Source organism: Furipterus horrens, unplaced genomic scaffold (genome assembly GCF_987537825.1).
Source record: "Furipterus horrens unplaced genomic scaffold, mFurHor1.1.pri manual_scaffold_9, whole genome shotgun sequence".
Lineage (NCBI taxonomy): Eukaryota > Metazoa > Chordata > Mammalia > Chiroptera > Furipteridae > Furipterus > Furipterus horrens.
Genome location: NW_028327179.1, coordinates 8,371,120 through 8,442,139, shown reverse-complemented (window position 1 = coordinate 8,442,139; position 71,020 = coordinate 8,371,120). Strand labels below are relative to the sequence as shown.

General features: G+C 45.5%; 3 protein-coding genes across 4 annotated transcripts in view; 1 reads left to right on the top strand and 2 right to left on the bottom strand.

Moving 5' to 3' along the window:
- Positions 1-7,860: 7,860 nt before the first annotated feature.
- On the bottom strand, positions 7,861-11,168 carry LSM5 (LSM5 homolog, U6 small nuclear RNA and mRNA degradation associated). Its single transcript, XM_090287787.1, has 5 exons — positions 11,083-11,168; positions 9,842-9,937; positions 9,531-9,558; positions 8,515-8,587; positions 7,861-8,144 (listed from the first exon to the last, which is right to left on the bottom strand). The coding sequence occupies exons 1-5, from the start codon at positions 11,126-11,128 to the stop codon at positions 8,112-8,114; spliced, it is 276 nt and encodes a 91-aa protein (XP_090143913.1). The 5' UTR covers positions 11,129-11,168; the 3' UTR covers positions 7,861-8,111.
- Positions 11,169-14,981: 3,813 nt separating this feature from the next.
- On the top strand, positions 14,982-45,767 carry AVL9 (AVL9 cell migration associated). Its single transcript, XM_090287040.1, has 16 exons — positions 14,982-15,315; positions 20,695-20,815; positions 22,133-22,218; positions 24,028-24,099; positions 26,349-26,438; positions 27,163-27,229; positions 28,422-28,462; positions 29,218-29,256; positions 31,460-31,529; positions 31,838-32,358; positions 37,866-38,004; positions 39,099-39,314; positions 39,622-39,739; positions 42,368-42,421; positions 42,904-42,992; positions 45,156-45,767. The coding sequence occupies exons 1-16, from the start codon at positions 15,223-15,225 to the stop codon at positions 45,269-45,271; spliced, it is 1,932 nt and encodes a 643-aa protein (XP_090143166.1). The 5' UTR covers positions 14,982-15,222; the 3' UTR covers positions 45,272-45,767.
- A 25,036-nt stretch (positions 45,768-70,803) lies between these two features.
- KBTBD2 (kelch repeat and BTB domain containing 2) overlaps positions 70,804-71,020 on the bottom strand; it is a 19,559-nt gene continuing 19,342 nt past the window's right edge. For both annotated transcript variants that reach the window (XM_090287039.1, XM_090287038.1), the window contains exon 4: positions 70,804-71,020. This exon is cut by the window's right edge and continues 2,491 nt beyond it. The gene's annotated coding sequence lies outside the window, so the exon portion shown is untranslated.

Genomic DNA, 71,020 nt, shown 5'->3' with positions numbered 1-71,020 from the left:
CAGACCCACCACTCCCACCCCCGGAGGGAGATTTAACTCCTTGGCACAGATGAGGTTCAGGTTCCCTTTCTTGTCCTAAAGAGGGGAAAACAACTTCACTTTCTCTCCTCTAGACTGCGTCCTAATTGGTCTCCCCGCAGCCACATAGCTCCGGACAGGAGCCTTGGCAATGAACCAACGGCGCTTTTCTAAGAGTGACTGCCTCTGCTCCAATGCCACGCCATTGCTCGCTGCCCATGGGGCTCAGCATTCAGACTGCCTGAAGGAATCAGCAGACTGTCCGAAATGCACCACTCTCAAGCCTCTGGGTTGCCTAATACATGGTGATGAGCCACCCCAGGCCCGGGAGTCCCCTCGCAACCCTTGTGACATATGAATATGCTGCTTAAGAGGCGAATCAGAACATGGGGCTGGGAAAGGCAGGGGCTCAGATATTTTTAAAACTTCCCAGCTATTTTTTTTTTAATGAAGTGAAATTCACATAACATACACTTGGCCATTTTAAAGTGTACGGTTCAGTGGTATTCAGTGTATTCACAGTGTCGGGCAACCACCAGCTCTCTAGTTCCCAGACAACTCCATCACCCCCATGCAAACACCCTGTACCCACTAGGCCAGCGGTTCTCAACCTGTGAGTCGTGACCTCTTTGGGGTTCGACTGACCCTTTCACAAGGGTCATCTAAGACCATCGGAAAACACATATATAATTACATATTGTTTTTGTGATTAATCACTATGCTTTAATTATGTTCAATTTGTAACCATGAAAATAAATCCTGCATATCACATATTTACATTACGATTCATAACAGTAGCAAAATCGCAGTTATGAAGTAGCAACGAAAATAATTCTATGGTTGGGGGCCACCACAACATGAGGAACTGTATTAAAGGGTCGCAGCATCAGGAAGGTTGAGAACCACTGCACTAGGCAGTCCCTGCTCACTCTCCCTCCCTACATTCACTGGTAACCACTGGTCTGCTTTCTGGCTCTGTGATTTAGCCTGTTCTGGGTATATCGTATCAAAGACGTCATGCAGTATGGGATTTTTGTGTCTGGCTTCATGTCGTCAAGGTTCATCCATGTCACAGGATGAACCTTTTTATGACTGTTTAATATTCCATTGCGTGACCACACCACAATTCTAGCCATGCTGGTAACTGGAATGTTAAATTATGCGAGACAATAAATACCACCCCACCCCCTCTTTATTTCTTAGGAACAACAGAACACTAACTGCTTTACTTTTGTCGTTATAACACGCAACCTGCACGCCTGGAGGAGACCTGAGGCGGGGGGCTCCGGCCCCGCAGCAGTATCCAGGATGGAGCGGGTGAGGAAGCTGTGAGCTGCGGCGCCCGCTGCTCAGCCAGCGCCGGGGCTGTGCTCGCATTTCATACAGCCCAGATATGTTACCTCGCGCGGTGCATGTACCACCGCCTACACTGACCACGTGCATTCTCTCATTTACCTCTCATCCCACCCACAAGTGCACATCACCACCGCCTGTTACAGAGAAGGGCACCAGGGTTCGGAGTCAAGTAACTTCTCCAATGTCAAACCACCAAGGAGAGATGGAGCAGGTATCAGAAGCCAGACCCACCCACTGCCATGCTTCCTTTAAATTCCTCCCTGGGCTGCCCTGGCCAGGTGCCTCAGTTAGTTAGAGCGTCGTCCAGATATGCCAAGGTTGCGGGTTTGATCCCTGGTCATGGCACATACAAGAAGCAACTGATGAATTAATAAATAAGTGGAACAACAAATCAATGTTCCTCTCTCTCTTTTTCCCCCATCCTTTCCTCCATCTCTTCTCTCTCAAATCAACTTTAGAAGATCTAAATAAATAAATAGTTGCTCTCTGGGCCCTCTTCCTTCCCAGCTCTTGTCCCATCTCAGCCCCTCCCCCTGGTCTGTACCCTTTGGCTCCTGCTGCTGATTGTCAGCCTTTCTCAAGGTGTGAGGGACCCAGAGGCAGAGGAGGCACCCTTCCAACAGTATAGCACCACGGAACAATGGCATCCGTGGAACAATGGCTCTTTGAAAATAAACACATCTCTAGAACAAGGGGAAGAGCAGGTGATTTCAATGAGCTCCTGGGGCAAGTGGGGGTCACTGCACCCGGTAACCCACCTGGAACCACTGGGTCATGAACACAAAGCAGCAGAGCCCAGAGCTCTGAGCCAGGTGCCAGTGACCCAAGCACTGGTTCCCACTCAGCTCCTGAGTCCCTCACAGGCCCCTCTCTGTCCTTGTCTATAAAGGGCAGGACTGGGCCTACAGGTGCTGTTATTACCAGCTCAGCACACCCTGGGTCCTGTGGCGTGAGAGGCCACAGATCTCAGTGCAAGCCTGTGTCATCCTCAAGCACCTGTCACAAGGCCAGCAGAGGGCCAGACGTCACTGGATGAGGTCTTCATTTCTTGGGAGCTCATCATTTCTTTTCAAGTCACTGTCAGGTGGAATAGAAGAAACTAGGTGTCCATGCAGACTTGGTGATGGTTCCCACTCCTCAAGCTTCTGCAAAGCCCACGCGTGGTGACGGGCACACCCAATAAGGGTCTAGAAACCCTGAGTCCAACTGCCCCACTAGGCCAGTCACTCCTTTCCCAGCTTTTTCTCACCCTCTCGCTGACACAGGCTGCCTCTAACCTGACTCAATTTTCTCCACTAATTAAATGTCACAATAACCTTGAAGGTGGCTAAAACCGGTGACAAATAACAGGGTTGCTAGGAGGCAGTGTGAATGGGTCCATCTCCCAAGGGCAGCAATTATGGGACAAAAGATAACTTCCTACTCTATTGTCACTGCTTAATCCAACAAATCCCATTTGAGCCCCTCTGCCCTAGCATGGGTTTTGTGATAAAAGAATCAAAGATGACTAGGTGCTCAATTCTTGAGGGAAATGTTATGGACTGTCAAGTGACAGGCAGCTTGAGTTGTTTAAATGGAGTTGCTGTCACAGAAAAACCATAAAAATAAGCTGATCGGGAGGCTCTTTAAATAAGAGTGATAATTACCACCAATTATTTATTGAGCACTTACTATGGCTGAAACCACACTAGATACTTTCTATACATTGTTAGTTTTTACAGTCCTGGAGGTGGCTACCTTTCCCAATTTATAAATGAGAGAATTAAGACCAGAACCATTAAGTAGCCACCTCCACTCACAATAAATGATTAATCGGGATTAGAGTCCACGTAAATCTGATTCTAGAGCCCATGTTTTCATCCACATTAAACCATTCTCGGCGGTGCAGATAGACTCTTAAGAAGCTACACCATCGTCTCTCGAGACGGACGGCTGCCGACGATACTTAAGGCAATTTTTTTACAACAGAAAAGGCACCTCTTATAGAAACTATGAAAAAGATTCCTTTTTCAAAAAGCAGCGTAAAATAATAGAGTCAACCCTTTACTCCCCCTTCTGGTGTGATTTAATAGTTAGTACAACCTGAGTTCAAATGCAGGTTTGTTGGCTCAAAATAAAAGCTCAGAGTTTGCCCGGTGAAATCTGAAACTGGCCCCATACAGGAGGGCGAGGAGAGGCTGCAGGAAGAGGCAGCGTACTCAGGGTAGTAGGTGCCAGACTGAATGAACAAGAGGACTAACTCATGAGGCTTGTCTTGGGAACCTCAAAACAGGCAGATCTGCACCCATTGGCCTGGATCTTCAACATTTGTATGTAGAGGCCTTACCTGGATTCAGAAACATCTTCCCTCCAGAGGGTCTCAAGGCTGCGTCCTTGAACCGCTCCCTGGCTGGGTTCCCATGGTGGGCGGCACGCACATTTCCAGGGCAAGGGAGGGGTGAGGAGCCTTGGGTTGCTCGGGTCCAGCTCTCTGGTCCACCAGCGGTCACTCTCTGCAAAGTTCAGAAGGAAAACTACAAAGCCTTGGCTTTAGCGACGAACTGCCTGTCCCACAGTGCCCTCTGGCGGTCAGCTGTTGTCATCCATGACGTTTGTTACAAATTCAAGAATAAAATGCCTAATAACCGAAGATTCAGCCAGGGTCAACCTTGAATAAAGTAGATGAAGTCTGTTTCCCGGCCATTCTCTGCTCCTGCCTCGTGCCTGCTGCCCTCACCCTCTCCAGGAGAAGGGTAGACAGAGCATGACCTGGGAACCAGGCCGGGCTGAGGGCGCGAGCGGGCCCCGCCCCGTACAGGTGTCAGTGAGCGGCGCTCAGAGCCCCAGCCCCTGCTGGAGCTCCGGAGGGTCTGCTTCTGAGCCCAGTTTGGTCCCTGCACTGAGGGCCAGTCAGCCATGCCAGCCAGACTCCCAAGATACTCAGATAATCACCTACTCATTTCACTGATTCAGTATTTCAGGGCTTTTTTCTTAGCTTTTATCTTAACAAAGAACAAACTCAATCTTGAGGCTGACCCAGAACAATAAACTCCCTTAGCAGAACCTTCACGGCCTTAGTCAGAGGTGACCCCTGAATCCATTTACTCCTTCATGGGCATCAGGGCATCAGTGTTACCGCACACTGTCAGAGTAGGAAAAGGCTGCACTGTTCTTTATACATGTAATTACATCAAGCGGTTCTATCATTACTCCACTAATAACCAACCTGCATCTATAAAATCAATATAAGAATATGATCTTTGTTTACTCCTAACAGCTCTCTGTAGAAAGTTCCAACAGAGAGAAGAGACTAATGAAGTTCCACGTCAGACGTCAGGGTGCCCAGCACGGAGGTTCATCGTCCATAACTCATTTGCCACTGGTCTTCATCACTAGATGATATTTGGGTCTCCTTTCTTGTTCATTTCTACATTTGTATTGATTAAATCATTAATTCATTGATAATAATTTAAAAATACGTGGTTCACAAAAACTAAAAAAGATTCTTGCATATCCCATTTTTTTAAAAAGATGTTCAGATGATGGTAATACTGGTGGTGTTAGCAGCGGCCCAGACTCTAGTTCCTGGTCCAACGGTGTAATGGAACTCATTTCCTTTGTAACCAGGGCTTTGCATGGTACAAACTGCTTGAGGGTGCTGTTCAAGACTGTATAATGCAGAATCACTTTGAGATCTCCGTGACCTGTCCCGTATAAGCACTGAGAAGTGGTAGATGGGTGGGGGATCTTGGAGGACTTCCTGGAGGAAGTGACACTTGAGAAGTAATCCAAATAAAGACATTTATAAAGGCAAGGGTACTCCCAGAGAGGCCCAACGTAAGCCAAAGGTCCAAAGAGGAAACAGCTGGCATTACAAGCGCTGTGTTCCTAAGGCAAGACCTAGATGTGGCTGACAAGGTCCACAGGTATCCCTCATGGTCTTGTGCCTGCAAACGTGGGCTTCTGTTGTACAGCAGGTAAGTTCCTGGAAGCTTTGAAAGCCAAGGTGCCACATGACCATTTTCTGCACTTTATAATCGCTCACATGCTCTCGGGGCTGTGTGGGAAGACGTGCAGGAGTGAGAGGCGGTCACACAGAGAAAGGAGGTGGTTGTATCAGAGACCTGATGGCTATCGGAGTCTTTGAGGGGACCAAGAATCAGCACCCTACTTCCACAACTGAATTCTGAACCAACTAAGAAAAAAAGACAAAATGGTAAACAGACAGGGGTCAAAATACCAGTTTTATTACTGACAGATGCTAGATGCAGCAGCTTATATCTGCGGGCTATAGTTACTTCATAGCACAGAATTCCCAAATGATTCAGGTGAACCCACAAAACCACAGACATGCTGGACCACCCCAGACTTCTTCGTCTTCATGCAGACCACAGTATGCGCTCCTTGAAGGCAACTCAACCCCAAGAGGAAGACTGGGCTGAGGCAAACATGCCCAGTTCCCTTCCTCCCACATTTAATCAGGTAAGTCACTCCATGTCTCCCGGGCAGAGCGAACAGAGGGACAGAGGAGAAGCCCAATGCATTATTACTCTGCTCAGCTTACTTTGTGAGGAAAAAAAGCACCGGAAGGGGGAAGGAAGCGTGCCTCCCTCCCACTCCCATTTTGTTCCCTTCACCCGCTGGCCTGCACTGTCCCAGCCGCGGAGAACCGGAGCACGGTCCCTCCCTAAGTCACTCTCAAGTACCAACCAATGAGGGGCAGGGAGGAGAGGAAGGGAGGCTACTGGCACCCAGCGGGCAGAAGCCAGGGACGCTGCCAGACGTCCTGCGACGCACAGGACAGCTCACACAACTAAGAACAGTCCAGACCGAAGTGTCAATAGTCCCAGAGGCTAAGAACCCTCATTTAGAACAGAACCAACTTTAAACAAATTTGGATGTAAGACAAAAGCATAAACAGATGGGAGAATCATACCCTCGTCTTTATGACTGTCAAAGGCTAGATGAAGAGACATAGTTTATCTGTACGTAGGCAGGGGAACCTCCTGTTACTGCGGCTGAGCTCAGCTCAGCCGCCTGGGCTCCCTCCGTGAGGTCAGGCTTCTCCGGCTCTCAGAGCAGGTGCGCCCTGCGGGCAACGGACCCCTAGAACAGTGAGAGCTGAGCAGGACCTCTGTGCAGGACAGCGAGTAAAGAGTGGTATGGCCTCCCTTCACCTGCCTCCAGAAGGAAAGAAATGACAGGAGGGAAAGGATCCTCCAACAGCGGTCAGAAGTGGTAGCTCCGGAGAACCAAGCGCTGCACTTCCGGGCAGTTTGCAAGCCGGCTGGTAAACCGGGGCAGCCTGAGATCAGTCATGGTAGGAGTGGTTACACCATGAATATTTAAAAAGACCACAAATCCGTGCTTTGTTTTTAGAAAATAAAGTTCGGTCCTTTTTTCACGTGGAAACACCAAAACTGAAGATGGATTCAAGACGCAAATGAAACAAAAAGACAAAGTACCAAAGAAACGTAATATCAGCACAAAGAAGTTCCTTCTAATCCATGTGTACCACAGACAAAAAACATAAAGGACAAGACCGGCACAAGACTACAGAAAAATATTGTTTTATTTATGTTAAAAAATGTACCACCGACAGGCAAACTATTACAAACTGCGGAATTTAACCTGCAAAATACAAGACGAAGAGTAACCTAGTAAGAATTCTTACAAATTAGCAAGAAACAAGACAGGCTTCTCAATGGCAAACGCTTCATGGAATTAATTTACGAAATACAAAATAAAGAAACGTTTAAACATACCAGGTGCTGCCCACCACAACGTCCGAGAGAGAAAAGAGAACACTGCCCACAGCAGTGAGCAAGTAAAGGGCACCGTGGAAAACTGCTCACCAACTTTTTGTCAGCAACATGACACATGCCCTTTGACCTTACACATTTCTGGATTTCTTTGAAGACAAAGAAAACTGTATAAAGGTTTACTTAGACTACTGTGGCCAATAATAATAGGCTAAATAAATTACGGTAAATCCATTTGATGAAATACTGTGTGCACATTAACGTGGCTAAAGTATCCGACATGGAAAGCTGTTCCCCACTGAAATCTTCAGTCTTAAATGGAGACTACAGAACAATGTAATCAGGTGAGCATGTTTTTGTAAATATAAAATGTGTGCTGAGGTCCAAGAGGACAGACAACAAAGCATGACGAACGTTCTCCTTTTCATCTACCTGCACCTCTACAGTGTGCATATATTACCTGGGTACTTTTGCCTGTCTGCTTTTAATAGTTCATGGAACTTGAGCTCAATAGAAAAATCCTAATTTCAAAGCATCGGTTTGAATTTAATTGAATCATTTCAGGTTTTTTTCAAATGCATCTGTTCAAAAATCAAAGCTCGTCATTTTGTTTGGAACAATTTCTGAGAATCAAGTGGTCGTGTAAATGAGGACGCAAACAGGCACAGGTGAGGAGAGAGCCCCTGACAAAGGGACGGCAAGCTCCGTCCCAAGGGCTACCGCGGTACAAGGAATAAAATGACAGTTAACCAAAAACGCCTTTATTTCAGGCTTCAAAGAACAAACTGTTCTTTTTCTCCAAGATAAACATGATTCGCTTACAAAAACGGCATTCACAACGCCTCTTCCAAGCGTCCCCCTTGAACGGGAAACGGGGAACGGCAAACGGGAAACGGGGCTTCCCAGCATCCAGACAGTGAGAGGTTTACAAAAAAGGTGATCTTGTGCGGTCATTCTGAGATGATGCAGAAGCGAGCACAGGTCAAGGGGGTCCATTCACACTTCAGGGCCTTCTCCTCCAGGAACGAGCTGCGGAGGAGGAAAAGGTTTACCACCACCAGCAGGACACGAGAGCCCCTCCCCGCCGCCTCTGCCCCCGCCCCCCTGCCCCTTTCTCCGGTCCCCTTTGGTCCCCTTTCCTCCCCGGCACCATCACGGTGCTGCCACCCTTGATTAACGCCCAGTGTCTCAACAATGACCCTTACTAAAATAAAGACAAACAAGCACAAGCAACCCCATCTTCCGGCCTCACAGTCAACAGCTCAGCTTCGGAGCTCGGGCCCCCAGAGCGACCCTTTCCTGCCCAGAGCCCCAGGGGCGTGAGCAAGTTCGCTCCGTAACCCCTCCCCCACCAGAACGGCTCGGTCTAACATGGACATACAACAGCTCACTGTCTTACCATTGTTATATTATTCCCATTTAGCAAAATCTGGTCTAATTTAGTGATCCTTCTCCCTTCTGGAGTGATTTCACTAAAAGATTAAAAAAAAAAAAAAAAAAAATCAGGACACACAGAGATCACCAAAGCCAACATTTTCATCCCTAAAAAGGTTACTATTGTATATAAATAAATGAGCATGAGGTCAAGTAATTATAGCAACAGTTTTCAGAGACCAAGGTTATCCACTGTGTGATGTACATTCTTCCCCAAAGGCAAGAGTGGACTGACAGGCCTCAGACCCCCATCCACGTGGGCTGACCATCCTATAAGAAGCTGAAACGTGCCAAGGAGATCAAATATGAAATAAAATGTTCGCTCTCCTCACTCTTTTTACTACTACTCACTACTGATTCCTACCCATTAAACCAATCCGCAAGCAATTCAATTCTAAAAGCAGAGATGCTGGTGGCGATCTTTAGAATTAGTATAATTGAGCCATCGCTTACATTTTATCTTATACATATATTACAGAGCAATTACTTTACTTACAAGCACTCAATGCTCTTACTCTCAATTCTTTGATTTGACCTCAGCCCTGCTTTTACTATCTTTTACCTTAAAGCTTTGTCTCTACTAATTTCCTAACAATTCAGTGATACTGCATTAAGGTAATAAGGCTCAGATCCAATTTTACTAGCATAGCCTTTTTTTTTTTTTTTTTTTTTTTTTAGAGAGAGGGGAAAGGAGAGAGGGAGAGAAGCATCACTGTGTGGTTGCCTCTCACTCGTGCCCCCAAATGGGGACCTGACGTGCAACCTAGTCATGTGCCCTGACTGGGAATCGAACCAGCAACACTTGGCTCACAGGCCAATGCTCAATCCACTGAGCCACAGCAGCCAGGGAAGATTTCTATCTTTAAGGTAATTTCAACAGGCAATGTTTTCTCATACCTGATTTTACTGACTCAACAATATAAAACTACCTTAGAGAACTTTCCCTCCCCCTCCAATTCTTTAACTTTCAACACTACTCACAACTCAGTGACATCTTCCAGTACCATATCTGAAATGTGGCGTTAAGAAAATAAATATATCAGGTTGCATATACCCTGGCTTTCTGCCTTTGTTCAGTTTCAATTGTACCATTTAACACAACGACTCAAATTCGGAAAGCTTGTGATTAGTAGGAATTTTCTATCTTCTTTCAGTTACATACCCACTTAAAATACTCTCACAACTTCCCCGATAATACTTTATTATAATCATCAGTAAGTAGACTGTCTCCAGTTCTTGCTTCTGTTCTGAAACACTTAAGCCCCTCCCACGACCACCTGTTAAAAGGATACTGACAAAGTCATCAAATCCTAGAAGCGTGCCAACAATTTCCTTGTCACTCTTCATCACGATGTGAATTCTGGATCCTATACACTTGTCCACAAGCTCTATGTATTTTTTTAAAGGAAAAAGGAAAAGATTATTTTACCAGTTCATCGCTTCCACAAATATTTGCGTGCCTATTGGCACTTCTTACTTGCACAGAGTGAAAGATAAACCAGAAAGCGTTCATTCAAAACTGGGTTTTACACTGCGCATCTCTGTCCACTCACTGTCCTAACAGAAAAGTTTTCCCTGGTCTCCACTCGCCTCTCCTTTGTTGCCATTGATCTCGGCTGTGGGTTTATATTAATTGCTTAATTAACACGTGAATGCCACTACCCTGCCCCGCCCCCAGGCTCTCAGAAACTAGCTGTTTTTTTCTTATCACTATATATATATATATATATATATATATATATATCCCCATCGGCCAGTGCCTGGCATACGCTGAGTATTCACAATGAGTTTGTCGCTGAAAAAAAACATTTATTTTTGTTTGTCAAACGAAGGGAAGAAATCTTCAGTCACAGCCGAACAGACTAACTCGGTCCCTCTTCAGCTACAAAGTATCAGGGAGTCCGTCCTTCTCGTCACCCTCAGAGGCCTCTCTCCTCTGCGCTCAGGGGCGCACCGGGCTCGCTGGCCCGCCCCGCGCTGCCGGCTGCGATGTTTCTCTGTCCGGTCTCCCATCTCCGCCATTGGATCGTGGGCTCTCCGAAGGCACACGCCGCGGCTTAAATGTGTGGGACCGCGCCCAAACACGGGCGCTGCGCAGATGCTCGGTGACCAACGGCTTGCCGAGTCCCCGAACGACAGGCAGAGCTAGTTTCCAGAACCCTCTCTCAAGGCTCCCTCCAGGCCCGGTGCTTCCCGCCATCGCCGGCCGGCTGCGGGCCACGGTCTCCGCTAGGCACTTCAGACGCCGGGCTGCGGAGCAGGGCTGCTCGCAACACACGGAAGGCGGGCGCCGCGTTCGCGAAGTGCGGCCCTTCTCCGGTGACGGTCTGGTTCGGGGCGTCCCCCAGCCCCGACCGACAGGACCCCTACCCCGCTGAGGACACGTGGGCGGCCCGGGGCCGCGGAGACGCGGAGCCTCGAGACGAGCGGCCGAGCCGGAGAGCAGCTGGCCCCGCGCATCTTCCTGACGCTCGGCCGGGGCGGCCTCCGTGCCCGCGGCCCCCAGCCCCGCTGCCCACAGGGAAACCATTACCTAGAGGCAGCAGCTGAGACGGGTTCGTGGTAGCGTTAGCCGCCATGGCGACACCGGAAGTGGCCTGCGTCCACGACGTCGGCACGGCGAGTTTGAAAGAGCGCGCTTCCGCCTTTCTCCCCGCAGCCGGGCAGGCTCGGCTAATCGCAGGCCGAGCGTGCGATCGCGCCGCTCCTGGGCGCGCCCGCCCGGTCCCTTCTTTCGCGGGGGTGAGGCCCGGGAAGTATTTCTGTCCACTGGCCGTTCCGCGGTCTCCACAGTTATTCACGCTCCCCTCGGAGTTTCCGAGAGACATTGAAAATATCGTACCTTCTGAATAAATTCATGGAAGGCTCATTAAGGAGATACACAACCAGCAATTTTGGTGAACTTTTCGAGAGTGGGGATTTAAATGTTTTTATTTATTTTTACTGAATTTCACCCATTTTGTTCTCCACCTTGTTATATCGAGGAGTCTGGGGTTTGGTTTAGGGCGGGTTTTACATTCATCTTATTTTTATAGCGAGACATAAGCCACTTTGAGACAGCGATTTCTTCTTCTTTTTTTTTTTTTTAATGCACTGTACTTACTACACACAGTTCCAGGTGTACTTTACACTCGAATGAATGCTCTTTAAATTGATTCTATTTCAGTCCTACCCATCAATAGTCTCCTAGATCTTCATAAAATTCTAAAGACAAAGTAATGTCAAATTTGTTTGTGAAGCCATTTTCTTTTCCTGGTTCTTTTTTATCTCTATTCTTGATTTATTTTAACCATACCATAATGAGAGCAGAGACCAAATTCTAGTCATTGTCATTACTCAATAGATTTTAAAATTCAGAAAAATATGCTTTAAGAAAGTCAATACTTTGCTTTCCATTTCAGTAATAAAATGAATGTTAGCCATTTTTAATACTCTTAATGAAAAATAAAGAAAATCTCTTTATACAGTAGTACATGCTTATCTGTGCTTTTGCTTTCAGTGGTTTCAGTTACGCTCGCCAACCATGGTCTGAAAATATTAAATGGAAAATTCCAGAAATAAACAACTCACAACTTTTAAATGGCATGCGGTCCTGAGTAAGGAAATCTCCCATCATTCCTCTCAGCTGCTCCAGAAGTGACTCGTCTCTTTGCCCAGCATCTCCAGGCCGTACACGCTCCCCACTCCTTAGTCACTTAGTAGACCTCTTGGAGAGCAGCTTGATGGTCCTGGCATCTCAGTGCTCACGTAACCCTTATTTTTACTTAATAATAGCCCCAAAGAGCAAGAGTAGCGATGCTGGCAATTGGAATATGCCAAAGAGAAGCCACAAAAATCCTTTAAGTGAAAAGTGAAACTTCTCAACTTAATAAGAAAAGAAAAAAATATAGTATACATAAAGATCAATACTGTCCAAGGTTTCGGGCATTCACTGAGGGTCTTGGCACTATTTCCTGCAGGTAAGGAGGGACTACTGTCATCTGAAAAAGAGAGAGTTCCTTTACACAGCAGAATTAATGGAGTTTGCAGGAAGGGAGTGGTTTTGTTTTATCCTGTTGCTTCCTGAGGCAAGATACAAAAGAAATAACAGGCCAATTCCAGATGGAGAGTTCATTTTTTTAAGACTTTATTTATTTTTAGAAAGAGAGAAAGGAATGGAGAGGGGGGGAAGGGGGAGGGAGAGGGGAGAGAGAGGAGGAGAGAGGGATAGAGAGAGAGACAGACGGACAGACATCAATGTGAGAGAAAAACATTGCTTGGTTGCCTCTTGTACACACCTCAGCTGGAGTCAAACCCGTGGAAAGATGCCCAACTAACTGAGTCGGGTGAGAGTTCATTCGATGTCTTCAGGGTTTTTCTCACTTTATCTTTTACAGAGCAGTCATAAAGTAGAATTTATATCTATCATAAAACATCTGTAACCAGAAGAGGCTCTTCAATGTATCATGTGTTCAAAAAAGCATTTCTTACTTTTTCCCTGGAGATAAATATCATAAAAATACAAGCAAAAGTTTCCTTTCAAAATAATGTTCAGAAAGTATTCCATTATCTCAAATTGTTATTTCCAACCTTGAAAATCTCTTCCAATACATTTTATAATAGAGGATAAATTTCTGTTTATTTTCTCAATACATATTTGTCCTTATAGCCATCTTGCCAATTAATTTATTGTATTAATACAACTCATAAATAATTAATGTAAAAGTTGCTATTCTAAACTGTTAAATGGGCCAGGCTGTATATTTAGAGACAAAAAATTCTGGAAATTCTTTTGCTTACTTTCTCTTTCAGTTTTCTCTGTAATGTAGCTTCTTTACTTATAGCATATATTCTTTTTAGTGTATAGCATATTTTAAAAGATATACTTTTTAAACACTTAAGCAATTCAATACTTATGAACAAATTATTTAATCTTAGTTTGAAGCCCTAGGATGCAAAGTGACACAGAATTTTATAAAGCTATTACTGAATTAAAAAATTGTCATTCACTGTAGAGACAGAGTTGTAAAATGCTCTACCCTTACATCTTTTTAAAAAGATGTACAATTAGACTTTAATTTTAGCTATTCCAATTGTGGAAAATATCAAGTCAGATGGAAGAAAACAGTAACATATTCTGCAAACAGGGAATAATATAGTTTCGCACAGTTCTGAACCAACACAAAGAATTTTGCAATATAGAAAAGAAATGCTAGCAACATTTTGAAAAAAAATAGTATTTTTATTAGCATTAAACCTGTTCTACTGAATCACAGAACCTAAATCTGATCATAGGAAGCCTACTGTTTTCAGCTGCTATCCTTAGATTAGAATGCAGGTCCTTAAATGTCAAAGCCGAGAGTGGAAAATATCAACTGCTGAGGCTGTTTAAACTAAGGGGTGTGTAACTATGATGGCAAACTTCACAGCCAGTGATTGCCGTGATCTCAATTTCTATTTGAAGCAAGTACCTATCCTTTAGTTTACCCCCAAACTGCCCTGGATAAGACTATAAAAATCTGTTAGTATTTCCATTATTCACTTTGAATTGACATAGGATGAGAATCAATGATTAAAAAAAATTTAAGTACAACAGCAAGGAAATTTAAAAACCCTGGTGACAACAATCCCATATATTTTGTGCCAATCAGAGTACTAAACCAGGAAAAAAGATAGAAAAACATATGGTTTTTTAATAGTAGGACTAGAATAATCATTTTTGTATGTCTCCCTGTAAACTTCCTTTATTGTCAAGGATATTCTGCTTCAGTCCTTAAGTCGCTTCCAAATTCCTATAGACAATATTTAAGTAGAAAGAAAAATAAAAACATAGAACGAAGCAAAAGAGAAACGCCGGCACGCATTTATTTTCTTTTTTAAGATTTTATATATTTACTTCTGGTGAGAGGGGAAGGGAGGGAAAGAAACACCAGGGTGCAAGAGATATATTCATCCCCAACTGGGGACTTGGCCCACAACCCAGGTATGTGCACTGACTGGGAATTAAACCGACGACTTCTCGGTTTGCAGGCCGGCGCTCAATCCACTGAGCCGCACCAGCCAGTGCACTAGGCAAGCATTGAAATACGGAATACACCGACACAGAGCCGCACCGATATGCTCCTTTTCACCCACTATTTAAGAATAAAGAGCACAGAGACCCCAGGCCAGAGAGTCGAAGGAAAGGAAGTGAAGGAATTGGATACTCAGAGTGAACAGAAAAGGTGTTTCAAAAGAAGTCCAGCTGAGGAAAGAAGAGGGGAGGGTCGTTGACTATAAGGAGGAAGAAGAGAGGAAGCAGAAGAAAGCAGGTGGACAGGAGAGAGGAGAACAGGTGTGCGGACAGCCACCGCCCCGCCCCGCCCGTGACCCCGCCCCCACCCCCCGCCCCGGCTCCTAGGCCCCGCCCCCTGGGTCCCTCCAGCTCCGGCCCCGCCCCGCCTCCCCGGCGGCGGTCGCGTCAGGTGACAGCCCGGAAGCGGCGGACGCGGCTCAGCGAAGCGCGGCCGCGGCCGGGGGGCGGGGCGGAGCTGCTGGAGCCTCGGCTTCCTCCAGGCCCCGCGCGTCCCCCATGCGGCGCCCTGGTTGACACCTGAAATCCGCCGATCGCCGTCCTCCTGGGGACCGCCGGGTCGCCTGGCCCGCCGGCCTTGGCGGTTGACGTCGTGGTGGTGCGGGCCCGCGGCGGCTGCCCATGGAGAAGGCCAGGCAGGGCTGCCAGGGCGCCCCGCGGGGGCCCGTACTGCACATCGTGGTGGTCGGCTTTCATCACAAGAAGGGCTGCCAGGTGAGGAAGGGGCGCGACCCCGGCCCCGGCCCCGGCCGTCGGGGCATCCCGGCGCCGGCAGCGCGCGCTCCCCTTTGCTGCGTCCCCGCAGCGCCTTCGGCCCTTCACCTCTGAATTGGGCTCCTCTCCCCGCGCCTCCAGGTGGCCCCACCTGCAGCCTCTCCCACGCTCCCTTCTTTCTCCCGCCCCTGAAAATCTCACTTGCAGCGGAGGAGCCTGTGTCGGTGCGCTGGGGTCGGCAGGTGTTTGGGTTCTTTGGGGCAGGGGGAGGGAGGAACCGCATCTCCCCCCGGGCACCTCTGTCTCCGCTGACTCGGGGGTGCCCACCAGGGATGGGAGCCTGGAGAGAAACCCAGCACCTGGACTGCGTGCGTCAGTGCCGAGCTCGGTGGGCTTCCGCGCGGAGGCCTCGGGTGGGGTGCAGCACGTGCGGCGCGGTGGGAAGGTCCACGGCCTTTGTTTATCTTCGGAAGCCCTAGGATCGGTCGCCCCGGGGTGGTGTGTTGACTCCGCCCCCCTTCCCGTTGCTATTCGATCTCGTCCGGATCTTGCCTTCGGTGAGAGATTGGCCTCTCCTGCTCAGTTGCAGGAAGAGAAAGTGTATTTACCTAGCGAAGAAGTGTGCAAATACAACGTCATGGTTAAGCCTCTTCGCTGAAACCGGGAAGGGAGCAGCGGTGCGTTCGCAGCCTCTGCACCGAAGGCAAGGGAACAAAACAGACGCAGAATGATTGAGTGAGCACCCACTCTGGAAGGCAGTGATGTCACAATGTGCTGGTGCACAGGAAGTGAAGTGTTTACAGTATTTAAAATACTGATTGCTACCACTAGGCAAGGTAGCATTTCGTTTCTTGTGTTTCACAGGAATGTGGCATTTTAGAAGACTTTTACTGGCAAAATGTCAGTTCGTTAGAGGATGATAACAGAACAGGTATGAAGGAAGTGAGAAGGGGGTGGTGCGTGCTATTCCTTGCCCCTCAGGTAGACATGGCATTGAAAGATACCCGGGAGGAAGAAAAAAAAAGAAGAAGGAAAACAAAGAAAACCAAGGAGGCGGTATTCAGTGTGGTATTTAAAAAATTCCAAGCAATCTGTAGACTATAAGGTTTTTAAATGGGGCCCTATATTTAGAGGTAAGAGAATAGACATCTGAGCGTGTATCATGGCGTGCAAACAAAGTGCTCATCGTCATTAAATTCATACTATAAAACTTCACATCTTTGATCTTAATTGTCACTTTATCGCTGCCTTTGAATATGGGGTAACCGAAGCTTGGAGGAAGTAAAATGGTCTTGCCGAGGTCACACTGCAGGACAGCCCAGGAGTCAGACCCAGCATCGCTGTGGCACGGCGTGCGTTCATTCTGAGGAGCCGTGTGGCATTTAGGAGTCTTTTAGGGTAGAGTCAGAAGTGGGGGCCCACTTCTGAACCCACGTGTTTCCAAGACAGAAAAGAAGAAACTATGGGTAGGAGATGAAATAAAATCTTCAAATTTTTGCTGTCACGTAAAATCAAGATTAATTATTATGTTTTATATCTGCTTTATTGGCAAAAGTAATGTAACTTATTCCCAGAGAGGAAACGTTCATTTATTTTAGAAACAAGATGTAATGTTGCTTAGAGGTGAAAGAAAACCGAACAACAGATTGTAGGGTACAAGAGGCACTTGGAGCTGAGGAGCACCGTGGCATTTCTCTGGATTGGTCTGGTTTTTGGTTTCAGCACTAAGGTTTATAAACGTCACTGGTTTTTGTGAAATAAACATTATTCTGCAAGTCAGAGACCTGGATGGCATCCCGGCCTCATGGCTCCCAGACCTCTAGCAAGTCCACATTGCTTAATTTTTGTGTTGCTTCTTTTTCCTGAGGATTTTAGATCTGGCAGTGGTCCTTAGAGATTATCTACTCTGTCTCTCTCAAGTGTACAGATGAGTAAACTGAAACTCAGAAAGGTTAAATGACTGAAGCATAGTTACAGCTAATGTGGCGCTATCAGAAAAACCAGAGCTGGACAATAGTTAAAGTGGTAAGACCAGATTTTACTCCGAAAAGCTGTTGCCTTAGGGAAGAGAAGACCTCAGTATGGAACTGGGCCCAATTCTGAACACAACAAGGAAAAGGGGGAATTTGAATTATAGGTATGGGGAACAGTACAGGGGACGGGGGAGATCAGCGGGGAGGGGCACGGGGGAAAGGGAGGGAGATGGTGCAGGAATTAGGAAGCATAGTAGGAGGGAGTGGAGTAGGTAGGGAGATGTTGAGAGGAACTACATGCACAACCAATGGGCATGGACTGGGGGTGGCGGACAACTGGAGGGAGGGGGGTCACTGGGTGGAGGGGAACAAAGGGAAAAGAAATTGGGACAACTGTAACAGCATAATCGATAAAGCATATTTTTTTAAAAAAGAATAGACTAATGAAAGAGAAAAAAAAAGAAAAGGGAGAATTTATAGTCAAGGAGCGGAGCGGGGGTCAGTGAATGGGTATTTACTACATCAGAATTAAAGGGGGTTTCTAGCTAAACCTAACAGGATTCTTGCTAAAATTAAGACAATGCAGAGACAAAAATCAGAGTATCAGGTGTTTCAGAAGGTCTAATTATGTAAGATATCCCTTGGGGTGTATTCTTTAACTATCTTATTCTCCATTAAAAAAAAAAAAAGATTTTATTTATTTATAGAGAGAGGGGAAGGGAGGGAGTACATCAAATGTGTCACCCTTGTTGGCACCCAGACCGAGGGCCAAACCTAAATGAAGGCGTGTGCCCTGACCAGAATCAAACAAGTGACCTTTTGTGTTTTGGGCCAACACCCAACCGACTGAGCCACACCGGTGCGGGCACACCCCATTCTCCATTCTCAGACTTTCCTTCCAGGTGCAGTGGACTGAGCGTGCCTGGCACACTGACCTGAGTCTGACTTCAGATTGTTCTAGATTGCAGCAGCATGCTCTCTGAGACTGGCCTTCCAAGGATCCCAAGTGCTGTGGACGGTGTTGATCACCAGTTCTTCCCATGCACTGAGATCATTCATAGCGAAGATTCGCACACTTGGTTCTAATTTGTCATTTTTAGATTCAGGGGGGCCGAAGTCAAACCTCTATTTAAAGAAATGCCTAAACAGCAGTCTGCAGGGTTAGGCATGATAACTTTGCACACAGGAATGTGCTAAATCTTCATAGGCTCTTCTGTTGTAAAGCTGCTGGATAGTGACTGCCCTGATGAAGGAGTCAGGTCAGGGCCACCCACGTGGGCCACAAGGCTAAAGGCATCTTCTAATGCAGCCGTGTGGAAGATCCCCAAACTAGGCATGCTGATGTCCATCATCTTGTTCCCTACATTTGTTTTCACCTTGGAGGCCTTCAGATGTGTTTTAATTTAAATTAAAGTGAACATGTAGTAACTTTATCACTTGGTCAGTTTTTTCACGTTTATTGGGGTAATTTGTAGGAGCGGATTCTTGTGTAGATAATATTTTAATTTCTAGTGGTGGTAATTCTAGTTGATGGATATACTTAACGTTTAGAACATTTTAAGTGACTGAAAGTACCATCATGACATCTAAAGTAGTTTTGAGATATCCATTTCAACTCTTCCTGAATTTTTTTTTTAATTTAGTATTTAGCAAAGGACCATTCTTTCTTAAAAAAAAACTCTCCTGCAGTTAGATTCTTTGACATGAGATAATAGTTTTGTTTGTTCCTCATTTGCTTCGTGGCAATAAGTATATAAATTATTTATCAGATTAATGTAATTTTTGGCAAAATAATATAACTAAATGTATATCAATTAAACTTTTTGGTTCTTTCATAAATTAGAACTTTTTTAAAAAACACTCAAATTAATAGGGAATACTTATTTTCCAAAGTAATATAAAAAATTGGAATTATTACCTGACTTTTTAAATTGATTTTTAGAGAGAGGAAGGGAGGCAGACAGACAAACAGACAGACATGGATTTGTTGTTCCACTTATCTATGCCTTCATTGGTTGATTCTTGTATGTGCCCTGCCTGGAGAGCGAACCTACAGCTTTGGCATATCGGGACGGCGTGCTAATCAACTGAGCTACCTGACCAGGGCTGTTACTTGATTTTTGACCACTGTTCTGATTTTGTTCTGTTTGTAGTTCTGTACACGTAGCTAGAAGTTTTAATTGTTGAATAAACTGGTTTTGCCAGACTGCACGTCCTAAAAAAGTGAAAGAACTGGAACTCATGCTTACACTAGTTCCAACAGCGCGATCTGCCCTTAACACCTTGATGAATACCCTTCCAATTTTGTTTTGTTTTGGTTTTTTATTTTGAGAGTACGCTTATTAAAGCTGGGGACACTGAAACAAGGATGGGCTTAGGGCAGAAGAAGCAAGAGAAGGGCGGGGGGGGTGTGCTTTGACTCACTGGGGAGTCAGAGAAAAGGGGGCCTTGTGGGCAGACTGGGGGTGGTTAGTCTCGGAGGAGCTGCCGCTGCCCATTGCTTCCCTGGTTGCAAGTTTCCTGGGTCCCTTCGAGTTTAGGAGACATGTGCCTGTGGGGGAAGAAAAGGGGGGATGGAAAGGTGTGGGTGTGCTCCCAGGAGGGGGTGAGTGCTCCAGGCATTTTTTATGAATATACGTATCTTTTTCCAAAAAACAATTCTATTGTAATCAAGTTTTATGACCTGTTTTTCTATGTAACAACACACCATTAATATCTTCCCATATGAATAAATACTGAATTGTAACATTTTAAATAGCTAAATAGTATTTTGTTCTGCCTCCATCTCCAAAGATTTCATTGAAATAACAAAAAGATTAGAAGCTGAGAGAACATGCTAATAAACCTGGGGACGCCAGAGACTGGGGGCATATCCTAAAAACTGTGTTCTTTCTACAAGACAAAGTGCTGGAGAGACTTCATTGAACTTTCATTGATCAGTCCTCAGTTTTGGAAAATAATAGCCTGAAATGTTGCTTCACGCCCCACCAACCACCCCCCAAAACCATAAACTCAAAGCTCCAAGTACTAGGAACAAGGGAGCCAGTGGATAAGAAGCTACTGTAGGTCTTGGCTCCCCTTCTCAGGCTCCTTTGCTGGGTTTCCTGGGGCTCCATGGCTCCAGGGACCATCTATTAGATGACAAGTCCTCCCAGGTGTAAATCTCCCATCCGACTACTGCCTTATGCTCATTAGCATTTAGCAGCCTGTTAAATCAGAAAGGGGAACAGGTGTACAAATCTTTCTTCTACTCCTTTTTTCTTCTTCCCCTGCTGTCAACTGACATCCACACGTGTGGCTTACCCTTACGACTGTCCTTCCGGGTGTAAAAGCATTTTTGCCTTTTGAGATAAGATTCTCCCTTCGGTCAACAGCCTTTTGGCTAACAACGTTCTTACTGTTTTAGGTTGAATTCTCGTACCCGCCCCTGATTCCAGGAGACGGACATGACAGTCACGCTGTACCTGAAGAATGGAAGTACTTGCCCTTCCTGGCCTTACCCGACGGCGCCCACAACTACCAGGAAGGTACGGAGACAGGCTCTGAGGCACTTAGTACCTTGTGAGTGAGAGGCTTTTGGTTTGCTGCGACTGTTCAGCAGATATTTAAGAGCTTGTTTGGAGAAGCCTAGTCCTGCACCGGAGGGTCCCCAGCGGAGTGCCAGACTCGCATTGGTAGTGGTTGATGAATCTTAGCCACTCTTACAGGAAGCTGGCCAAAGGGAGTCATGAGCCAGAGTAGGATGTTTGCTGCTGGTAGCACTTCCTGCATTTACACTTCAGACCCCTCCCAGAGGCAAGCTGAAGGGTCTCCCTGCCCCAGCTGCAGACTCATCACGGCTCTGCCTGCAGACTTCCAAGGGTGGTACTCCGGTGCCCACCTGGAAACAGCTGGTATTGCTCTCCACCCCTGAGGCCGTGGTCATCACAGTGCTCGGCCTGAAAGCTCACTTGCGTGCTTGCAGACCACGCTAACGCCCTCAAAGAAAGCAAAGCTGTGAGGTTAGTGCTGAGTCTCCTGCCACCCTGCAAATGCGCGCTTTGGCTGGCCTAATGAAGGCCTAAATTGTATCATGGTATTAGAGGCCTTACCAAAACACTGGGTTGAACTCGGTAGGATCACCTGTTTTCCTAATATTTAATAATTTTCGATGAAATGAAGCAAATGTTACTATGCAGGTTAATAAATTTCAATATAGTATTTAAACCTCACAGATGTTTTTTCCTAATTTTTTTTATTATGAACACTTTTAAGCACACAGAAAAGTTGAAAGAATAGTAGAGCAAATATCCCACCATATCCTTTGTCTTTGTGTTTGTGTAGTTTTGCCTGTACTGTTTGAAAGTCAGTTGTCAATAACATGACACTGTAGCTCTTACTATTTCAGCATGCATGTCCTAAGAATAAGGTCGTTCCCAGGACAACGTCCAATATCATCACCACGGCTAACAGATCTGCCAGTCATTCCGTAATACTGCCTGATCCCCAGTCCGAGAATTTCTGGGATCTGTTCAAGATTCGTGTATTGCTTTTGGTTTTTTGATTCTCTATTTTTTTTTTTTTTTTAATCTGGAATAATCCTACAGATAAAGTATGTTCTGAGATAAGTGATTGTAGTCTCAGTTTGACCACTGTTACAGTTCAGCCTTTTGTGCTTTTGTGGCGAGAGCGGACTGGAAGGCGGGGGAGGGGTGCTAGGGACCCGGTGGTTGTGACGTGAGTGAGGCCGGGGCTCCTTGTTGCAGTCTTGTGCTGAGTGACTGCGTTATAATAACTACAAATGTCATTCTTCACTAATAAGCATAATTCACTGCAGTATTTACCTTTGTCTGCGTGCCTCTTAGATACCGTGTTTTTTCACTTGCCACCGAGAAACGGAAGTGGAGCCACAGTGTACGGCATCTCCTGCTATCGGCAAATCGAGGCCAAGGTAGGGTGGTGACAGTGGGCCACACGATTAAGGTGAATCACGCACACGCGCACACACACACACACACACACGGCAAAAATTCTTTCTGAAGTGTTGACCACTTAAAATGTAACATTTGGAGCAATAAATAGTCTTTTTCTTTTTTTAATGTTGTGCCTGGGATATTGTTTGAAATTTTTATAAACTGTTGGTAGCTGTTTGCCCAGTAGTAACAATTCATTCACATGAATGTTTTTGTAAGTTGATACTGGTGATTATAACTATGTAGTATTTCGTACATTGTTTTCAAATAGTGATACGGAACTTATTCGTTTGTCTTCAAAATACTGCATTTAAATTTCACGGTGTCCTTGAATTTCCTAGTTCTGGTGTTTTGTGTATAACAGAAAAACAGAGCAGGGATTTTTTTTGTTTGTTTTAAACAGCATTTGAGAAGTAGTGGGAAGTACTCATAGTAGCTTCCACTACTTGCAAATTATCTGAATGATCTATTAACTTAAGATTTTGATCATTCTTAAACTACCTGCCAGCTTAATGCCTGACTTACAATAATAGCTCTAAATAAGAAATGCATAAAAGCAAGGTGGGTAGCTTCCCCCTTTTATGGTTTACTTCTGAGCAGCACTGTTTTTGCGTGTTTGTTTCTTTGTTTGTTTTGGTGGAGGGGATACTCTGGATGGTGATTTTGAGCGTTTGATTTCCTCATATACTGTCACCCTTCCGTGCTTTTGTGTGAGATGAATTGAGCTGCCGTCCTTTCTGGAACTCTGTTCCTTTTACGCCCTCTTACCCGCTGCGGGCCACGTGGGCACTCGTAGAATGAATCCCGCAGAGCTGTGGGCACTCCCAGTGTTCTCGCGCTCTGCATAGCCTTTAAGTGGCTGTTCATTCAGCCTGGCTCCCTCGCCTGGAGTCTGACCCCTCCTGAGTGTATTGGGGTTGCCCATTTCTCCAGGTTTTTCTAGCCTCATCTGATAACCAGACAGATAGGCCGGATAGCAGAGGGACTCAAAGCCTACGAGAAAGACTGATCCCCTTTGAACGAGGTGGCACCTGAGAACGAACCTCATCAGGGTAGACAGTGAGGACAGATAAGACCCTAGTCATCAGTCAGCCAGAGACACTGAGACCCCTGGTCCTCAGGTCACGTCCAAGGAGACGCCAGGCAGTCCTGGAGAGGGAAGAGTCGTCCTTGCTTCCCTCCCATCCTTATCTGAGGCTGACGTCCCCAAGGCTTATTTCCCGCTAGCGGAGAACAGTAGGCATCTCAGCCGGCCATCCTCAGCATCAGGGAGGCAGCCCCACAGCCGGGCCGCCACACCAGTGGCCAGAAGAGACTCCAGGTGGCACAGAGCAGCCCCCTTCACAAAACTGGGGGCACTGCTCCATCTCTGGAGAAACAAGCCGATTTTGTCATCTCGGCAACCATCACCTTCTCACGGGAAACAAGGGTCCCTGAAAGGGCGGCCCATCTTACAGCCAGAACCAGCAATGGTTGATGTGCGTGATGAGTGTGGCAACTTGAACGTCAGGTATTCTGTCACGGTGTCAATCCTCTGATAACAGAGGCCGTCTCTCCCCACCCCATCGTCCTTGCCGCCCAGGTACCGGCACGTCGTGCCCTGGCCCACTGACCCTTGCTCATTCAGTAAATCTTTTCTGAGATTCTCAAGAAATACTTCTTGAATTTAATGAACCAAATGCAAGAAATCTTTTCTATCTGATTGCTCTGTTATCTAACTTTGTGTTAAAAATAGCGATTTTTGAGTATTTCGATGAAACGTTTTTAATAATGACCATCTGTGCTAGGCATTGAAAGTACGGCAAGCAGATGTCACCAGAGAGACCGTCCAGAAAAGCGTCTGTGTGCTCAGCAAGCTGGTAAGGGACCGACCGGATCGCTCACTGTTAATGTGTTTGCTAAACTTTCATGGTGGGTTTCTATGTGAGGATCAGGCATTCACATCGATCAGATGCAAGTGTATAATCATTTTAACTTTACTTTTTGAAAGGAATTTATAACAGTTCTTGTTTTTTATAGCTCTCTTTGTTAAGCCATTTGTGATGCTCCCCTTTTATTACTAACAGGATAATAACACTGCGTACCTAATCCTGCAGGTAATATATAGAACCCCAAATCCCCTTTGTGGAAAACAACCCAGGTCTCTATCATGCTAATTACTTTAGGTCTATATGATTACTGAATACAGATGTTCCTGCAGTTAACCTAAACCACAATTGAGAATACTTTAATAGCCTAGTCACCAAATGTATGTAGATTTTGTTTAATTATTTCTTCTTCAATAGCCCAATTTCTTATATCTACAGACAACTTAAATGTAATTTGATTAATGTAAGTTTTGCAAGAGACCGTTTATTTTGGCTTTATTGCTAAGTTTAAAAACAAAACAAAGAAAATCTCTAATAACAATTTAATACTATGGGCCTATCATAGATTTTGAGGATCGGGATATTTCTTCCAAGACAGTAATTTTAAGAACAGGGCAAGAGTACTCTCCTAGAAAAAGAATGATTACAAAAGACCCCAATATAAGAAAATTGGTAGATTGCTAATCTGATCTGTGTGCAGTTTTTGGAAGGGTAGCCTGAAAGAATATACATCAGTGAGTTACTTTTTTTATATTGGGCCAGATGACCAAAGAAAGCATAGGAGTACTAGGTATTACAGCAAATGCAGCATGTTGAAAAGCTAACTGAGTAATCATTCTTTAAAGAACAATCACAATAACAGTAAATGCCATTTATCCAGTGCCTATATGGCAGGTATTAATTCCATACCGGACACTTTTTAGAGACAATTGTCACTTTAGTCCTCATGACGACTATGAGGTATGAGTATTTACTGTTCTCATTTTACAAATAAAGATATATTTTAGAGAGAAAAAGGTGTCTCGTAGACATATAACTACTAAATGGTAAAGTTGGGGTGGAAATCCAGCTGCATCTGTCTCTAAATGCACACAGGGCTTGGGCAGAGCTGGCTCACACGAAGGGGTGGTGGTTCGTGGTGCATTGTGGTCTGTGTATTAAGATATACTGATTTTATCCTTAGGTGCTAATAACGATATAGTAACAGGAATACTAAGGGAAATGTATTCCAGTGTTGTGTGTCTTAACTAATTAGAATACATATACAGCATTGGTCTCTGCGTACTAGGAAGGACATAGAAATCAGAAAACATCTGGAAAAGAACATTAAGAATAAAAGGATGGAAATGGTAAAAGAAGGTCTTTTTTTTTTTAAGTCACAGTAATTTTATTTTTATTTATTTGTTTGTTTATTTATTTAGTTTTAGAGAGAGGGGAAAGGAGAAAGAGAGGGAAAGAAACATCACTGTGTGGTTGCCTCTCACTTGTGCCCCCAACTGGGGACCTGACGTGCAACCTACATGTACCCTGACTGGGAATCGAACCAGCGACACTTGGTTCTCAGGCCGACATTCAATCCACTGAGCCACAGCAGCCAGGGCAAAGAAGGTCTTAAATAGGAAAATTAAGAACTAAGGAATAACTTTGTTCAAGTATATAAAAAAATATTATGATAGAGGGCACAGACTCATTGTAAGCCTCCACAGAGGCCAGAAAAGGGAAATGAACTTCTGTTCACCTAGATAATATCTAAGAACTGACTGCTGTAAGGATGATTAAATGTCTCCACAAGCCAGCAGAACAGTGTGTGGAGTTAGATTATGTTTCGAATTATAGGTAATAGGTAACACGTAAGTGCTTTCCATGTGCCAGATCCTCTACAGAGTGCTTTTCCCTGGCCATTTAATTCTGAAGACAACTCTGTCAGGTGTTCTGTCTTCATCTGCCCCTGTTCACGTCAGCACATGGGTGGGAGCGGTGAAGTGCCTGGGGGGCGTAGGAGCAAGGGTGGAGGCCCCCGAGGTCGGTGCCCACGCTGGACCGCTGCGCAGAGTGGCTCGGGCCTTTGCCCCACAGCCAGGGAGCAAACCCCCAGCTCTCAGTTGTGAATAAGGGGGCACTGACCCTGAAGGGGAGAGTCATTAACTCTTCCTTCCTGTTCTCTTCAAGTTAAAAGTCTGGGGGGGGGTTGTTTTTCCACTGTTATCAAACTAACAGCAATTTTCTCTTTTTTCTTCAAGCCACTCTACGGCTTACTTCAAGCGAAACTTCAGCTCATCACACATGCCTATTTCGAAGAGAAGGATTTTTCCCAAATTTCCATTCTAAAGGTAACTTTATGCCCCTCTATCGATGTGTTTGGCTGAAGACAGATTCATGTATCAAGTCAATCTTGTCAGTGATATCGCGAAGGATAACCACTTACTGTCTTAAGAAAGACATGGTCTTTGAAAAGAACATGGAACGGGCAGGGATCTGCCCCAAATGTACAGTTCATACTTATACCTTTAACCAGACTGTCTTTTATTAGGAAATAACGCAAGCGACTGTAACGAATACCAATGTGTCTATTAATGAAAGGGCGATGGCCCTTCTGCTGTGGCCTTGCGGCTCCCGGTCCGCCTCCCTTACTCAGGCCCTGCTCAGCTGTTTCTGCAGCCGGCCTCCCCTTGCTAGTAGTCGCTGCAGCATCAGGGAAGCCCCCTGTCTGCCTCGCTGGGGCGGGCCCCATGGGTTTCTCACGGCTGCTGGGAATGGAGAACATGGGTCTCCCCTGGAGTCTAGTGAGAGTGGGGCAGCTGGGATTTCAAAGGATGCAGGGGAGTTTATCTTAGGAATCCCCCCGCCCCCATGTGGATGCACCAAGGTCAAATGGGGGGGGGCGGGCAGTGCTGGCACCTGGCAAGTTTTCAGAGAGACCTTCATTGTTTCTAAATTTGGGGCCTGGAAAAAGCAACTGCCTCGATTAAAGAACCAATTTTTTCCTGATCATCCTATTTCTAATTCCATGTCTAAAATATAGTAACACGTCTACACTGAATCTATATTTTATAGGAACTCTATGAACATATGAATAGTTCCTTGGGAGGAACGTCACTGGAAGGGTCCCAAGTCTATCTTGGTGAGTAGCTTTTTTACAAGTCAGAAGAAACACCCTCATTTCTTCCCGTTTGGCACAGCGAGTCAGTTGCATGTAAGACTTCATGATCGGAGTTACATTTCTCTGTGGGTTTTAAATTCTTCAAGGTTTGCTGCTGCTGCTGCCTGCTTAAGTGTCTTCTTAGCCAGTGTTTCCATGAACGAAGGTTATAACACACTGGTACCAATATTTGCAGCGATTACTGTATAAAGCAAACTTCTGCTTTTCAGAACGATAATGGAAGTTTTTTCCTTTTCCTTACGCTAATGCTGACCAGGTCCATTCCCTGTCATAACAGAGAGGGAGGGCAAGAGAGAGATCTGCTTAGCTCTTTTCTATTTAAAAACTTTTCAAGTTGGGGGTTTTGTGTAATTTATACTCTTTGACAACCCATGGTCCCCATCAGTGTCCAAGGTACTGAATAGGCACTCAGTAAATACCCTTTTCATGATTAGAATGTAAGTTTCCATCACATCGTGATTTATGTGCCCAGTCAGTTCCTGTTTCAGCATCCAGTGGCCACACAGGTAGTTCGCTGCTGCAATCCTGTGTGCAATGTGAGCTGGTTACAAAACTCCTCCTCGGAGAACACGGTTTCCTCTAAATGACTTTCTCTTGCCCTGTGGCAAATGACCAGAGGGGACTGTGATTCTGAAATAAGAGCGTATGGAGTGCAATGACCAAACACCAGGTTTAGAGGATTGACTACCACCATAGGATAAACTTCGTAATTTCTAGGTTTGTGTAACTTGTGTTTGTGGTACGCAGAGGCCGTCGGTGTTAGAGCTGCACTGCCCACAACAGTGGCCACTGGGGATATGCGACCGTGTGCATTCAGATTAGAATTAATAAAAATTAAGTAAAATCAAAAAGCCAGTTTGTCCGTCACACTTGCCACATTTCAAGGGCTCAGTGGCCCCTGGACTGGACAGCCCAGATTTAGGACATTTCCATCATTGCAAGACTGTGTTTGACTGTTAATAATAATCTGATAAATCCTGAGTACATGTGTGTGTAATCAAATACTACATAATATTTTAATATTTGCATGTTCCTTTTTTTTTTTTTTTTTTACCTACCTTTCCTTAGAGGGGAAGAAAGTTTGTTTTGTTTTGTTTTTTGACAAAAAACAATAGGTTGTGGTTACAGATTAGCTTTTTTGTTAACATTTTAGGTCTGTCTCCTCGAGATCTTGTGCTTCATTTTCGACACAAGGTATGATACTTTATTTAAGATGTACTAAAGTTGTGTGTTTAACTGGGCAAATTCCATGTGCTACGTGGTCAAATGCACATTGTGCTATAACCATGTTTTACTTCTTCCAAGACATCTCTCATAATGACACAGAGCCAAAAGTGTGGGTAGAGCTTGTATGAGAGAAATTTCATATAAGGAAATACAAATGCCGTTTGCTTATTATAATGCAAGATAGAATATTTTTTTCTCTTGTCTTGGTAATTTCAGGTATCATGAAATTAGAGTGGGAAGAAACATGTTTTAATCTTGCAGAATACTTTATATGTTGCCTTAAGAGTGAAACATTTTCCAGTAAAATATCTACACTTAATTTCTGATCTTTTGTACTAGAGCATATGTTGAATGGGGAATGCACACATTGATCAGTCATTTAACAAGCAATTACTGAGTATCTGCTACGTGAATGCGCTGGACATATCCAGAAATAAATGACTCGGGTTCCTGACCTTTAAGGAGCTGGCAATATTTCAAGTAAAAATGGCACAACTCATTCCGAAAGGCACAATTTGTTAAGAGATTTAAGTGGTTCTTCCATGTTATAGAAGAGACAGATAATACTTTCTTAGTATAAGTTCATAATTTCCCATGTGTTTTTTAAAGTAGCATCATATTGTTGATTAAATGATACAGGGTATGTTTGAGGAGAAGGGAAGACAAATAAGTAATAGCTTGCATCTCTAATATGTTAATACAGTATTTCTTTTTTTGTTCAGGTCTTAATTCTGTTTAAATTAATTCTTCTTGAAAAAAAGGTGAGATTTGAAGGGAAAGAATATTTAACATTTATTGACATTTCTTAAATACTATATAAAATTAAAACTAATGAGGTAAGTAGAAATTAACTTTTTTGCTTATCAAATTGTGGTGAGCTGAAGCCCATATTCTTGTTCAGTGCCGTAGAAGAAGCATGCAGGTTTCTCGGGGGGCAGCTTGACAGCATGCAGTTCTGCTTTCAGTCCTTTGGGGTGCATGTCCAGGAAGAGTATTGCTGGATCGCATGGTAGTTCCGTTTTATTTAGTTTATTTTACTTTATATTTTTAAGTATATTTTATTGATTATGTTATTACAGTTGTCCCAATTTTTCCCCCTTGAGCCCCCTCTGCCCGGTACCCCCCTTCCCTCCAGCAATCCCACCTGTTACCGCTCTGCTGCCGCCTCCCTGTGCCACACCGCAGTTTCCTGCTTCTCTGCCTGTCCCTGGGTCCCCGCCCCTCCTACCTGTCTGGGTGATTGTGGCTTCTTTAAATCCTTGGTTGTCGGACTTCCATACAGTTCAATTTTCTGACAGTTCTGAGTGTTGTTTTGAGATTTAGTTGTAATTCTTTTTGTGGTTGCGCAAAGAGGTGAAGCATGTCTACCTATGCCTCCATCTTGACCGGAAGTCGGTAGTTCTGTTTTAAATTTGAGGAACCACCATACTGCTTTCCGTAACAGCTGTCCCGTTTTACAGTCTTACCAACAGAGCACAAAGGTTCCAGTTTCTCCACATCGTCGTCAATACTGATTATTTTCCGGGTTTTGATAGTAACTGTCCTAATAGTTGAGGCAGTATCTCCTGGTTTTGATTTGCATTTCCCTAGCAATTGGTAAGACTGGGCACCTTTGCATGTTCTTGTTAGCCATTTGTATATCTCTCCTGGAGAAATGTCTACTCAAATCCTTTGCCATTTTTTAATCAAGTTGTTTAGTTTTTTCATTGTCAAGTTGTAGGTTTCACACTTTTTTATTGCAAGCCATCATAAAAAATATTTTATTTAGCAGCCTAGAACATACATGGATATACATATCTGAAACATAAGTTTTGCAAAATAATACATAGCCTACTTACATGCAGTGGCATTTATGATCAAGTAAACTATCTAATGTGGCAAATCACAGGTACACCCTTTATATTGATTTAATAAAATAAGGACATTCTTTAATACAACATCTGGTTTCTTACTTGCAAGCTACTCCTTAAATAAGACCCGTGTGTAAGGAGAACACAAGTGTGCTGTGCTTTGTGAAACAGCATTTTGGTGTCAATAAATGATTTAATTGTTTAAAAAAGAAAAAACTCACCTAGGCAAATCTTTGTTTTTTATCTCCAACTAATATACTTATTACCAGTTTTAGTTTTAGTGCAGTATCTAACTGAATCTCGTTTCAGATTGTTTTCTCAGATTTTATTCTGAAAACTCAAACCTACAGAAAAGTTGATAGAATACTATGATGAACACTCTTACATGATTCATCTGTATCTGCCAGTTAACATTTGCCACTTTTGCATTACATGCTTTATGTATGTTCATTTTCTCCTGAATCATAATAATTTTAAAGTAGTTTATAGAAATCATGGTACTTTATCCCCGAATACTTTAGCATATATTTCTTAGGAATAAGGGTGTATGCCTACATAACCAAAATGCCATTGTCACATTCAAGAAATTTAACATGAATACAATAAATGATACCTAATGCCAAAGTTCATTTTTAAATGTCCTCATATGTCATAATAATGTCCTATAAACTAGTGGTTGTTTTTCTAAATCTGGGGACCAAGGTGTTGGTGTATCCTGAGGGTATCACAGCAAGAGGCCCATAACTGTGCTACTGTTGTTGATGTAGTGACGTTGAATCGTTTGATTAAGGTGGTTGCCAGAGTTGTTCCTATTAAGCTGCCGGTTTCCCCTTTGGAATTAATAGGTTATCTGTGGGCTGAGAAGCTTGAATCTGTGAGGCTGTCCTGTGGCCCAGCAGCCGTCCGCAATCATTGTGGTGGCCCCTGGCAGTGTTGCCCTGAACCATGATGGCTGCTGGGTGGTTTTCTGATCCTGTCATTCGTTTTATGCTTATCAGCTGTTCTTCTGGAAAGAAGAGTTTTCCCTTCTGTTCCCCGCCCCCCCCCCCCCTTTTTTTAAAGTATCACTGCGGACTCAGATTTTCTAACTAGATTTTCATGGACTCCATTCCAGGTTCTCTTTTACATTTCTCCAGTGAATAAACTGGTGGGTGCCCTCATGACTGTGTTATCCCTTTTTCCAGGTAAGACAGTAGCAGAGTGTACTCTTTCTTTTGTTTAACTTGTACTGGAACTTTCGATTATAAAAGTGTTCAAAGACAAACTCGTTAGGGCTAACGTTTCTATTTTAATACAGCATTTTCATTTTGGCAATAGGTTTTTTTTCTTTTGTTTTGTCTGAGATTTTCATTATTTTTCATTGGAATGTATGCAAGCATAGCTTATTTAAAATTTTTATAGGAGAATTCTGCTATTTAGAACATAATCTATAACATTCATTTTCTTCCACTTCATTATAAACCAAGCTGTTCTCCGTTATTTTATGTTGTAGGCATGATTGAACATGGTCTTAGTGACTGTTCTCAGTACAGACCCCGAAAGAGCATGTCTGAAGATGCTGGGCTTCAAGAAAATAATCCCCCTGCAGATGATTTTGTTTCTGTGTCTCCTCCTAACATTTCAAATACCAGCTCGGAAACTGTCAAGAAAATCGTGACAGGAAGCCACAGAGGAGATGGTGCCGTCAAGACTGAAGAACCTCTGTTCCCGGTGGAAGACAGCAGCAAAGGACAGGACCTCAGTGGTGGCACTCGGTATTTGAAACCTCCTTCTCGTCCGTCTCCAGAGTCTTCAGAAAGTGACTGGGAGACCTTGGACCCTAGCGTCTTAGAGGAAAGGGAGCAGGTGGGGTCGGAACTGTCAAACTCGTTTCCAAAGGAGCTGGTGCCCTCGGACAGCCCTCCTATTACTGTGCAGCCTCAAGCGAACACGGGCCAGGCGGTCCTGGTGCCAGGGCTCATTTCCGGCTTGGAAGAGGACCAGTACGGCATGCCCCTGGCCATCTTCACAAAGGTACAGTCTGAGGTCCTTAAAGAATCCGACAAAGGCCTTTCAGAGTCTAACACATTTTCAGATCTGGAGATTTTCCTTGAAAACTAAACTATGTACCAAATATGTACAGCCGTGGCGTCTAACCACAGTGTGAGACTGCAGGGAATTAATGTGGGTGGTTTTGATTGGAAAGAATTTGGAAACTTAGTAAGTATGAGGTCAGCCATCACTGAATTGGTTCTGTTTTTAATCATTCAGGTTTATCTTTGAAAAAATGATGAATTGAGAAACTCTGGACAGTCTTGATTATACTTAATGACTATCAAATACTGCAATTCCAAAAGCTTCAATTTTATAAGGAAAAACTGCTTAGGTGGCTGACCTAAATATGAGTACACCTCACAGAAACAATACAGTGTTTTTGGTTAACTTACCCATAAACCTATTTTCTTTATCTTTTTATGAAAAACCATTCAAGATGTATTTGCAATTTTTAATTAATTTCTTTATTATTCCTTTTTATAATTTTTAAAAATAACTTAAACACAACATAGTAAATCAAATTCAGTCTTTGAGTTGAGATCTTAGGTCCCAGGATATCATTTTGTAATGTCAGTAATCCATTAAGATTCCAGAATCTCCATCTGGACTTTTTTGTTTGTTTGCTTTCATTCTCTTCCAGATGAACTATTTTATTGCCATTCTTGAATTGTTTTTCAAAGTGGAGCAGAAACAGAGAAATGCCAGTTCATCTCTTGGCCGACACGCATTTCCTGCGGGCCTCTGTGCCCGGCACCACACTGGGCCCTAAGTCAGTGCAGCTGTGGGCTTGCAGTCCACGGCGCAGGCAGACACAGCTTTCCGTTCACTGCAGCAGGAGAGAGGGGGCAGTGTAGGCCTGACCCTGGGCTTCTCCCGCTGCCACGCTCAACCACAGATCCTTTCTGGGTTTCTCCAGCTTTACAAATAGGTACTTGCCCCGAGTCCGTACCGCTGCTTCGTGGACAGAGTGCTACCTTTGTTCGCCTTGGGGCCCGTTGGAGGGCTCTGAAATTATCTTGATTGGTTTCATAATTGCGCTGATGCAGTTTCCTAAAACTGGGATGGTGGGACACGGGGAGAAAACGCAGGGGCTCTCAAAGGACTGGGTTTGCTCAATGGCCATGGTTTGTGGGTTTTCTGGACCCACGAGTAGGTGTCATGGCTCCCTGTCCTTTTCAGAGCCCCTGTCGTGCTGCTTCGTCCATCCACCTCTAATCTCTAATTTTCAAGAGGGAGAGGAACAGGGGAGGGATTTTGTTTTTGTCTGCGAGGTTGCTGCATTAAGCAAAGCGTTGTAAACATACCTTTGTGTGCTGTCCATAAACCTTGTTCTCTGGATAATCTGTTTGTGCGCATTGTACCAGTACTGAATGTATGCCAGGCTCACTGCCATCACTCCGGGAAATAAAACGTTCTTCATTTTGGTTTTTCGTTTTATTATGTACTGATTAAAATTAATTTGTTGCTGAATCACATCTTTAAATACACATGCTGATCCTTTAAGGTCAGTAACTTTGGAATATGAAATATTCTTAAAAGCGAATCGTCTTCAGGCTTCTTTTCTCTTGAAGATCTTAAAATGCTTGTACAGAAGGAATTAGGTTGGTGAAACATTTTGAAAAGTAATTTCAAAAATAGCCAGAGAGAAGCTTGGATGCCTGGAGAATCTTGCTGAGGTAGGTCAGCAAGTTTGGGAGAGAATAAGCTGACTGCTCTCCTGACTCAGCATATGAATAAATGGAAACAAGTTTTTACATAACAAAACCATTACCTCCTGTCCCTGCCTCTCTCGGGTACTTGCAATTGTCCGTCTTAGAGATTAGGCTCACTGTACACATGCAGGCAGCAGATTCTAACAGATGCGTGAGCCCTGCTGGGAGCTGGTTCAGGAAGTGTAAGGAAGAACCAGGTGCTGAGAGCGAGGAGCCAGGCCTGGTGGCCCCTGACCTGTCAGGGTTTCTGAAGCTGGGACCACAGTTCCCCTTCCCACAGCCCCGTGCAGGGGGTCGGGTCGCTCTGCGTTCTCACCAACACGAGACACGATCAGACTCAGACTTCCTCACGGTTAGCCGATGCAGTGGTATCTTGTGGCTCTTAGCTGGCATTTTGTTCAGTAATCCCAGCTGAGGTTGAGCACCTTTTCCTGTTCTGGTTAGCCATTTGGATTTCCCTCTGTGCAGTATTTGTTCAAAACTCTGGATTGTCTCCTTGTCATCACCGATTTCTGGGACTTTGTATATTCTAGATACCTTTTCTGTTTATCAACTCTTTACTTTATGGTTAGGGCTTTGGGGTCTTCCTTAAGAAATCCTGTCCTACCTCAGAGTCATAAAACAGTCTCCTAAATTATCTTCATGATTTTGACTTTCACTTTTGGGTTACCTACCTGGAATTAACTCTTGTGTCTGGTTGAGGAAGAGACTCTGTTTCTGGACTTCCTGTTGGTGTTCCATGGGTGTATTTGTCTGCCCCGGGGCAGTCCCGCACTGTGTCATTGTGTGCCCCACCAGGCGGAGAAAAGGCCTTCCCTCTTCTTGTTGCTCCTCACCTTCCCATGTATGTACACACCACGCTTTGTTTACCCATTTATCCTTCGATAGACTTTTGGGTTGCTTTTCCTTTGGCTGTTTGAATAATGCTACTCTGAACATGGGTATGCAGGTACCTTTTCACTTTTCTTTTTACCATTACACACTGCAGCCCCAAACATGGAAGCGAACGTGCCCTAGAAAAGGGAACACTGGGCGGGGGGCAGGGGGGCTGGGCTTGGGGTAGAAGCTGCTTTATGTGAAAGGACCCATGTTCTCACTGCCGCTGTATGTTGAGATTTAGGCTCATGGAATTATCATTTTTTACCTAAAAAGTAATGATGGCCAATTTTTACAGCTATTTTGAACTATTTTAATTAATTTTATGTGTACTATTTTTATATGGTTCAATGTTCGAATGGTTCCAAAGCATCTGCCATAAGTCTCCGTGCCACCCCATCATGCCCTGCTGCTCATTGGCCTCTCCAGTGGCGTCTGGCATATTCTCGGCATCTTCTCTCTCCTTCCCGGGGTAGCATATGCATGAATCAACGCATGGATGTTTTCCTTTCCTTTTTACACAAATGGTAGCAGACTCTCCCTGTTTTTATGCTCCTGATTTTTTACAAAGTAGTCATTGGAGATGAACTTCATCACTTTTTTTTAAAATAATTTATTTGTTTATTTATTTGTAGAGAGATGGGAAAGGAGAAAGAGAGGGAGAGAAACATCACTGTGTGGTTGCCTCTCACTTGCACCCCCAACTGGGGACATGACATGCAACCTACTCATGTGTCCTAACTGGGAATCGAACCAGCGACACTTGGCTCTCCGGCCAACGCTCAATCCACTGAGCCACAGCAGCCAGGGCCTCTTCACCACTGTTTATTGTTGCAAGGTGTTCAATGGTGTGGGCGAATGTTTAGTCGGTTCCCTGTTCATGCATAGTTCAGATTCCAGTCTTTTGCTATAATAAACAGTCATGCAAAAATAACTATTTACAAATCTCACACACCAGCAGGTGTATCTGTAGGATAAATTACAAGAAGTAGGATGCCCGGTCAAAGAGTATGAATATGTATTTTTAAGGAGTGTATTTTTTTCATATGCTTAAAAAGCTTTGAACTATTGAGTTTTACACTTGAGCTTAGCCAAAAGGTCAAGAAGCGAAGAACTGCTGTTTTAAGACATGCGTCTGAGTTTTCATGGTTTTATATACTCAGCCAAGATTCCATTGTTGACAATACTTTTTTCTCTACTGTATGAATTATGAATGTAATACTATGAGCAATGAAATTCTTTGATTACTGTCCTGCAATATAAATCTTCTGTAAGAATTGGCAGTTCTGAGAGTGCCTTTTATCAAGTGTTCTTAGTTCTAGTTGGGAGAGTAGGTATTCTGTTTGAAAACGCATTCGATGCTGTAATATTTATGTTTAGGAGCAGGTAATTGGGAGAGGAGAGTCTAGTGTTTCAAAATACATATCACGTGAAGTAAAGCTTGAACCCTGCCCAGGCTCTGTAGCTTCAGCTTCACTGGAGAGGACACTCCAGCGTCATTGCAAGATGTCGATTCAACACGGGAGGAGACAGATACCGTGTCACTCCCGAGTCGGACTGCACAGCCATTCTCGGCGGTGCAGATAGACTCTTAAGAAGCTACACCATCGTCTCTCGAGACGGACGGCTGCCGACGACGACGACGAAAGCTTGAACCCTGAGCCCTGAACCGGCTCTTCTGTTTCTGAAGGAGGAGCAGCAGTGCTTTCACGCTTTGGTCACAAGAGGGCATACGGGTCAAGAAGCACTGTACTCAGTACGTATCTCTAATGCGTAGACATGGATTTCTATTTGCTGCTGCGAGTTAGCATGTTACCGAGTACAGGTAGACACTGTCAAGAATAAGTAAAACCAAGCAACCAGAACTGTATTCCCACTTTTAGAGGCCTTCTCTCCCACACTAGTATTTAAACAACCACCTGCTAACGTCTAAGGCGCATCCTAGAGGCAGAGAAGAACAGGAAGTAGCCCAAGAGACATGCCTGCCCTCAGAGAGCCTTCTCTTGTGATGTAAACAAGGCGTCACTCAGATAACAGTAGCTCAGTGGTTTTAGAAGAGTGAAGGGAAGTAAAAAAACAAACAAAACTGTCCTAGAACTTGAGACTGAAAATAAGTTCAGGGGTTCGGCAAGCCTGCCCTGCTGGCTTCATACACAAGTTGTGCCGCCTGTTGAAAATCTGTCCGGATTTAGAATCTCCACGGCCTCCTCCCGGCCTTCGTTCCAGGGCTCACACCTTTGTTGTCGTCGAGAAACTCACAGTTCCTCGTGCACTTCACTGCCTGCTCTGGTGTGGCAAATTCAACTGTAATTTTCAAATACAATTCAGCTGGAAATTAATTAAAGACTCAACTCCTGCCAAGGGTCATTTTTGCTTTAAACATGCAGGAGCAAATATCTTGAGATGTGTTTGCATAATTTTTAACAAGAGAGCAATAAAACATGCTTATCAGGGCTTTGCGATACTCAGTACATTGGCGATGGTGCGCGGATGCATGTGTTTTACAATTTTATTGGAAGAGGTGATAGCTTTCTGCTACACAGCATTCTTTTGAGTGGGCTTAATATTTCAGTTCCTAAGTGAAAAAGCTCAGTTTGTTAGTTGCTGTGGAGGCTTTTAAGGTGAATGGAGAACAGAGTGATCCCAGGAGACCTTTGTGTTACCACGACCTGAGAAGGTTGACCCTTCGTGGAGAAGGTTAGCGATTGGTCGTAATGCAGTCACACCTGAGGGTCGCTGAGGGACCCTGAGTCCAAGATCAGCTGCATTCGGGACGGCATGGAGGTGGGAGACCATCGGGAGTGGGTCTTCCTCCGACTAGTTTTCCCCAGAGGCTTGAAGAGAGAGGCGGCTCTCCATCACCCTTCTAACGTTTTGTCTTACTCTTGTGATCCTCAGGGCTACCTGTGCTTGCCCTACATGGCACTGCAGCAGCACCACCTGCTCTCTGATGTCACTGTCCGGGGATTTGTTGCTGGAGCTACTAACATCCTTTTTCGACAACAGAAACACCTCAGTGATGCCATTGTGGAAGTAGGTTTCTGTGTGAGTGCGGGTCGGGGATGCCTCTGGTCCCTTTGTCCTTTCTCACGTGCGATTATGACGGCACGGTAACAGCATTGATAATGGAAATAATTGCTCCCTGTGCCGGGCATTCTAGGCGCATTAGGTATATTGACTGATATAATTCTCATGACAACCTGTGCAATAGGTACTTTGCTTGTCCCTCCCTGCAGGAGCAAAGGGACAGAGATCAAACAGCAAGTATAGTGGGGGAGCCAGGATACCAACCCAGGCAAGCTGGTCCTACTACAGTCTCGTAATTAAAATGTGTTTATTGTTTAAATAGTGCAAATACTGTACTTCTATCCTGTTTAATAGGCTTCCGATATCAAGAGCAAGGAGCTAAAGTATTTGACATCTTATCATCAATATATAAGAAATTTAAATCATTCATTCAACTTTATAGTTGAAATAATTTTAAAGGGGGGAGGGATGGAATTTAAATCATCCTAAGGGTTTTAGAAAGTACCAATACCTGCTTCCTGGTGAAATGTTTATGATATATGAATTTAAAATTAGGGTTCAAATTTTTGATCCCAACTTTGAGGAAGAAAAATATACATAGACCTTCTAGTGTAGGATACAGAGTTGCTGCAACAGCATTGGTTACTTTCTAGTTCTGAAGTTGGTTAGCAGATTAATGGATATTTGTTTCATTATACTTCAAAACTAACCTGTAAGTTACATATACTTTTCTTTGCATTTAAAATATTACTCACAAAAATACTCCAGAGATCTGTGCACTCAAAGGAAAAACTTTTAGGCATTCCCTTAATGTATTCATTTCTGGTTGTATGATAAAGGTGGTACTACACATTTCTGTATTTTCTAAAATAAGTACAGAAAACATGAATTACTTTTATAATTCAAAAGTAAACACGGGTATGTTTTCTGGAAATAGAAAATAAGTGTTTTTTAAATATAGAAAGATTCACCCTTTGAGGATGCTGTTATTCATATTTTTTGTTTCCAGCTCCAGCTTCCCAGTAGGTACTCTTTATAAAGCGTGGCGTGGATATCCACGTGAATGCCCAGACTCTGACTTGTGCCTGCGTGCCCTGCAGGTAGAAGACGCTCTGATCCAGATCCACGACCCAGAGCTCAGGAAGCTGCTTAGCCCCACCACGGCCGACCTCAGGTTCGCGGACTACCTGGTGAGGCACGTGACCGAGAACCGGGAGGACGTCTTCCTGGATGGCACGGGCTGGGAGGGCGGCGACGAGTGGATCCGCGCGCAGTTTGCCGTCTACATCCACGCGCTGCTGGCCGCCACGCTGCAGTTCGGTAAGGCGCACGCAGCACGCTTTCACCACGTAACGACGGTCTTGTTTGAATCGCATAAGAACTCCGCCTTCGTTATGGAAAAATGACTTGTTATTCCCTCGTGCAGAGCTCTGAGTATTTAAACTGAATTGCCGAAGGCCACGTAGCCTCTTCACAGGAGGTCTGGAGTCAGACACAAGTTCCCTGACCTTCCGCCCGAAGCAGGGGTGCAGCGAGGGTGGGCCTGTTCCTTCCCCTTTTTTGCTTGTTCATCCCACAGCCCCGACAGGCTACAGTCCAGCCCAGCTTTCTCACGTTTACTTGCCAGATAATGAAAAGACGCTCGCAGACTACGGGACAGCCTTCGTTGCAGCGTGGAAGAACACGCACAACTACAGAGTCTGGAACAGCAACAAGCACCCAGCCCTGGCAGAAATAAACCCCAAGTAAGCACATTCCCTGAAGACTAACAGATAGAGCCCCGGATGGTTCCTTTACTCCCATGCCCCAGCATAAAGAAAATCCTGTCCTGACTTGGATGATATTGTGGATATTTTCAGGAATCTCTTGAAGTAGATTATAGAAGTCTCATAAATACAGAGAAGCAGCTGAAGACTGTTTCCCTGTTCACACTTCTGACACAGAAATCACGAAGCAGTTTTGGAAGCCCTGGCATTTCTCCCAGCCCTCGGGGTAGTTCAGACGAGGCGATGCTGGGTACATCTAGGTCTTCTCCCCCTCCCCCCGGGCCTGCACTGTAGCAGATGGTCAAACCATACAGAAAGCATCACTGGGTAAATGGAGAGGGTATTTGAAAACACAAAGTACGATAAACTAATGTTGACATCTGAACTAGATACGTGGTCAAACCCGGCTTCCACATCAGATTCTAAAATTCAACAAAATTTAATTTCAGTCACAGTAATGAATGTTGACTAGACAGAGATTTCAGCATCCAAGACATTGGAGTGGGCCGTTAGGGAATCATGGTGGGGCCGTCATGGGATCATGGTTGGGCCGTCACGGGATCATGGTGGGGCCGTCACGGGATCATGGTGGGGCCGTCATGGGATCATGGTGGGGCCGTCACGGGATCATGGTGGGGCCGTCATGGGATCATGGAGGGGCCGTTATGGAATCATGCCATCTCTCTGTGAGGAAACAGAACAGAGTTCAAGATGATCAATTGATGCAGTGTGCCCAGGCTGGGATCTTATTTTTTCTAATTTAGAAGTTTTAAATGATGTATTTTTTTTATGATACAAGCATACACTGAATGTTTTCACTTATATTTTAAACTTTTACTTCTTGGTGGGAATTGGACAAAAATCAACTTTGTCCTGACTGCCAAATTATCAGGAAGCTAGGGTTCACTTAGCTAGCCTGGGGGGTAGGATATCAGCTCTGCAGGAAAAGAGATGCCCTCCCACCCAGGAAATCTGGAGAGCTCCGTCCTAGGAAGTGCAGGAGCATCCACAAGAAGGAGGTTGTGTAGCAGGGTTTGGGAGAGCATGTCTGTTACATTTTATATCATCCATCAGGAAAAATGACTGCGTTCCACACAGATTTCAGTGCATTTACTCATCCTACTGAGCTCTAGCAGAAACCTATGCTGCCATTTGAATGTGGTCAAAACATAGAAAATTAAAAGGCAAAAACTAATAGTATTAAATGAAAGGGCTAAGAGTTCAGAGTGTTCTCCCTCACTAACCACAAGGTCTGTAGTCTGAAGAGGGATGAAGAGAAACAGATGGGAGTTTGTCTGCCGGTGGCATTGCTGCGGCCGTGCCAGGGTGGGGTGGGGTGGGGTGTGGTGGGGTAGGGCCCACCACCATGGCCCACAGCGGTGTGGGGGGCCATCTCTTCCCCCGTGGCCCCAGTGACCTGGTCAGATCTTTATCCAGTCAGACATCTGCTGTCATGCCTTTAACCTGAACCAACTCTGGATTTTATTCCAATCCATAAGAGGCTTAACTGGAATAGGTTTGTGAAGGTTGTAAAACAGTACTTTTTAAAATGTGTAAATAATTGAGGTTATTTAGACTGAAGAGAAAGCTGAAGAAGGACCTGAAATATGTATGTAGGGAAATTATGCATATATGACAGCAGAGTTTCAATATTTTCCCCAAATTAAGAACAAGAAATGATAGTTTTGGGTTGTTATCAGGGGGTCTAATTTAGAAATATTCCCAACTAACTGTAAGATTGGAGATCTGTGATACCCTTTCTTCAACTCAAGATCAGAGAAGGCAGTCCTCACTCTTTCCTGAATAAGCTGCAGGTATATTTAATCCTTTAAACAGAGCTTTTCCAGGAATAGCAAGAATGATTCAGCAATTTCAGTTTTTTCAGCCTGTGATTCAGGAATCCAGAAGAGAGGCTATCAACATGCTTCCTGTGGACAGTAAAGAAGTTAGTCATTTGAAAAGCCATGAAGAGCAGTGTGATGTTTTTAATTTGCTGTAGATTTCACCGGGCACTCTCCTTGTCAGATGCTGACAGAGCCGCCCAAGTGGGAGATAGGAATTTGGGTATTTACTGACTCCTTTTATAGTATAACTCTGGTGGAGTTGCCTGATTTTATATATATACTTTTTACCTTTTGTGTGTTTTTAAGACCTGCATTTTGAGTTGCTTTTCTAATAGAAGGCTCAGATTTTACTGATCTGTCTACAAATCTTTGTATGACCAATAGCACCCGTTTATAAGATGGCCAGAATCAAGGCGAAGTCCATGGCGTGGCCCAAGTCACTGACTCTAGCCCTGACCGTCCTGGGGAGCTTTTTTAAAAATGCTGATGCTTGGGCCCTACCCCTGACCAAAGAAATCAGCATCGCTAAAACCACCCCTCACCCACCTAGGAAAAAACACCAAGTTCATGAGGGTAGGAATAGGCTCAGGAAGGCTCCCCTAAGTGCAGGCAGAGAGCTGTGGTCAAAGCCCTGAGGACCCAGGTTCAGGGCCCCGCCACCCCCTGGGTCTCCCTGTGCAGACCACTGGGGCCGCCATGTGATAACTGATTGGCAGCTTATTTGTGAAACGCTCATAGTCTAAACTCAAACTCTGTTTCACAGCCACCCCTTCCAAGGCCAGTACTCGGTGTCGGACATGAAGTTAAGATTCTCACAGTGAGTATTTCGAGAAAATGCTAGGAAAATTCTTCCATCGGAATGTATGCCATGTGTTCCGTTGCTAATTGGGACTTGTTTTTCTCCCCTTGATAGACTTGTGCTTCAAATAGTAACAAATCTGTGCATAGCAGTCTAGCTTAGCAGCGTGTGCCTTTCCAAGGGAAAACGCCACTGTTCCCTGAGAAGGGCGAGAACTAATAACGGGACTTGCCATTTTTAGTCTGGCAAAGTAACTTCAGCAAATCGGGACCGTAGAGGGAATTAACTTTGTGTCCTGACCACTTTGTGGTCCGTGTGCATGTTCTTTGAGTATTTTCTGAGAGTTCACGTGCTTAAAGGTTAGCAAATTAGTTGATATAAACAAATAATAATTTAGCTTCTTTTCTCAGTAATTCTCATCTCAGGCTGGTTATACAGTGGAGTGTGTGTGAGAGGGAAATTTTTTTAAGTTGTATTTAACGCTTCTTTCCTTTACTCAGTTCTGTTCAAAACAGCGAACGTGGCAAAAAAATTGGCAACGTCATGGTCACCACGAGCCGGAACGTTGTGCAAACCGGAAAAGCTGTTGGTAAGGCACACCTGTAGCCGAGCGCAGGCTGGGGTCATAGCACGTCTCCGCTCCGGTCTCAGGCTGTCATTGATAACATTGTGAAGTTGTAGAGATCTGTGCGTCACATGATAATACAAGATCATTCCCATAGTTGAATACAGAGGTCTGCTTGCTGTTTGTTTTTTCCAATTTTGGTCTTATCTGTTTAAAGAAAAATGTGGCACCAGATAATATCAAAGTTGAGCAAATTTTGCCATATCCGATGGGGAGTAACAAAATTTTCTGAAGAGTTCACTCTTCTGTTACCAGGATTCACGTTTCACTGAAGTTTCCCCCCCCCCCCCATTCACATTATCCATAAATAATAGAGGGGGCACGACTACAGAGCTGACAGAAATTAAAAGGACAATAAGGGACTATTGGGAATAACTTTATGCCAATTTTTTGACAGCTTAGATAAAATATACAAATTCTTTGAAAGGCTCGATTGCCAAAACTGACTCAATAAGAAATAGAAAACCTGAATAAATTGTATTAACTTTTACAACCACTCTTTCAAGAAGTGATGGGGGAGGCCGTGCTCCTTGACCTGCTCCGTGAGGCCAGGCCCCGCTGCCACCAAAGCCAGGCCAGGGGTCTGTGCTAGAAACACGCTTTTGCACCTATCCGTCCTAAAGAAAGTTCTTGTTCCTCCTCTTCTATATTTTTACCTTTTCATTTTTACATAATTTCAAACTTAAAGAATTGGTACAACAGTGTACAAGGAACTCCTAATTATCTCCAATTCACCAATTACTCACGTACGCTTTGTCACATCAGTATGTGAAAATAGGACCCTCCTCTGGACTTAGCTCCTGAGAGAAGGTGACTAAGCCTCATTAAACAGAGCCCCAGACTGGGCGATCGCTGTGCAGGGGCCTTCATGGCTCTACCATCTGATACCGAGACAGGCAGGGCGGGGCTGCTGTACAGACTCGGCTTGGAGACAAACATGGAGCACGCAGCCCCGTCACTAGGTTCGTAGTCCTACATGGGAATGCGATTTGATGTATTAGCATTTTCTTCCACGCAACATTATGCATTTGACTTTTAATTTTTTTTTTAAAGATTTATTTACTTATTTTTAGAGAGTGGGAAAGGGAGGGAGAAAGAAAGGGACACACATCAATGTGTGGTTGCCTCTCGCACGCCCCCATCCGGGTATCTGGCCTGCAACCCAGACATGTACCCTGACTGGGAATCGAACCAGCGACCCTTTGGTTCGCAGGCTGGTGCTCAATCCACTGAGCCACACCAGCAGAGTAATTCTTGTTTTTTAATAGAAAAATTCTACTTCATCATAGGTATATGACCCAACTGTCGCTGAGTTTTTAATGATGCTGCAGCTGATATGTAGATGCTAAGGTCAATTCCCTTCTGCATGCTGCTCTCCGAGATTGGTGGGAGTATGAGATGCAACTTAAATCCTTTTACTCTAGCACCCACTTCTGAGATTATGTTCTTTAGGACAAAACAGACCAGAGGCGAATAGATCTCTGTATGTCTTCACTTAATGCAGCGTCATTCTGGATGACAAGTGCAAATTTCCCTAAAGCAGCCCAGGCCCTATTCCGTGTGTACTCACCAATCATCTGCTTGGATTTAGGGTGCAGGGAGCACAGAAGACCTGGTCAGCTCTCTAGGCGGTTCTGAGGCACAGCCAGTGCTCAGAACCACTGGCCAGGCATGGCAGGTTTTACACAGAATTTGCTGAGTACCTTCGGAAGGCTTAGGAGCGAGTGAGCTCTTACACCAGAAATTGTTCAGTTTCCTATTTGACTTCAATGGCATTTGAGCAACTATCAACATATTTTTTTATTAATAATTTATTTGTTTATGTATTTTTAGAGAGAGGGGAAAGGAGAAAGAGAGGGAGAGAAACATCATGTGTGATTGCCTCTCACTTGCGCCCCCAACTGGGGACCTGACGTGCAACCTAGTCATGTGCCCTGACTGGGAATCGAACTAGTGACACTTGGTTCGCAGGCCGACGCTCACTCCACTGAGCCACACCAGCCAGGGTTTACTATCAACATATTGATGTGCTACCATAAATTAATATTTATTCATTAGCATTGGTCTCTCATTGTCTAACCAAACTGAAGACATTTTTCCTTTGGGTTCTCTCCCCTGCCCTTCCAGGCCAGTCTGTCGGAGGAGCGCTCTCCAGCGCAAAGACGGCCATGTCTTCCTGGCTCTCCACCTTCACCAGTTCCACCGCCCAGAGCCTCACTGAGCCGCCCGGCGGGAAGGCCTGAGCAAGGCGTCCAGAGGCTGCTGCTTTCTTAGGGCTGAGTCTTCCCTGTCTTTCTGCTGCTCCCAGACAGTTCCTCCTCATCGGCCACAGGTCCACAGCAGGGGACCGATACGTCGGACTGTTTACACGGACGGTCGCCTCCTAAGTGAATGTCACAGGACGCGGAAAAGATGGAACTGTACCATGGCAGGGATGGCCGTCCAGGTTGGAGTTCCAATTGACTACTTCTATTTCGGTCTGAGCCTGATTAAAACCCAGTGTCCCTTCTAATGACTTTTCGAGTTCTGATCGTGTACATTTGTTTACTTTAGGAAAGTTTCTACTTATGTAAATTTTGTTCTGTTTTGCTGTTTGAATAGCTGGATGGTTACCGTAATTTATTAGTGCAAATTGTTATATTAGTATTTAATTTCTCCGAAGTTGGGCCTAAAATGTGCTTATAAAGTTAAGGGGCCTCACAATCAAACCTTCGTTGTTATTTTTCAGTTCTACAGTGATTTCTTCTGGCAGCGTTGCTAGTTGGTACCAATTCACTTCCTCCTGGAAACATGAACATCAAAGGCGGTCGTTCTGAGGATGCAGTGATTGGTTTTCTGTTGAATCTATTCTTTCCCAATCCTAGACACTTGCTCTGCGGTGTCGAGGGGTGTCACGGCTTTTTCCTTCTCCTCTCATTGTCCAGGTAGCTGTGCCGAGAAACAGCAGAGTGATGGGGACCGCAGCGTTGGGGCAATTGAATGTGAATAAGTACTTAGGGCAAGACTTTCGAAAACCTAGGTATTAGATCTGCCAACGCTAGTCATGTCATGGTCTTCTACAAGCATTTTTAACCCAAAGTTTGTGCCTTCTATTTCTTCTTTTGAACAGTTTTCCATTGGGTGTTTACAGACCTACAGGAATTTTCTTAGTCTTATTCTTCAGAAGGCTTTTCAAGGCACTTGGCCTTTCCACTTCCCTGATGGAAAATCGTCTTATAATCAACCCCATCTAAAAGTATTTTTTAAAGGAAAGCAAGATGACCTGTAAATATTAAATAGAAATCTCCTCTTAGCTCACATGTAAGAAAGCAAGAAGCAAGACAAGAAAACTGCAGCCATGACATCAGTCATGTTTCATGAAGGACATCTGGTTTCACATGAGACACCTGTATGTATGTGTCTGCCGAAGATTTCACACAGCTGGACCTCGTTTGCTTTTCTTGGGGACCTAGGGTGGGTGTTCTCAGGGAGTACGTACAGGGGAGAGACTGCTTTTTCAATACACGCACATAGTGAATGTAATCCACATGTGATATGAAGAGTATTGGGAAAATGAGGGGCCTAATTAGGGTTATGTTTGATCTATTCCTTAGGAAATGTTTATGTAACAGAAATCCTTCTAGGGCACATGAAGTGGTCATAGGGACATAATCTAAATACCCCTAAATTTTCCAGTTTGCATTTCAACACAAGTCCAGCAAATCTAGCAGTATACTTCCGTTTGAGCATAACAGCTCCGGGTGACGGAAGGAGACCTGACTTGGGGTGGTGACCACACAATACATTGTACAGATGGTGTGTTATAGAAGTGTACACCTGAAACTTATATAATTTCATTAACCAATGTCACCCCAGTAAATCCAATAAAAATTAAAATTTTAAACTTAAAATAAATATAAGCAGTGTTTCTCATTATTATTTTTTTTTTAAAGGAATTTGGTGATGATAAAGGGCTGATTGTGAAAATGCCATAAATGCCACTTCTGCTGGGGAAGTTAATCTCGGGAAATGCTACTTGAAGGGAAGTAATACCAGACAAGCCCTTCAAAGGTGCTTTCATCAGCACTGCGCCAAGATGGCCAAGAATCCCCTCTACCCTCTTGTTGCATGAGGCCACGTGGTTAGTGGGAGTGGCCGCAAGGCAGGTGTGACCGTTACCTCTCAGCTGGTGGACATTCGCCCCTCGGGAGGGGTCGGCCACAGCCGCTGGGCTGTCCTTTAGTTTGTGTGATTGGGGTCAACTCCCAGCTCTCACTCTTCAGAAGCAGCCCAGTCCACAATTGGGAACCCCACTCTGCTTTAGTATCACGTGTCCCCCATTTTAATATCCACCTTAAATGAACTTTCTATTAATGTTGCCAGTTAAGAGTTCAAAGTAGTCATTTAAGTGGCTTTCAGCATAAAATGAGTATTTCAAAGGATAGAACTTCCGTCATAGAAGGAGGGGTCAGAGACCAACTCTTGCTTTTGGGTTCTGGGAGGTTTGGGGTTTCAAGGGCAGGAAGCCTGACCCACGACCTGGGGGCCTGTGTGCTTCAGGCTCAGGTACCAGAGTCCAGAAGCAGTAGCTCCCTTCAGTCCCTGGTTCGGGGAGCCACAGGAGTGAGCACCAGCCACCTTGGGACATGTTGCTGGTACAGGTGTCCGCTGGGGTTGGCCGAGCTCGCGCTGGCGCCTTTGTGTCTAAGCCGAGTGTGTGTAAGCAGACCTGAGGGAACCAGGGTCGGCCAGGCCCTCTCAAGGTGTGCCAAGCACACCGGATGCATCTGTCACTTGACAGTGGCCTCTGTCTAGGTGACTTCAAAGTGGTGTTTAGAAAAAGCCCCTGGCATACCGTCGTCCTTCCTCGTCGGTCCTGTAATGACAGTGACGTAGGCAGGGAAAAAGGAGGTAAAACTGCTGTGTCCTGGACTAGGTGAATAGAACGATAGCACGTCAGAGTAAGCCTTGGGAGTTACTTTGCATTTGCATTTGGTTCATATGATCAGTGGGAATAGTCTGTCCCCCGAACCATTAGTGACTTATCAGCCCCAAGCCTTCAAACAAGCCCAGCTCCTCTTTGCTTTAAGCCGCAACAGCAATGTCCTTGGGCAGCAAACCAGACTGGCTCATGTGATTCTCACAGCCTTCTCTTGCTTTCTGTGGTCCATCTTAGCACTGAATTTGGGGCGGGGTTGGGGTGGGAATGATTTCATTTGCTGTTTGGAAAGGCAAGGAGAAAGCAAATTAGGAAGAAAGGAGGAACGAGAAGTCATTGCAAGGCTGAGGAGCAAGGTACTGAGACATCTGGATGGAAGAAGCGCTTTGAGAGCGGTATTTAATATGCTAAATGTTATAGGAATCCTTTTACAAAGACGTTCACATTTGAATCAGCTGGTTACAAGTTTAAAATGAAGCTGGAACATTATCGCCCTGGCAGGCAGGTTTATTATTGTGTGTTTTGTGGAAGCTACAGCCAGTGGTCCTGTTCCTTCCGGGCCCGGGGATCAGTTTGGGAGCCCTCGGCTCTGTCAGAGGCCAGTGGACAGATCCTGAGTCTCATGGACTCGCATCTGCTTCAGCAGTTTGGGAAAGCGGCCCGTCGATGGTAGCTACTGTGTGCTGTTATTTTATCAGGGATTTGATTGGGACTCTTGAAACGGCATCTGCATTCACATGCTCTGATTCTTTTACCAGGGGCGGCTCTGCGTTTGGGGCCTTCCCACCCAGTTCTGTGGTAGCCTTTCGATGTGATGGAGCACGCAGCCCAAGTTTCTAGAAAATGATTGTCAGTTCACGCAGTGCAATGTGCCACTAGGAGTTTTTTCATTCCAAGTCTTTGAACTTCAGTTCAGGACATCAGAACTGTCTTCTTGTAATTTCCAACATTCCATCAAGGAAGAAGAAGAGGAATGTTGGTCTTTATTCTTTCATGTAAATAACTGTACACATGACTTCCTGCTTTCATATGTGAAGGAGAAGAAACTAGCTCCCTTGTATGGTAATTCCAAAATTAAAAATACTGTGCACATATAAGGAGTTGATTGAATATATTTTGTATAACTAATACATTTGTATTTATGATGTTCTAAAGTTTGCCTTTTTACTTATATTAAAGATATAGGAACTATATATTTAAATCATGTAGATGGGACACAATTTAGCGGTTTTCCAATCTTATTTTTCATCAGCTTCTGACACGCATGTAGTATGCTGCTCAAATATTTTTAAAGGGATCTTTATTTTTAAGATTTTATTTATTTTTAGAGACAAGAGAAGGTGGGGGAAGAGAGGGAGAGAAATATCAATCAATGTGTGGTTGCCTCTTGCACACCAACTGGGGACGTGGCCCACAACCCAGGCATGTGCCCTGACTGGGAATTGAACCAGCAACCTTCTGGTTCACAGACCAGTGCTCAATCCACTGAGCCACACCAGCCAGGGCGCGCATGCGTGCATGCGTGCGTGTGTGTGTAATATAAACAGTTGAACATTTCATTCAGATACTGAGCCAGAAAAAGGTAATTAAAGTTTTTAGAAAGCTTCTGTGCCTAGAAAATACTTTGTTTTCTTGAAACATTAGTATAATTTATAGCTGGAAAAATAGGATCAAGACTTACCTTGTTTTAGGGCACTTGATCATTTGTTCCTAAATTTAGGAAGCATTTGATTAACAAGTTAGTAAAGGCATTTAGTAGTTAGAAAAATAGTTCAAGTATTTGAGATTAGAGGCTTTCCACAAACCATTTCTAGGGAAGTTTAGCTTAGAAATCCTAGAAAGTTTTCTTAAGGAGGGTTAGCTGTGGAGTGTATTTTGATGAGAAAGGTAGTTTCTCTTTGCCCTAGTAAGTTTTATCATTTGTACCAATTCTCTGTTTCTGTTGTTATGTGTTTAAAAAGAATGTTAAAATTATAAATCACATCTAAGCATACTGGACTGTAAAACTCCCACTGTATCTTTATATTCTAAAGAAAAACGAGAATAAAATTATGCTGTCGGTCCTGCCTGCATGTGCGCTTCCCGTCACCCGAGAAGTCCCGTTCATGTTGTTGGCGTGGTTTCTGGCAGCTTCCCGAGAAAGCAGCGCCCAGAATGGCCTGAGGGCTCCTGGCTGGTCTCATCTCATTCTGACCCTGCTTGCGGCGGGGCCTCCGTGTTTAAGCTGCTGACCCCCCACCCCCAAGGCAGCGCCCCCTCGTGCGCGTGGGACGCTGAGTGCGGGGGGCTGCCCGGAGCACCACCGCAAAACGTGCTGACGGACACCCCCGGGACGGGACACTGTCGCGAGCAGGCCCTTGACTGGCGAGGTTCCCAGTAGCCCTTCGCCTCGTCCTGGACGGCCAGCGCACTTTCACGTGCGCATCCCCAGGCTGTGCCCTCTGTGATGTGTTCACAGCGGAAGCAGGGTCCTCGGTCCCCTGGGAAGGTGTGCTTCCTTGAGTGCAGGGTTCCGTCGAAGGAGCCAGTGTCCTCCGACATGGACTTTCTACACCACGGAGCTGAGGCGGTGACGGCGCAGGGGAGCTCGGCACTGCGGGCGTCTCCCCTTTCCTGAGGACGCAGGATCTGCCAGTCGCTCAGTTCTCCCCACCTGCTCGCTACCGGGCCCCCGTGCCATCTCTCCCTGGCCCCAGTCCCATCATGCCCAGTGTACGGGGCCTGACCTTGGCTCGTTCCCTGTTTACACGCCACCCTATCTGCTACACCCGGCGTCACCTCCCCGAAACATGAGGGCGTTTTTAATGGTCACGTCGCTGCACGGTAACCCTCAGTGTCCACAGTGGTCTACAGCTTAGATCCAGATTCCTAGACCACACTCCGGGGCCACCACGCCGTCACACGTGACCCTGTTACCTTCTCTGCTGATGCCTGGCCTCCACAAGCCGCCTGCCAACTGACTCTCTGCTGTGACTATGCCTTTCCACCCTCTGTCAGGCACTATTAAGAGAACCTGTAACAGACACTAATCAGAGACCCAGCTCCAGCCTCTCTTCCTCATGAAGGTCTCCTCCAGGCCCACTTCAAGTCCTTTCTAAAGCACTTGAACTAAGCATTGATTGACCATTACATACCCAGGTGCTCCCAGTCTTGGAGATTTGTAATTAACAAAAAAGAAAGGGGATGGGCAACTTCAGTGTGAAAAAAAAATACAGAAAAGAGCAAGAAACAGCCATTAAAATGAATGTCAAGTAACCATTCCTGCAACCACAACCCAGGTAAGAAATGGCATGTTGCCAGCACATAAAAAGCCTTGCACCTGTCTCTCCCAGGTCATAATTATTCATCCTCCAGAAGTATGTGGTACTCTGACTTATCATTTTAAAGAAGTTCTTCTTTGAGATCCCCTGAAGATGGTGGAGGAGTAAGTGGAAGCTACCTTATCTTCCTCCCAGGACCAAACTGGAATTACAACTAAGTTATAGAAAAATCATCCTAAATAACCAACTGAACACTAGCTGGAGGGAAGCCTTACAACCGCAGACAGACGGAAGAAGCCATATCACCACAAGACTGGTAGTGACTACAGAGACGCGAGAGGGTTGGCTGGGTTCCCACAGGCTGCAGCTGACGTGCTGGTAGGATAATTCAGCAGCCAAGGGATTCCCCCTAAGACATGTGGGGTCTAAACCCCAAGCTGGGCTCCTCAGCCTACAGCACCAGAACTGGGAGAGGAACCCAGATAACAAGGAAAAGTAGTGGGGTTTCTGTCCAACAGGGAGAGATGGCTAGAGACACAGAGAGCCTCTTAAGGGGCCAACACATAAAATTCCATTTGCAGCCACTTACCCTGGACTCCAGCAGACGCTTGAGGAGGGTCTGTGATTGGTGGCTCTGGGGAGAAAGTGGAAGGAGCAGCTGCCAGAATCACTGTGCTGAGTCATTCCCTGCACTGCAGAAGCCATCTTTCTCAGGCAGAGCAGTCCTCTCCAAATGGCATCAGCCTGAGGGGAAGTAATAGCCCCGCCCACAGGAATTACTCTGCCCCACCCCGCGGTGCTTAAGCCCGGCTGCTCAAGAGTACAGCTGGAAGACATTCACTGATTAACCCTACAGAAAGCCTGCAGGCAGAGGCAGATCTCCCAGGCCTGGTGCTAGTAAAAGTGAGCCTTGTTGCTCAGCCTGGGTTTTTCTCTACAAACCCAGGCTGAGCAGAGGGAGCCACAAGCTGTGGATCGCTGATAGCTCCAGTCTGCTCAGGGCTAGTCACAGGCAGGGTTTGACTTAGCGCTGCACCAGAGTCTTGCAGATCTACCTGTTACATAGAAACAAACACAAAGGGGCAGGAAAATAAAGAAATAGGCCCAAAATGAAAGAACAAGAGAATTCTCCAGAAGAGAATTGTAGGCAAGCAATTTATCAGAGAAAGAGTTTAGAGTAATGATTTAAAGGGTACTCAACAGCATGAAACGGGACATAGAAACCATAAAAAAAGACCAGTCAGAAATAAAGAAAGCAATATCTGAAATAAATAATACACTGGAAGGAATAAATAGTAGGTTAGATGAAGCAGAGGATCAAGTCAGTGATTTGGAAAACAAGGTGGACAAAAACACCCAATCGAAGCAGCAGAAAGAAAAAAGAATTTTTAAAAATGAGAGCTTAAGAAACTTTTGGAACATGGAGTGTAACAACATCTGCATCCTGGGAATACCAGAAGGAGAAGAGATTGAGCAAGGGATTGAGAACCTATTAGAAGAAATAATGACCGAGCCCTGGGCCAGGTCCCAAGTTGGGGGCGCGTGAGAGGCAACCACACATAGATGTTTCCCTCTCTCTCTCTCTCTCTTCCCCTCTCTAAAAATAAATAAATATATCTTTTAAAAACTGATACAAAAGATCAATGGATCTAAGAGCTGCTTCTTTGAAAAGATAAACAAGATTGACAACCCTTTAAACAAACTCATCAAGAAAAAGAGAGGACCCAAATAAAATCATAAGTGAAAGAGGAGAGATCACAACTGACACCAAAGAAATAAAAAGGATTGTAAGAACATATGAACAACTATACGCCAACAAACTGGACAACCTGGATGAAATGCATAATTTCCTAGAAACATATAATCTTCCAAAACTAAATAAGGAGGAAATCAGAGAATCTGTATAGACAGATTACACCTAGTGAAATTGAAGCAGTAATCAAAAACTCCCAAGACACAAAAGCCCTTGACTGGATGGCTTCACAGGTGTATTTTGCCAAACATTCAGAGAAGAACTAACACCTCTCCTCAAACTATTTCAAAAAGTCAAAAAAGGAGGGAAGCTTCCCAAACTTGTTTTATGAGGCTAGCATTATCCTAATTCCAAAACCAGATGAAGACCCTACCAAAAAAAAAAAAAAAAAAAAATAGGGGGAAAAGGCGACAACTGTAATTGAAAAACCAAAAATTAAAAAAATTAAAATAAATAAATAAAAAATAAAAAATAAAAGTATAGGCCAATATCTCTGAGGAACATAGAAGCTAAAATCCTCAACAAAATATAAGCACACCCAATACAGCAATGCACCAAAAAGCTCATACACCATGATCAAGTGGGGTTCATTCTCAGAATGCAAGGTTGGTACAACATTTGCAAATCAATAAATGTGATTCACCACACAAACAAAATGAAGGATGAAAACCACCATGATCATATCAATAGATCTAGTAAAAGCATTTGATAAAATTCAACACCCATTTGTGATAAAAACTCAGCAAAGTGTTAATAGAGGAAATGTACCTAAACATAGTAAAGGTCATATATGACAAACCCACTACCAGCACCATACTCAATGGGTAAAAACTACAAGTGTTCCCCTTAAGATCGGGAACAAGACAGGAATGTCCGCTTCCACCTCTCTTATTCAACATATTACTGGAAGTCCTAGCCACAGCAATTAGACAAGAAGAAGAAATAAAAGTTATCCAAGTTGGAAATAAGTAAAATGGTCTTTATTTGCAGATGACATGATACTGTACATAGAGAATCCCAAAGATTCCACCAAGAAACTACTAGAACTGTTAAATGAATTCAGCAAAGCTGCAGGGTATGAAATTAATATCCAGAAATCAGCTGCATTTTTATATGTCAATAATGAACTAACAGAAAGGGAAATTAGGAAAACAATCCCACTTACAATTGCTTCAAAAAGAATAAAATACCTAGGCATAAACCTAACAAAGGTTGTAAAAGACCTGTACTTGGAAAAGTATAGGACACTGAAGAAAGAAACTGAAGAAGATACATATATGTGGGAGTGCATACCGTGTTCATGGATAGGAAGAATTAACATCATTAAAATGTCCACAATACCTAAAGCAATCTATAGATTCAATGCGATTCCTATCAAGATTCCAACAACATGTTTCACAGAATTAAAGCAAACATTAAACCATTTCATATGGAACCACAAAAGGCCCCACATAGCAACAGCAGCCCTGAGAAAGAAGAACAAAGTTGGAGGAATCATGCTACCTCATATGAAACTATACAATAAGGCCAGAGTAATGAAAACAGCCTGGTACTGGCATAAAGACAGACACACAAATCAATGGAACAGAATACAGAGCCTGGAAATAAACCCACACCTTTACAGTCAAGTAATGTTTGACTGAGGAAGCAAGTATATGCGATGGGCTAAAGATAGTTTATTCAGTAAATGTGTTCGGAAAGTTGGACAGATGCATGTAGAAAAATGAAACTAGATCACCCTCTTATACCGCACACAAGAATAAGTTAAAAATGGATTGAAGACTTAAACATTAGATTCTAAACCATAAAAATCCTAGAAGAAAACATAGGCAGCAAAGTCTTGGACATAGCTCATAGCAATATTTTATCAGATAATATCTCCCCAGGCAAGGGAAACAAAAGAAAAAACAAACAAATAGGACTACATCGAACTAAAAAGTTCTTGCACAGTAAAGGAAACCATCAACAAAATAAAAAGACAACCCACAGAATGGGAGAACATATTTGATGAGGGGTTAATATCCAAAATTTATGAAGAGCTTACAAAACTCAACATCAAAAACACAAACAACCCAATTAAAAAATGGACAAAGTACCCGAGTAGACACTTCTCCAAAGAGGACATACAGGTGGCCAATAGACATATGAAAAGATGCTCTATGTCACTAATCTTCAGAGAAATGCAAATTAAAACCACAGTGAGATATCACCCCATATCTGTCAGAATGATTGTCATCAATAAATCAACAAACAAGTGCTGATGAGGATGTGGAGAAAGGGGGACACTTTTGCACTGTTGGCAGGAATGCAGACTGGGGCAGCCACTGTGGAAAGCAGTATGGAGATACCTCAAAAAATTAAAAATGGATCTGCCTTTTGAACCAGTGATCCCACTTCTGGGGATACATCCAAAGGAACCCAAAACACTAATTCAGAAGAACATGAGCACCCCTTTGTTCATTGCAGTGTTATTTACAATTGCCAAGAATGAAAGCAGCTCAAGTGTCAATCAATGGATGAGTAGATAAAACAACTATGGGACATATACACAATGGAATGCTACTCAGCGGTAAAAAAAAAAGCAAGTTTTATCCTTTGTGACAGTATGGATGGACCTGGAGAACATCATGCTCAGTGAAATAAGCCAGTCGGAGAAAGACAAATACCATATGCTTTCACTCATAAGTGGAATCTAATGAACAAACTCAACTAACAAGGAAAATGGGGACAGACTCATAAATGGAGAGACAGATGACACCTGGGGTGGGGGAGGGTAGAGCAAAAAGGGGAAAGGACTAATGGACACGGACTAGTGTGGTGATTGCAGGGAGAAAGGGTTAGAAGGGGACTAAATGGTAATGGAAAAAATACAATAAAAATACTTAAAATTTTTATTTATTGATTTGAGAGAGATTTGTTGTTCCTCTTGTTTATGCATTCATTGGTTGATTCTTGTCTGTGCCCTGACTGGGGATTGAACCCACATCCTTGGCATATTGGGAGGATGCTCTAACTGAGCCACACAGTGAGGCGAGACAGTCATTTCTTTATAATTTTACCTCCTTCCTCCTGTATTTGTGGTCCAAACAGCACAGTTGATTTTTTTCTGTTTTTGAACTCGCAAAAATGGAATCACACCATTTGTTTTATGCCTCTTCTGGTTCATGTTGGTTTTTAGGAGATGATCGTCATTCATGGCTCTGTAACCCTGTTCCATGGTGTGCCCCACTGTCACGCACGCGGTCTGCTGTAGGGAGACAATAGCTGTTTCAGGTTTGGGACGACTGTGCAGAGCAGTGCTGCTGTGACCGTGTCCGAGTGCATAGTCACCTGTGCACGTTTCTCTGCAGCATACGGGTGGGGAAATGTGCATCTGCACCTTCTTATGCCAACTTGTGTTTCCAAGGGGTGCTACCATGGCACCCTCCTACCAGCAAGGCATCAGATGGTCATCATGCCACATTGTCTCCAGAGCTTTGGTATCCGCAGGACTTTAAATTTTTGCTGATCTGAAATGGTATCTCACTGTGGTTTTTAATTTTACTTAGTGAAACTGATCCAAATGTTTGGCTGCCATTGCACTGCCATTTACTAATTCGAGGCATGGCACTTGGAGGACATTTAAGAGATGTTTATTGTTGGGTGAGTATACCCAAGCAGGGTATTGGTAGTATCTGCTTAGAAGGTTACACTGCCAGTTTTCTATTTTAGCCTGTAAATGCTGCCCTCAAGACTGTAAAGGAGGAAAGAGGAAGGACATCTCTAAAATCAGAGAAGGAAAACTGACTCCAAAAAACCTCCGCTGCCTTGCGGCATACCTCTTCAGGGGAAAGGCTAAGGGAGTAAACCCCGACAGAAAATCCGGAGCCGGAGTCCCTAAGGCGGTTTGACATTGTAGTCAACACCGGCAACTCCTGCGGCGCACCTGAAGCCAAGCTGTATTGACTTTGTCTTTCCCTTGGACCCTTCAGCTGCGAAGAGAGGGGGGGTCTGCTGCATGGGCAACAGCAGACCCTCCATATCACCCTGCCCAGGCTCTGTAGCTTCAGTTTCACTTGAGAGGACACTCCAGCGTCATCGCAAGATGTCGACTCAACACGGTAGGAGACAGATACCTGTTATAAGCTCATCCGATTGGCGAAGGAAACGAGCGCCAGGGGTCTCCTCTGACGGTGGGAGAGGTCATCGCACCTCACCGGACAGCTACCGTCTCGCCATGGCTCGCCTGCCCCACTGGGTGCGTGGGGATCAGAGAGGCGCCTCTCGAAAAGTGGGCCACAAAACACCCGCACCAGTTAATTCCAAGCAAACAACAAGAAAGAAGCCTCCGGCTCTTCGCCTCGCTAGCTGGAACATCAGGACCATGTGCCCCGGACTTACTGCAGACCTTCCGTGGATCAAGGGTGCCAGGAAAACCGCTGTCATCGATAGGGAACTGGCACGACTAAACATCGACATTGCGGCTCTACAGGAGACCCGGTTGGCCGACAACGGAACTATCAGAGAAACCAACTACACCTTCTACTGGCAAGGGAAGTCTCCGGACCAACCAAGACAGCACGGTGTTGGGTTCGCTGTGAAGAACACGCTTGTTAACTCCATAGAGCCACCCACAGGAGGCACAGAGAGATTACTTACCCTCCGATTGTCAACAACTTTCGGCCCAGTCAGCATTCTTAGCGCGTATGCCCCAACCCTCTGCGCCACCACCGAAGAGAAAGAACAGTTCTACCATGCACTGGACGAAGCGTTATCCAAGATTCCCAGAAGTAACGCTCTCTATCTCCTTGGAGACTTCAACGCAAGAGTAGGAGCCGACCACATGGCCTGGCCCACCTGCCTTGGAAACTTTGGGAGAGGAAAGATCAATGAGAATGGTCAGCGACTGCTTGAGCTTTTGTGTCACCACGGCCTGTGCGTGACAAACACATTCTTCAAGTGCAAAGAGATCCACCAGGTGTCATGGAGGCACCCCCGCTCCCGTCATTGGCACCAGCTTGACCTCGTCATCACCAGAAGAACGGATATTGGCAGCACCCTCCTCACCCGCAGCTACCACAGTGCAGACTGCGACACGGACCATGCCCTCGTGGTAAGCAAGGTGCGCATAATGCCAAAGAGGTTGCACCACTCCAAGATGAAGGGTCGCCCACGCATCAACACCAGTTGTGCCAGCAACCCAGTTAAGACCCAGCAATTCATCAACAAGATGGAAGATGCACTCGGCGAGGGAGTGGCGGCAGATGACATTATCGAATCCAATTGGCCACGTCTCCGCGACGCCATATACAACTCCGCCATTATTGCTTACGGGAAGAAAGAGCGGGAGAACGCTGACTGGTACGAGGCTCACTGGGAAGAAATGGAACCCGTGATCGAGGCTAAGAGGAAGGCCCTACTGGCTTACAAGGTCACGCCCACTCCCAGTACACTTCAAGCTCTACGGGCTGCCAGGAACAAAGTCCAGAAGACCGCCCACCACTGTGCCAACACCTATTGGCTAAACCTGTGCAGAAGCATTCAGGAAGCCGCCGATATAGGCAACGCACGAGGAATGTATGAGGGTATCAAGAAGGCAACAGGCCCAATCCCCTCCAAGATCGCCCCCCTTAAGTCCAAGACAGGTGAGGTCATCACTGACCAGGAACAGCAAATGCGGCGGTGGACCGAGCACTACCTCGAGCTGTACGCAACGAAGAACACCGTAACAGACACTGCTCTTAAGCCATCCCAGACCTACCAGTCATGGAGGAGCTAGACACCCCACCTACTGCGGCAGAGCTCGGCAAAGCCATCGACCGCCTCGCTTGTGGGAAAGCACCAGGAAGCGACGGAATCCCTCCAGAAATCCTAAAGAGCGGGAAACCAGTCCTGCTACAGCCGCTCCACCATCTACTCTGTCTCTGCTGGAAGGAGGGTTACATCCCCCAGGATATGAGAGACGCCAACATTATCACCATGTACAAGAACAAAGGAGACCGCAGTGACTGCAACAACTACCGGGGCATCTCTCTCCTCAGCGTCGTTGGCAAAGTATTCGCCCGGGTCGCTCTTGCCCGCCTGCAGACCCTTGCTTCCCGCGTCTACCCAGAGTCCCAGTGTGGCTTCAGAGCTGGCCGATCAACAGTGGACATGATCTTCTCCCTACGCCAGCTGCAGGAGAAGTGTCACGAGCAGCATAAACCACTCTACCTCGCCTTTATTGACCTCACGAAGGCATTTGATCTGGTCAGTCGAAGCGGACTCTTCAGCTTGCTACGGAAGATTGGCTGTCCACCACATCTGCTTGCTGTGGTCATGTCCTTTCACGACAACATGCACAGCACGGTGTCCTACAACGGCGCAACCTCTGAGGCCTTCCCAGTCAGCAGCGGAGTAAAGCAGGGCTGCGTCCTCGCACCTACGCTGTTCGGAATCTTCTTCTCCATGCTCCTCCAATACGCCTTTAAGGACTGCAGCGAGGGTGTCTTCATTCACACCAGATCCGATGGCAAGCTCTACAACCTGGCCCGTCTACAAGCCAAGACCAAAGTCAAAGAGGTGCTCATCCGTGAGATGCTCTTCGCCGACGACGCAGCTTTGACATCACACTCCGAAGAGGGACTCCAGCAGCTAGTCACTTGCCTTTCCCACGCATGCAAGGAGTTCGGACTAGCCATCAGCCTGACGAAGACGAATGTTATGGCTCAAGGCACGGGGACTCCCCCATGCATCACCATCGACGGATACACCCTGGAGGTTGTCAACGACTTCACTTAACTCGGGTCCACCATCTCGAGCTCTCTGTCAGTCGACTTGGAGGTCAACCGGAGAATCGCCAGGGCAGCCACAGTTATGGCCAGACTGAACCGGCGAGCGTGGAACAATTCCAGCCTCACTGAGAAAACCAGACTGCGCATCTACCAAGCCTGCGTACTCAGCACTCTCCTCTATGGCAGCGAGACACGGACCACCTACGCAAGGCACGAAAGGAAACTCAACAGCTTCCACATGAGGTGCCTGCGACGCGTCCTGCATGTCACCTGGCAGGATAAGGTCCCCAACACCGAGGTGCTGAAGCGAGCCAATATGAGCAGTTTGCATGCAGTTCTTAGCGAGAGACGCCTCAGGTGGCTCAGCCATGTCAAAAGAATGGATGCAGGCCGTATCCCCAAAGACCTCCTCTACGGCGAGCTAGCAGAAGGCAAGAGGATGACAGGGCGCCCAAAACTGCGGTTCAAAGACATCTGCAAAAAGGACATGACACAATGCTCCATCAATCTCAACACATGGGAAGTTCAAGCAGACGACCGCCTAGCCTGGAGGCTCGCGGTCAGGCAAGGTACGTCACGCGCGGAGGCTGCGTGCAACGAGGAGGCGGTCCAGAAAAGATCGAGGCGGAAGCAGCGTCAACAGCAGCAACAACGGCCATCTGCCTTCACCTGTACCAAGTGCGGCAGGGATTGTCACTCCCGAATCGGACTGCACAGCCATTCTCGGCGGTGCAGATAGACTCTCAAGAAGCTACGCCATCGTCTCTCGAGACGGATGGCTGCCGACGACGACGTATATATGTGTGTTTTCTGGGTCCTATGTCTTTATTAATTATGTGTGTTGCATATATCTCATTCTGTGACTTATCTTCATTCTTGATGGTGTCTTTTGATGAGTGGAGTTCTCTTTTTTTTTTTTTTTTTTTTAAGTATATTTTATTGATTATATTGTTACAATAGTTCCAATTTTTTTTCCCCTTTGCTCCCCTCCGCCCAGCACCCCCCTTCCCCAACAATCCCCTCTCCAAGTCCATGCCCATGGGTCGTACATACAAGCTCTCCCGCCTCACCCTTTCATATATTCTTCTTCTTCTTTTTTTAAAATTAATTAATTAGTTAAATATTTTAACAATAAAAAATAACAATTCCTCCCTCTCAGACTTAAGACCCTTTACAATCTTATAAAGGACAATGGATGAAGGTCTCGAGCTCCTCTAGCTGCTTCAAGCTGGACATGGTCGTCGTCCTACCTACCCGTGGGTCAAGAAATCCCTAATAAGAGTGGGGATGTGGAGGGGAGGGTGGCCTTCCCACAAGGGGAAGGATCGTGCAGACTCCAGGTTGGTTGGCTGTCTCTGGACAACGGCATGCTTGGTTTGACAGGCTGGCATCCTTGTTGTATTCTGGGGGCAACAGGGTTAAAGGACATCATTTAATCCGTAACCACTAGATGACAAAAGACAGGTATTAATTTTTCAATGTCCCACATTAGGGAAAAGAAGGGCTTCTTTGGAGGAAGGTGTGCCAGGTACATCTCACCTGTCCAAAACCCTTTTGCCCATTATACTTATTTTGGACTGAGGGAAATATTTTAGGTTTCCCCCATCTCAGGCCTCTGGGCTTTTTCTGTCCAAGCCATTAGGATAGAAAAGAGAAACCAGTTTTAAAGTGAAGCCCACAGACCACCCCGTTCTTCACCAACCCAGCCACTTAGTTCAGCCAAACCATTGAGTCTCAGGAGGCAGCAATGCAGACAGGATTAAGTGAGGCCTATGCATACAGATAATCACTCAGGTAATGAGATTGTAGGCTTATGCCCTTTGAAAACAGAAAACACATGTTAATTTATGTAACATAACCCACATACAAGTCTCTAAATCTGTAGGACTGTCTTATCGGAAGGAAAATCCTTGTCCTTCTAATATTCACTGAACTTGCATTTCTATTCTTTATATTTTTATTCGCCCCCCACTAAAAAATTTTCTGTTTGTTTGTTTTTCCACTACAGTTGTCTCACTTTTTTTCCCCCTCTTGCTTCCCTGCACCCTGCCCCCCCCCACAGTCAGTCCCCACCCAGTTGACCATGTCCATGGGTCATTCATACATGTTCTTTGACTAGACCCTTCCCCTTCTTACCCCTTCTCTCCCTCCCATCTCCCCCTTTGTTACTGTTAGTTTATTCCTTGTTTACATACCTCTGGTTCAATTTTGCTCATTTGTTTGTGTTGTTCATTAGTTTCCTGTAACAGGTGACAGCATAAGGTAATTTTCTTTTGTTGCCTGGCTTATTTCGCTAAGCATAATTCTCTCTAGTTCCAATCATGTTGTTGCAAATGGTAGAAGTTCCTTCTTTCTTTCAGTACTTATTCATTGTCATTTTCCCCCTTTGTACTCGTGTTCCTCTCTGTCTCTCTGTTTCTTCATCTTCTTAAAGCAGACCCTTTAGCATCTCTTGCAATGCTGGTTTGGTGGAGATGTATTCTTTTAGCCTTCTTTTGTCTTGGAAACTCCTTATTTCACCTTCCATTTTGAATGAAAGCCTTGCTGGGTAGAGTATTCTTGGTTGTAGGCCTTTGTTTTTCATTGCTTGGAATACTTTTTGCCATTCCCTTCTGGCTTGTAGTGTTTCTGCTGAGAAATCTGATGATAGCCTTATTGGAGTACCCTTGTATGTTATTAGTTGTTTTTCTCTTGCTGCTTTTAGGATCCTCTCTTTGTCTTTGAATGTTGCCATTTTAATTATGATGTGTCTTGAAGTGGGCCTGTTGGGGTTCATCTTCATTGGGACCCTCTGTGCTTCCTGGACTTGCGTGACTCTTTCTCTCGTCATGTTAGGAAAGTTTTCTGTCATTAGTTTTTCAAAGAGGTTTTCTATCCCTTGCTCTTCTTCTTCTCCTTCTGGAATTCCTATGATACGGATATTATTACGTTTCATGTTGTCCTGCAGCTGTCTTAGAACCTCTTCAGTCTTGTTCAGTCTTTTTTCATTTTGTTGCATTGTCTGGGAGTTTTTGTGTAGGTTGTCCTCCAGCTCGCTGATCCGATCTTCTGCTTCCTCTAGCCTGCTTTTAATTCCTTCTACTGTGTTCTTCAATTCAGAGATCGTATTTTTCATTTCCTCCTGGCTCTTATTGATAGCTTCTATGTCCTTTTTCATGCTCACGTAATTTTCTGTGAGTTCCTTGTAGTTTTTCTGGAGTTCTTTGAAGTTTCCGCTGAGCTCATTCAGCTTCTCCATAATCCATGTTTTGAATTCCATATCTGATAGTTCGCTCCCCTCTATTTCATTTAGCACTCTTTCTGGGGATTCTACCTTTCCTTTTGATGGGAGGTTGTTTCTCTGTCTCCCCATTTTTTTGACTCCTATTGTTTGTTGGTGCTTCTTGGAATGATCTGCACTTCCTGGATCTGCCTCTGGTGGCGTCAGATCATGTACCAGTCTGGCCCTAGGCAGCCTGTTGGAGACTTCCAGGGATCTACTGCTGTTGTCTGTCTTCTTTGATTGTTAATCTATTCAATCTGTGATTAGCTGTCAGGCTTAAGGACTGTGGGTGTGGCAGCTTAATTCCTGTAGGCAGGGCTTTTGCTTCCCCTCAGGCTGACGCCACTTGGAGGGGAATGGTCTACCCGCAGTACTGGGGATGAGTCAGCACTGGGACCCAGTCAGCTGCTCCTCCAGTTCTCCCCTCAAAGCCACCGTGCCAAATTCTCCCCAAGTGTCTCCAGTCCTCTCTGCCTTCCCTCTGCTTGAGCCCAGGGTAAGTGGTGGCCAAAATATTTTCGTATGTGATCCACTTAAGAGCTCTTTTTCTCCTGCTGTTTCTCTCCGGCTAGCAAGAAAGCCTGTGGCTTTTCGCTTTTCACAGCTGATACTATTTTACTTTCCACTCTGTCGCTGTAGGCTGGGAAGCCCAGCTGGGGGTTTAGACCCTGCCCTTCTCAGGGGGAATCCCCGGCTGCTGAGCTGTTTCTCAGCCCCTTCAGCTGCCACCCGTGGGAGCCCAGCCAGCCCTTCCACGTCTCCGCACTCCCTACCGGTCACGTTGTGATGTAGCGGCCTTTTCTGTCTCTCCGTGGTTATAAGACTTCTCTCCAGCTGGTGTTCGGTTCGTTATTCCAGATGATTTCTCCAAAATTACATTGTAAATCCAGACTAGTTCTAGGAGGAAGTTAGTGTAGCTTCCACTTACTCCTCCGCCATCTTGTTTCTCCCGAGTGGAGTTCTTAATGTAGTCAAATTTGTCTGTCTGAGAAGAAATCATATCTGTGTTATATTTAAGAAACCCTTCTCGAGCTCAAGTCATGAGAATATTCTCTATAATCTTCTAGTTTTTCAGTTTGCCTTTCCCGTTTAGGACTTCACCGACCTGGAATTTCTTTTCCAGAATGGTGTGGAATAGGGGTCAAATTTCCAACCCCCGCTTACCACCCACCTGCGATATGGGTAGAAAGTTTGGGCACTTTCTACAAAGTCATTTTAATGCCATAACATGGGAAGAGCAAAGGGTCACGGTAAAGGAAAATCCTTTTAATCGAATAATTAACTGACCTGTACTAGTTCAATCTGTCCCTATTTTTCTCATTGTGTTATAGGTCCTGTGCAAAAGCATTGCCTCTGTACCAGTTCGTGGAGGTGCACGATGGAACCTTATTATTTTAGTCTGAGGTGCTGACGTTCCCCAAGTCTAACAATCACATAAATGCCCAGGGTCTCAAGAACTGTCCTGGGCAGCCACAAACTCCAGGGATTGTTAGCACTGGCCTTCAGAGGCCCGAGATTCTCACATCTTCGGCTACTTCCCTTGGGAAGTGACTCTTAAGATAAACCCGAGCCCCTGCCTTCCTGCAGTGAAGTACCCCCCCCGCCCCCCCCAGTTCCTAGTGCTTGCTGTTCAGCAGGAGGAAAGGGAACGTTATGGCAGAGGGTGAAGAGGGCCAGTCAAGGGGAAGCCAGGGTGTGTCAAGTACATCACGGTGGTCAACTTTCTGACAGGGAAGAGTAGGCGTCCCCTCCCCTGGGACACCAGAAGTCTGAGGAATAGTTTCAGGGGTGAAGTGGGTTGGGGAAGGTTGGTAAGGATGACGGTCTTCAAGGCCTAGGAGAGCAGTGTAGACCCAGACACAGAAGCCGTGGCTGCTCTTTGGTGTGGCCAGAACCTAAATGGCAAGGAGGGATGGACAAGAGAGGAGGCTGGAGAATAATGCCCGGCCAGGGTGGGGGTGGCCTTGATCTAAGGGCAAGGGACGCTCTCGGAGGGCTTCCACGCAGGCCGGTGGCCCGTTGGGGGCTGCATTTGACTTTCTGCAAATTCAGCAGTTTCACGGAACCCAACGAGCTACGCCTTCCCCTCCCGCCACGGCCGGATCTCACAGCTCTGCGTGACTTGAAATCACATTTGCCTCAAACAAAACTCAGCCCTCGATCAAAAACCAGCCACCATGAGAACATGTTTTCCTTTGATTGTGCGAGAGGCTGGATTGGGGCGGCCGGCCGATGACAAGCAGCTGACAAGCAGCTGTACTGTGACTGTGGGCGATGCCGGGGGTAGCCCGGAGGACACACCATAAGCCGACTTACTCTTTCTGGCAAAGCAGAGACCCGAGAGACGCAAGCCACCAGGGCTGAGTGGGTGTGTTCAAACTGTGGTCAAACTCATTCTTCCTTCATGTCCTTCACAAGCAGGAAGGTGGGATTCTGTACATTCAAAAAGTGCACTGGCAGAAACCATCTGAATTTTCATTTCTATTTGAGCTAATCTGTGGGAACACCCCACCCCCACCCCCAGATAAACTTTACCAGAGGAACCACGTGCTGTTAGCTCTAGGGAATGACCAGGTCCAAGTAGGCCAGTGGAGAATTTGACAGGTAGCCTTTGCAGCTGCCCCTCTGGGCTGTGCCCTAGAAAATGGTCACTCAGCCACACGTCCTAGAAACCACAGAGACAGCAGTGAAACTCTCCCCTCCACGGCAGCAGCAATCCTGAATGGCTTCTTTGTGCAGATCACCCAGTAGACACCAATGTGCCCTCAATAGATCATTCACGCCCCCGACTGCCTTCGAAATGGAAATTCCCAGGTGAAGTTTTAACAGGTGAAGATGGAGAACACGTCTTTTTTGTGTGTGTCACCTACCCTACGGTCATCTAAAAGCACCGGGCCAGCAGGACTGGAATTTTTAAATCTTACATACTTTACAACCTTTAAAGTGTGGTTCTTTGTTAGTGATAGATCCCTCATTTTTATTTTGAATGCCATTAAGTCTACTCATTTGAGCACCTGGGATTAATGACTCCCCAGAAGTTTTCTTTTGGGGCCCTTGTGGAAATGAAGGCTACTAGTCACTGCTCCTCTGGCTGGAAAATGTGTGTATTGTTTCCGCTGAAGTTACCAGATTAAATGCTGTGTCTGTTCTCCCTTGAAGGGCATGCTATGCATCCAAAGTCTCTGATACAATTCCTAGGGAGCACGGGACGGGTTTCCTATACGGGCAGTCCTGTCTGTGTGGGTGCTGCCTCAGTTCATGAAAGCCTGCACACCTGAGAACCAGAGTATATATGAAATGTAGTGGAAAGGTGCCAGAGAACCAAAATGCTCCGTACAACCTGACAGCTAAGACCAGAGTTCCCCTTAGCTGCACCTCCAGCAGGAGGACGTAAACACTCACTCAAGTCACAAAACCACTTACCGTGGGTGAGCTGCTCTCCCGGGCCAGAAGAGAGGAGGAGACCTGCTCAAGGATTTTATACAAAGAAAGTGATGAATGTCTTGAGAGGACCAAAAAAGTGTCATGGCAGTCCTTTCAGCTGGAACAATCGGAGAAGGCTTCCTGAAGGAGATGGTGTTCGCACTGCTCCTTGAGTAAGATGGCAAGATTTTGAAGAGGCAGTAAAGGTAGAGCAGCTTTTCGCCCAACACTAGGGGTGGAGAGTGGCCGAGGCAGGAGAGGAGTAGGTCCGAGTGGATGAAGCTCTGGGAAGCACTAAGGAGTGATGACAGCAAAGGAAGGAACTAGTCTCCAAGGACTCTAAGGCCAGAAGGAACCTGCGGAGGAGAGAAACCTCACGACGTTACTCCTGGTGGGAATACCAGGATTAAGGAAGACAGGATGGGGAGGGGAAACACACACACACACACACACACACACACACACACACGGCCTATGGAAAGAATATGGTTTGCGTTTGTCAGGCACATCTTTCGAGAAAACGGCAAAGCCCGGAAGGCTGGCGTCTCTAAGTGAAAACTGCGCCTGCATTTTTATTTTGCTAGATTTTGAAACGACAACAAGGGGGGGGGGGCCTTGGCATTTGCTTGAGGCTTTATAATTTACAAGTCAGGCCCCCCTAAATTGGAGGCACCCAGCACCTCCCACTCGTCACCTAACCTCTCTGAACACTGCGCTGGACCTTGGGTGCCCTGGGGCAGCATAAGCACATGGCAGAGCCATCTGCTTCTGTTCCCTGGCCATCTCCCCCCCCACCCCCCAGAATGTGAGGAGGGTTTTTGGTCTGATTTACTCAGTGCCTCTCTGAGCCTATGCCCTGAATAAAAGAAGGGAAGGTGTGTCAGTCTTGCAAATGCATGGATGGGGTGCTGCTCAAACACAACCCCAAGGCTTAAGGCCCCTCCCCCGGAAGGGGGCCCCTCCCCCAGCAGCTGACCACCCACCGGCTCCTTCCTTGGTTTGGTCTCTGCGGTGCCCTGTGCTCTGTACTCTGTCAAGCGCCCACACTCCAGCAGGAGCTCTGGTTTTCTGAATGTTTGAATGTTAACCCTAGTTTCACTGCCTCAAGAGAGATGTGCTTTTAAGAAACATGGTCGATAAAGGAGGCTGAGCCTTTTTATGGCCCTCGCCTCAATCAGAGCAACCCCCTCATTTTAGATGGACTTAATCCCATCCTGAGCCTGACCAGAATGCCACTGCTTGGAACTGAGAGCAAGAAAATAACCCAAAAGGAAGAAAAAGCTATGTGCGGGGAGTTCTTTGTCATAGCACTTCCCACGGTACTGACCGACTTCTGAGCAGCCGGGACCAGCCAGCAGACCAGGACCGAGTTACACGAGACCTGACTGTAACGTGGGAAGTGTGAGCCTCCCTGTAACGTTAGCCACGGTCACGGCAGCTGGGAAACCTGGCACAACGTGGAGAAGGGGGCGACGTGGAAGACAAAACACGGAGGGGGTCGGCAGTGCGGCCTGCTTCCCTCGGCTTTTCTTCCTCCTCCTTCTGTCTGTTTCAGTTGCCCCCACGTTGCTAAGAGAACTGGAAAAAGGAGTAGATTCACGGGGTCAACGGCACGATGAGTTCCTCCTGCTTCTGTTACTGTGCTGGGAAGGGGACAGAACCAAAGCACAAATCGAGGCAGAGACGCTGTGTGTGAGTAAAAGCCTCGTGGGCCATGCGCCGGGCCAGTGCCTTTCCCCCGGAGGCTCTGAGTGCATCTCCATCAGCGCCCTCCCTGCCCGCGCGTAACTGTGGTTTTGAGCTATGAGCACAGGGAGGCCCCTGAGGAGTCCTGTGACGTGAACAAAACCTTCCATTCCGACGCCAGGCTCCGTGCCTGCGGCTTTCCAAGGAGCACGATGGGACTGACGTGCCGAAACAGGAAAAGAAAGCAGTGCTTTCAACTCAAGTGCAGGGTGAAACTGTAAAAGGATACCGAACACCGCAAAAAGTAGGCCAAGGGTAAGAAACATTCTCCATACCCGAGAGAGCTCAGCTGACCAAATTCAGTCTGATCCAGAATAAACAGTTCTCATGTGGAAATCTAGCAGCTTCAGACAGCACTGCCCCCAGGGAAGAAAGCCCACGACAGAGGCGCCCAATGACGTAACCCCGCAGGAAAGAGGGAGAAGTGCCTCGGTCCTCGGGTGCGTGGGGAAAACCCAATGTGAGAGAAGGACTGTCCTCAGGCCTCCAGGAAGAGGGCTTGGTTACTGGAGAGACGCCAGGCTAACGTGCCCCTTCCCGTGATCTTGACCCACCTCCGTCTTCCCCGTGTTCACCCAGCATCCAAGGCCTGAAACCAGGCTGCTATCACCAAATCCCTCCCACAGAAGTAATGGGATTTCAAGTAGTCACGTGAGCAGCACTGCACATGAAGGAATTCACTTGAAGTGAAACTGAAGCCTAGCTGTTACACACAGGCCAAGGCCATGCACACCCCTCTAAGACCCAGGTTTAGCTCCCTTTATAAACCAGTAAGGCGAAGGGGTGTAGGGTAGTGCCAAGGGCGGCAGAAGCATGAAGATAACAGGTCTAAGATGGAGGGAGAGGCAAGTGAGAAGAGGGAGCAGGTGACTAATGAATCTGCTAAGAATGGAGGACTCATGACAGCATGTGTGACTTCTCTTCACCAGCCACACTGCAGCGCAGGGGGGCGCAGCCCCGCGTGGGAAAGTCCTTCCTCTCAAAAACATCGATCCCTTGGAAGAAAAGCATTCAGACCAGTAAGGATGACTGGGACGAATGATGTGACTGGTACAAGGAACAGACCAAGGTACAAGGCACCAGGGAGAAGGGACTCTTCTATTGGGTAAGAGCTGGTTATCTGGGAAGCAATCGCTTAAAAGACGACCATAAACAACTTAGTCCAGAGAAAGGCAGGGAAGTAAGCAGAAGCCTGATTCAAGTTTGTGGGTACACAATGTAAAACAAGGCCATGAAGGTAACTTCAAGCCAGATCGCAGGAGAGCCATAAATGAGCTAAAGAACTTGGACTTCAGTCTCGGACAGCATGTGAGGACACATGAAGTGGCTATCTGGAAGCCAGGAAGCCAGCGTTCACCAGAAAGCAACCCTGTGGGGTTTTGGTTTGGAACTTCTAGCTTCCAGAATTTTCTGAAGGCTGGGAAGTCCAAGGTCAAGATGCTGGCAGATTTGGTTCCTGGCGAGATGACACATACAAAGGACACCGTGCGGACATGCAGGTGACCATCCACAGCTAAGGAGCCTGGAAGAGATCCTCCCACAACTCTCAGAAGAATCCAATCCTACCTGCACCTTGACTTGGGATTTCCTGCCTCCAGAGCTGCGTATAATACTTTCTTACATGAAAAAACAGATGGCATTTGTCCCTAGAATGATGACGTTATGACTCAAGGATTCTTCCACCAAATGATTTTGCCGGAGACTTATTCCCAATGGTTAATTATCTCGTTTCCCTTCTTCGCTTTACAATTCTTAGGGCAAAGGTCACATTTGTTCTCCCAATGTCCCGCTTCCTTTTATGCTTACTATCTACCAGAAAATGCGAAGGCTCATTAGGATCAAGGAGGGATGTCCCCTATCTTTCCTTCTTTTCTGAGTCACTGGATTATGGTGCTAGTACAGACTGAAGCTACCTCCATTTCTTATCATCGATGTTGAAGTTTTGCCTCAAATAGAAAGCTTAGGTTTACTTATTAAATGGGTTTTTCAACATTAAAATCACTTTTATAGATTGACATCTGGGAAAAAAACTGCTTTGTATTATCATGGATTGAAATTCCTTAAATAAAATGTTAAAAACTTGCAAAAAAATGAATGTGGTTGATTAAGTAGGCAGAGGGAGGCAGTTCAAGTCTAAACATGATCAAGAAAGACTGGTAATCTATAATCAAATACTTACACAGGGACACTTCATTTGATCAAGCTTCACAGAAGTTGCATTTTTATAAATTGAAGGTAAGACCCGCTGCCAGCAAAAAGATGACAATTCACTTTACTGCGGTGGTCTGGAGCTGAGCATGCCACCTCTTTTGCGGGAGGCCTATACCAATGCTTCCCACAGGGGCTGCTTTCAAAGACCCTGTTGCTAGGTCCACCCCAGAGACTGCAGTTCATTGTTTGGGATGAGGTTCAGGCACCGTCCCAAGCTTTTAAAAGCACCTCAGATGATTTTACTATGCAACTGGGGTTGAAAGGCATTGTTTTTTACCTGTATTTTATGTTGCTACAGTAAGGCTCAAATCACAGGAAGATACATACACACTCAAAATTCTGAAGAAACCACATGTCATCAGCTAAACTGACCCAGTAAAATTAAAACTAAAAGCACACCATTCATTACATCATTCTCACCCCGAAAGAAAAACAAACACTGAAGGAATATACAGTCTTGAATGAATATATACAATTTATTTAATAAATTAATGTCATTCAAAATACAGTGCCAGAACATGATGCAGTTGAACATGCTAGTGATGTCTGTCGTGAAGCACCTGTGCTCATGTTAGGCCGGCAGCGCCCGCTGCTGCTAGTGGTTCCCGGGCCGAGCGCTGGGTGGCACCCGCGTTCTGCCCCTCCGCACGGCCCATGCAGAGTTCCT

What these genes read in the sequence shown, in the direction of transcription:
- LSM5 (XM_090287787.1), bottom strand. Translation starts at nt 11,128, where the DNA reads ATGGCGGCTAACGCTACCACGAACCCGTCTCAGCTGCTGCCTCTAG. An exon ending in GTCTCAGCTGCTGCCTCTAG is followed by an intron (nt 9,938 to 11,082) that starts GTAATGGTTTCC and finishes AAAAATACATAG; the next exon opens with AGCTTGTGGACAAGTGTATA. An exon ending in ATGGGAATAATATAACAATG is followed by an intron (nt 8,145 to 8,514) that starts GTAAGACAGTGA and finishes CCTCCTCCGCAG; the next exon opens with CTCGTTCCTGGAGGAGAAGG.
- AVL9 (XM_090287040.1), top strand. Translation starts at nt 15,223, where the DNA reads ATGGAGAAGGCCAGGCAGGGCTGCCAGGGCGCCCCGCGGGGGCCCGTA. An exon ending in CCCAAATTTCCATTCTAAAG is followed by an intron (nt 26,439 to 27,162) that starts GTAACTTTATGC and finishes TATATTTTATAG; the next exon opens with GAACTCTATGAACATATGAA. An exon ending in AGGGTCCCAAGTCTATCTTG is followed by an intron (nt 27,230 to 28,421) that starts GTGAGTAGCTTT and finishes TTAACATTTTAG; the next exon opens with GTCTGTCTCCTCGAGATCTT.